Here is a 72,089-nt window from a genome sequence, read left to right as displayed (position 1 = left end):
ACTAAAACTCAATAAGATTTTGTGGGTATGGATAGTAGAGGGACTCCCAAGTTTATAACCCCAGTGACTAGGAGAAAAATAAGCATATTTGGGAGAAAGTTACTAGTTTGTGAATACAGGCAAACCTTTTGTTTGCAGATACTCTAAAGATGAGTTGATTTAAAAGCTTCCAAGAGTAAATGATCAGAAGGTAACCAGAGATTTTTGTGGAAATGGAATTCAGGAGAATGGTCTGGACCAATAGTCAGAGCCTAATCCACCTAGAGGTAATAGAAGATGTTTAGAGGGAGGGAAAAATCTTGACCAAATACAATTACAGAAAAGTAAGATCTGCATCTTTGAGTAAATTGACATTTAGGGAATGGGAAGAGGAAATGCGATCAGTAAAGGGGAGATTTAAAAAAAAAATCAGCAATATCGAGAAAGCCAAAGTGAGAAATGGTTCCATGTACTGTTATAGCCAATAGGGCTGAGTACTAAAAAGAGCCCAGGAAGACAGGACTGGAAAAAGACGATTGCTTTTCACAGCTGCTTTAATGGGTTTTTAAAGGGTTCTTGGAGAGTTCTAACACAATGAGATGTACAGAAAGCACATTGTTTCAAGTTAAGGACATGAAGAAATAGAGAAAGAAAATACAGACTTTTTGTATAACGAGCAAAAAGAAGAGGCAACAGGATGTGGGAAGGTTTTCTTTGTCAGGGTAGAGGAAACTTAGGCACAATAGGGAAGGAGGACCTGAGACTAGGAAAAAAAGGAGGAAAGACAGATGGAACATGGTTCTTGAGAGAGCAAGAGAACATGATAAGGTCAGAAGAACAACTAGACGTACCAGCACTAGACTGTGGGGTAATCCCCTTTTCCTTCCTGTGAGACCCTGGAAATAAAGGCAGAGAACATATTTTGCAATGCGGGAAAGGCTACAGTTATTAGAAAAATATCTTTTTGATAATCTACCTGCATCTAAACTCTGTCTTCCTGCCAAGCCGTCGCAGTCATTGTTCCATGGAAAGGCTTCCCCTAAAGGGAGCAGGTGTGATTGGAACCGGTTCAAGTGAGAAGGAGTTGACGCTTCCCCTTGGCAGACTCCCACCTCTCCTCTCCCTCTTCCTTCTACCACATCCTGCAGGTGCCCAGTGACCCCCCACCATCGCCACCACCACACACACACCGGGCAACTATATCCAGGTCTGCTCCCTGGGGATAGTTCTCAAGACTGCACTTATTAAAAATTTAGGCCATTGTTTTCTGCCTGTCTGTCAAGAAAATTCCAATGTAGTATTGGATCTCTGGCAGCTGAGTTATTTATTATTGCCCTCCTCTCCCAGGTTATTTCCGACAAGCAAAGGAATCTCTGTAACAAAAGCTTTTGCCCAAAGCCATGAGTACAGTTTCTGGTGCTGGAGCAGTCCACTTGGAAGCATTATTTGGGTGGGGATTCTGACAAAAGTCCCTTCAGAATTATACCAGCTGTTGAAATTGACATGGACTTGATGTACCACCAGCCCACAGAGAGGTGGTTGAACAGAAGCAGGCACTAGAGTACGGGAATAATGACTGTGTCTGACACATATCAGTGTTGATAATTTGGCAGCCAGTATTATTTATAATAATAAAGGTAACAAATTATTGCCATCAGTGTTTTTTCCCCCTTAACCTGCTTTATGAGAGAAAAATACAATAGGTGGGAAATTTCAAGTGGGGAGAGGACTTGTACCAATAGTCAATTCTCCAGAGAAACAAACCCAGCAGGGTAGATAAATAGACAGATGGGTAGATAGATGGATAGATAGATGGGTAGAGAAAGAGAGAGATTTCAAAGAACTGACTTACACAAGTGAGTAGGGCAGGTGGGCAGGCTGAAACTCAGGCAGGAGGTAATTTGCAGTCTTGAGGCAGAACTTCTTTTCCTCAGGGAAATCTCAGTTCTGCTCTTAAGACCTCTCAATAGAATGGATAAGGCCCACCCACATTATGGAGAAAAATCTCCTTTACTTGAAGTCAACTGATTATAGATGTTAACCACATCTACAAAATCCCTTCACCAGGGCCGGGCCCGGTGGCGCACTGGATAGTGCGCCCACGGCGGCGCTCCCGCCCGAGGGTTCGGATCCCACATACAGACCGGTTCCCGCTCACTGGCTGAGCGAGGCGCGGGAGCAACACCGAGGGTTGCAATCCCGTTGCCGGTCCCCGGTCCGGTACGGGGGCAACACTGAGGGTTGCGATCCGTTGCCAGACACGGAAAAAAGACAAAAGACAAAAAAAAAAAAAATCCCTTCACCATAAAACCTAGTATTTGAATGAAAAACTGGGTACTACATCCTTAACCAAGTTGACACATAAAAGTAACCATTACAAGGCCTGTGCAATGACATATAAGAAGAGAGATGGATTGGACACAGTTTTAAGGTGACTGCTGTGTTGCACTTTTTCATACCTTCACACATCCACTTTGCATAGTGATGCTGTAGATATAGCCATGACAAGAGGTTTAGGTTAAATCTAAGTAGAGAGAAAAGAACAACCACAGAAAGCAAGAGATGATGTATTCCGAGGATTCAGCAAAAGCAGAAAATAAATTAAGAACTATTTAGGAAAAACATTTAGAACCTGAGAATCCCCATGGGAAGCTTCAGTAGTCATGGGTTGACTTCAAAGCATTTTTTATTTTTATTTAAGCATTCAAAAAAGAATGATCCCACAATACTCGAATATTTGGGGATACCCAGGTAGGTAACACTTAAGTTACATACAAGGAGTAAATCTGATAAAATAATGTTCCTTCCGTCTGTTATATTTGGTTCTTCGTGTTGATTCTCTTCCTTTGCATGTGAATTATTTCTTAAATTTAGGATATAAAACCAGATATCACCACATCAATGACTGATCAAAACCAGAATCAATTTTCCTATTAGTTTATCAAACTTTGCAGCCCTAAGTAAGGCATGTTGCTAATTAAGAAAAGAAGGAAGAGAAAAGGAGGAGGAAGAGCTAACATTTACTTGTGCTTACTGCATGCCAAGACACTTTACTAATTTCCTTACTCTCATTTTCTCTCCAGGGGAGTTCTTTAAGATAGGTTTAATTATTTTAATTTTGCATATAAGGAGTCAGGATTAAAGAGGTTAGATATACCACAAATAATAAATAGGAGCATTTGAAGTGGATCTAGGTTTCAAGATAGGGCCTCCAAAGTCCATGCTCTTGACCAAGATGCTGAAGTGCAGTTCAAAAGCTGCAAGGCTATTGTTTCTGGAGGTTTCCCAAGTGTGTTCTTTGGTGCCTTAGCATGCCCCTGAGTCGACTTACGGACAACCTGGGAAGATCAGAAGAAGGCTGTGGGGTTGGAGTGCTGAACTGGGACCCTCACATCAGCTAGATCAAGCTCCACATTCATCATGTACATATGGCTTTCCAGTACTCAAAAAAAAAAAAAAATATATATATATATATAAACCATTGTTTGTTTTAGATCATTCATTCCAGGTATCTGGTAGACAACTAATGACTGCAATTTTACTTGAATTAGTATTTATGATCCAAAGGACTCAATTTGGTTCTAAGCCTGTAGTTTGGTGATTGAGGTCCAATCACAGTGCAGAGGAAAAGAACTCCTTGTTTAAAATGAAGATCACCTCAGTAGCAGGAAAAAGTTCAGGTCTAACTAAGATAAATGTTCACTGAATTAAGTAGCCCAGGGCAAAACTGAACTAATTTTTAGACTTCATTCTATCTCAGGCTGTCTATAGAGGCCCTCCCATAAATCAGAGCCTACCCTTACTAGAGTTCTCTTCAAAAGCAGATAAATAGGACATATGCATCAACTCCCACTATATTGGGTAGTATAATCCAAAAATCAAAATGCAAAGAGACTTCAAGTGTTATCAAATCTATTAAGTCCAAAATAGTTCATTGATGACCAATTTCCAAGTGCTTAAATGGTGCAACTGCATCTTAGGTTATGTGAAAATCAATGCAAAAACATGAATCACCAGAGAGAAGGCTGGAGCCTTCCAAAGACAGTTTGTAATTAGCAAACCATCGATCCAAATAGACAGGACTCTGAAAGCTACAGAGACCAGGCAGGTGAAAAGCCAGGGTCCCTGTCCTTTACAGTTAATCATTACTGCTCTGCTCTCTCACATAAGGAACCACATAAGGGACTTCCATCCAGACCGTAATCTTGGCATTTTAGATGGTTTGGGGGTGATAACTCAACTCTGGCACCAGAGAGAGATATGTGTGATATTGAAATGAACTCATTATATAACTTATGTATGCTCCATTACAAGGCTAGCACTATTATCATTAATTCTTCCTAGTATCTCTTTTTCCAGCACACCATATTCTGGTCAATATTATATAAATCCAAGTGAATATTATAATTCATAGAATCACAGAATCTTGGAACTGAAAGGAAGCTAAGAGATAATTTTGTCTAACCGCTTCCTAGACAGAGGTGGTGAGGCAATTTGTCTGAAGTTACAGAGTGGTGGATATGAGGCTAGACTCATGGTCTCATTCCCCTGCAGTGCACTTCCCACTACATCTTAGAGACTAATGGCACAGGAGATTTAACCTGGTGGTCTAAATCTTTTATCTTAAAGTGATTGATACCAATGTTAATTACACCATTTTCCAAAAAGAGATCTGACCTTCTCTAAGAAGGCCTGGATTGATGCCGCAAACTGACATGCATTTGTAGTTTGCAGACTAATAAAGAATTCCTGTCTTCTTTTCTTCCATATTCAAACTGTTGTGCAGATTCCATCTGAGCAGACCTTCCTACTGTTCACCAATACTCAGTTCCCCTCATGGGAGGTTGTGCTCCATTATCTCTTTGACGATAGACAAGGTCATGACTACTTTTCTGGTCAAAGTTCTTGTTGATTGTGGTCAGAGTGACATGTGTCACATTTGGGCCAGATCATTTCATTGCTAGTGTGAGTCCCTTCACATTGCCATTCTCCTGCCATTCCAATCAGGTCAGACGTCAGACAGCACACATCTAAGTAGACTGTGCATCAACATGGTCCCCGAGTGACTATAACAAGCAGAGCTGACCAGTGCTGGGCACATAGTATTACCCGCAGAGATTTTGGGGGTTATTTGTTACTGCAAAATTACCAGATCTATTCTGACAAATAAAATAATAATTGATCAAGCTTCTCTTGATTTGTTGTGAGATTTGAAAACATACATATACACATTCACAATTTAGGTAGACAAAGAAATATATTAAATGGTGCATATTCGGGAAAGATAACAGTCTCTTTTTTTCTCGGCTTAGCTTGAAAGCACAATCAAACTTATTTATTCATCTAATAATTTTATTGTATATTTTTGGAAACCCAATTTGACTACAAATATAATTATTTATTTGGATTCTAGTTACATATATAACATTGGTCATTAATATTTGATTTTAGTTACAAATATATTTCTTTAAGAATCAGTTTAAGTAGTGTTGAAAGTAAAACTAATTGGGGAGGGAGAACTGAGTGTAGAACCAGCAATTCCACAATAGTTACCTGAGAACACTATGGGGATAATTATTATTGAGTCAGTCAAATGTTCCAGCAGCCTGGTCACAGCAGGAATCAACGCACACCTCTGTTTTCAATATCAAGGGATCATCTCAAAATCATCAACATTTGTGAGGTGTGTAAATGAGAAGTGGGCTCTGTTTAGCTCCTCAGGGGCCTGGGTGGAAGTCTCTCATCACTTTTGTTTAACCCAACATTTTTCTCTGGAAGCTCAGGAAGAACTTTTTAAAATTTCATTTTGTTCATATAAAATTTATATATATACACACACACACACAAATATATATATAGCTACATGCTTTTGTCTTCTCTCTCTCTCTCTCTCTCTGTCCCTTTCTTCACCCCCAGTAGTGGTAGCTCTTGCTAGGCTGGACAAATATTGTCATTAAAGAACAATAGCAGGTGACAAATAGATGCATTTTTATCCAAATTCCTTGGCTTTGAATCTAATAATCATTGGGTCAGAGCTGAAATCATTTCACAAAGCTGAAAGCTCAGTGGTCAGAAATTCCAGGGGTTCCAGGACATTTAGGGGCACAACAAAGACTTCCCAGAAAACTAACTCTGCAGCCTGCAGTGTACAGAGCAGTGCAGCTTGAGCTGCATTCCTAGACTTGCAGCATCAGCCTTCCCTGGGAGTTTGTTAGAAATTCAAAGGCTCACGCTCCAGTCCAGACCTACTAATTCAGAATTCTATAGAAGAGCCCAGGAATGTGTGTTTTAACAATATCTTCAACTAAAATCTGAGAATAACTTGTGTAGAGTTTTAATCAGCCCAATAGCCTTTATGCATTTCTGTGTATTTCCACTTTGATATGGAGTTCAGATGATGGAAATCTCTGGAACCCGCAAATATCTTAGTATATGTTATTCAGCTGTTCTGAAACCTCTGTCTGATTAGACCTTGTTGATGGCAGTTGTGATAGCAGTTCCTGCTTCATGTGCTGAGGAAGTGCCAGGCAATTGCCTTTTCTTAGATAATTCCAAGATTAACAGGCTCACACTGCTCAGATTAGCAGTGCTTCCCACCTGCAGCCAGCCAGAGAGGGAACACACTGTCCTCTCTGTGGGCCAGGGGGCCTGCTTCCCAGCCATCAGTTTGGGCAGGAGAGCTCCTGATCAACATAAGTCACTGCCTGTTCCCAGATTGTCACCATTACCCAACCAGGAAGACATTCTGTCCTGATGCTCAAGCAACGCTCTGCTGATTTGCCTGGCTCGGGCTGTGAATGGGCAGCAACACAGACAATTGCAGAAGGCATTCTGTTCAAAGGGAGCAGGCAGACTAGGAAAGCCCTTCCCACCTGATTCTGGAAGGAAATGTCAGTGCATAAAATGGACATTTACAGAGAGCAAGAGTGAGAATCTTCTTGCCCATCCCACAGAAAGCCAGCTGGACTTTGAAGTACTTAATGTGTTTCCCAGTGGAGGTCACCATGCAAACAACCAGCCTCCAGAGGGTGGGTGGAGTGGCAGGAGAATCTTCCACCTTTTCTTTTTTGCATTTCACTTGGAAACTGTCAAATTTTTTGTTTTGTACAATTTGGAGCTAGTGTCAGTAACTATGAATCACAGGGAGCCTTTAAAAAAGGAAAACAGGTAAAATATACTAAAGTAATAGCTGCCTTCGGTAGTAAAATCACTTTCCACAACGGCAATGGATTCTACTCCAAAGGCAGAGGTAACAATACAGGTAAACATAGGCTCTCCCTGTCTTAAAACAAAACCATAAAGACATTTTTACACGATAGCACTTTGAAAAGAATGCTGCTCATTTTAAAGCCTCCAGCCATAGATGAAATCAAATCCAAGTGTTCAAATATGCAAACGTGACCCTCCTAAAATACCCAATTCTGCCCAATTTTGTTAAATGGTTTAATTCTGTCCAGCCCCATCAGATGAGATTCAGAATGGATGTACTAGAAACAATAGCAAAAATGTTTTGCTACAAAAGTAGCAATGGCAAAAGTCTGGTTCCCTTTCCAGCCTCTCAAAAAAAAAAATTATCCAGGCTGCCCATTATAACACCTGCTGCTCACAATGAAAGCCCAAGCCAAGCAACTCCTGCCCTTCCATCCAAATATCCAATCCACCCGCAGAGAATTCAAGCTGTCCAGCCACACACCAGCTGCTTGCTTAGTCACTGCAGAATGCTCAACTTCAACTCCCTCATCTCTCCTAATGTTTGTTCTCTTGGTTTTCCTCCCCTCGGTCTCGTCCATGAAACAGGAATCATCAACACAATCTCAGAATCCCCCATGAATCCATGAACCAAGATTTGGGGCTCTTCCAGCCGGGATCATAGAATTTTAGCCTTCCTTTTAACCCCTCTCTTCTACTTCTAGTATGATACAAACATTTCTAAAATAAAAGAGAGAACCAGCAGGTTCCAGTCAGTGCTTAGGGACAATGACGATTCTTTGGTGGACAATTCACGAATGGGATGAGCTATGATCCAACCTCACTAATCTACTTTTATCCCATTTTCCAACTACAAGATGAAGAGATGGCTTTCGTGATCTCAAAAATCCTATTAGGAAGTTCATTTCCTTATTTTGTTTTGCTTTCTCAAGTGCTAGATTCCCAAAAATAATTTGGTTTTGCCTTGACTTGAGACATGACTCACCTCACCTTATACATGGAGTTTTAAAACAACCCATGTAAACCTTAAAAAAAGATTGTATTTTCTCATGAATGTACGTCTTTACTTTTAAGCCTCTTTGACTTTATTGCTGATTGATTATTGGGCAGTGATTCTTAACATTTTAAATGTAAATACCTCCTCTACAGGCAGTGACACATACTAGTCTAGCAAACCCAGATATTTATAATGCCCTTGGGATTAATATTTATGATATAATGGATGACTGTGAAATAAGTAATCATGCTAGTTATGCTTGCAAGCTATGGTGGCTGTGTGATACTTCTCATAATGCAACATGAGACTTCCCTGACCGTGCCCTTATCCATCTGGAATGGCTGACCATTGGGGATGGAAATATAGCCCTAGCTTTGTTTGTCAAATCAGGTAGCCCCGTGGAAGGGCATCTCTTGAAATTTAACTCTTCAGAGAGGGAATCTTTTTGCAATTCATACAGAGATTCTGTGTGTGCTGGCATAGGCCCCTGTGCCTGAAACACCCCCACTGTAGCCTTTAGCAAGTGTGGTTCCTTTCCAGTGTTTAGATATTACCCCTCAGAGAAGCCCTCTCTGACCACCTTATTTAAACCAACCTGCTCCCATCGCAAACACACACACATATCCTGTTATACTTTATCTTAGTCCACTACTTAATTCTTAGCAACAAAACAAAGCAGTGATTAAGTTTGTGGCAGATTTTTATTACTGACCCAGTTCTTTACCTCTCCCTATATCCATACTCTTTTCTATGTGACTTTCTAGACTCTTCCCACTTGTCCCTTGTGACTTGCTTTGGCCAATGAAATGAGGCAGAAGTATAACCACAAAAGCACATTTCAAACCTCTGTTTGCATCAGGCTAATAACATCTCACTGGCCAAAGCAAGTTGCATGGCCCGTCCTAAAGTCAAGAAAAGGGGAAGTTGGAGGAAATGCAAAATTACTTGGCAAAAGGCATGTATACAGGGAGAAGGACCCAATTGGCACCATCAGCTCAATACACTGCATCGGCCAATTTCTATCAATTGCCAGTCACCTCTTGGAACGTTGTGTTGAAGAGGATGCTGAAGTTTCAGGGAAATCAAGAAAGTAAATATTTGTCAACAATCCCAGACCTTAGAAAACATCATTGGTCAGTAACTTTGTCATAGATTTGGTATCCTATACCTGTTATTCATTTCCTTTTCTCATTCACTTTCTTATTCATTTTTCTTATTCATTTTCTTTACTCATTTTCATTTTCCAAAGACCGTTCTAGAGACCACTGGCTATATTTGCTCTAGCCAGATGCTTATGTTTCCCTAAGAACCGAGAATATTGAGGAGGATGTAAAGGCTGCAGATCAGTGGTGGAAATAGGGTGAGTACCGAGTGTAAATTTTCCTTATTGCACCACTGTTGGAACTCCTACGTGTTTACTCCCAATATTCACTTAAATCTTTAAGCACCATCAAGTTGTTATTGTTTTTTCGTTTTTTTTTTTTTTTCAAGTCTGTCAAATAGAAAATCTGTGTAATTGGGGAATGTTAGGCTTCTGGCCTGGAGGAGCTACCAATACCCTGTTCACTGTAGTGGCTTTTTAATATGCTGGATGGCAGCAGCTATTCCAAATTTTTGTTTTCTAAGAATGTTAGACAATGTATTTAACCAAGTAAGTGTAGCAGTATAGTTTCCATCACAGGGAAAAAGAGCAAAAGAAAAAATCAAATCAAGAGAGCTCCATGAGACACAGGTTCAGAAACAACTGACATGGTAAAAGGACGACTCCATCTTCCTTCCCCTCAACCCCGCTTCTTCTTCTGTATTCTTCACTTCAGTGAGCATGATCATTGCCTGCCCAGTTGGCCTAGACACAGCCCAGAGGTATTCTCAATGTCGCTGCTTCTTCAAACCTCGCCAAGTCAGGTCAATTCCATTTTCTTAGGAGGTCTCACCTTCCTCCATTTCTGTCTCTCTCTCCTTCCCCTCATTCCTACCCCTAGCTGAGACGACTCTACCTTTCACCCATGTTATTGCATCGCCTTCTATCCAGTCTCCCAGCCCCCAGTCATGCCCTCCTCTAATTTGTTTTCCAAACAACCAAAGTGGTTTTCCTAAAGAACAGTTCCGATCACGACACTTGCCTGAATGTTTAATTCCCACTATTACTCTTAAAATGCAGATTGAATTCTGTACCTTGGCTCCTAACTACCTGCCCAGCCTCTCTTTGTGGCCTCTTCCTACTACATGACTCAAAACTCTTTTCATTCTCTGAACCCACCATGCTCTTTCCTGGCTTTCCCTCACATTATTCCCTCTCCCTGAAATATTTCCACCTTCCCTGTGTATGCACCTGCTGCCTGGCTGAGTCCTACCGAGTCATGGTACAGGCTTCACTTTACCGTGGAATTTCCCCTGATACCCTAAGGCAGGCTGGGTGACATTGCTCCCTGCTCGCTTAGCAGCTTCCCTGTGGCAGCTCTTCCCATACCAGACTGATAATTACAGTCTGTCTGATATGTGTGCTCCACTAGACTATAAGCTCCAGGAAGGCAGGGTCTGTGTCTGGCTTATTTACAGTCGTATCTACCCACCATCCAGCAACGTATTTGGCACATACTGGACATTCAACAAATATTTGTGGAATAGAATAAACATGGAGGGCTGGAGGACTGCATCAACTTACTTCATGTCCTGAGAACAAACCTATAAACTGATTGTCAGTTCAACATAGTGACAGGGTGCAAACTCTGGTCTCAGAATGCCTAGACTTCAATCCTATTTGTGCCAAGTGTGTGACCTCATGGAAGTCACTTAGTCATTCTAAACCTCAGGCTCCTCATCTTAAAATGGGAGTAGTAATACTTTTGCAGCTGGGTTGTTATAGATGAAGCATTCTTATAAACCAAAACAGTACAGTATCTACCATGGTAGGTGCTAAATAAATACCAGTTTTGTTATTATCAAAAATAGATAGCCAGTGGGATTGAATAAGGCTTTTTATGGGCAGTACAAAAAGTATTGATATTTAACAGAGAGAAGGAAAAAACTTAGGAAGTTGGATGGAATGGGAAGAGACAGGAGTAACAACTTACTGTCAGTATAGCTGTTAATACTGTATATACTAATCTTTGATATGCAACTAGGGTCCTACCTGAGTTTATTCCATGTCTACCCTCAGACTCAGACACGTGTGGGTGTATCTGGAGGGCCTATATAATTTGGTTTGGACTCTTAGGCTAGTGACAAAAGTATAACTCACAAAACTTAAGCACCCAAATGAATTTATTGGCTCACTTAACTACAGTACGAAGGTAACATTGACTTCAAGCAAAGCTTGAACTCACGTCTCTAAAATTCCACCAAAAGCCCAGTTACATTCATACCTAAGTCCCAAAATGGCTGCCATTTGCATCTGCCTTCACATTCAGCAGGTAAGAGGATGTTTTCTTCTGAGCAGTCAAGCCAAAGTCCCACATACACTCTGATGGTTCAAGGAAAGGACATATTACTCAATCTGTTCCAGTGAGTTGATACTGGGACATTCGAGTATCCTTTAATCAATCATTATGATCAAGGACGTGGGATTTGCTGATTTGCTTAAGCTAATCTGGATTTACCAGTGAAACCAAAATTAAGGTCAATCTCATTAAACTACAAGACTGAAAAGAAGGGAGGAGAGATTTCCAAAGGCCTTAGAAATATTATTACCATTAACAAAGGGACATGGATGCCTGTCAGCAAATAGTAGTGCTTGAAAGACCAGGAAGAATCCTGGGAGAAGACCTCATCTTCAAGGATGAGAGAATCCAGTCTTCATCCAAGGACCACAGCCATGGAAGGTGAGGATGGGGAGGAAGGGGAATGCCATCTTGCAAAAACATAAGATTATTGGAACATCGTTAAAGGATGTCCTATTAGTCATAGGGACAAGAAAACTGAGGAGCTGAAAGGTCATCCCAGTTGCCCTAAAAAGATAAATTTAGGACTCATATCCAGAATTTTTCACTCCAAAATCATGTTACCTTATAGATTCACACAAATTGAAACTCCAGTTGAGGGCCGGCCCGGTGGCGCACTGCTATAGTGCACCGCTTGGGAGCGTGGTGGCGCTCCCGCAGAGGGGTCGGATCCCACATACAGACCAGTTCCCACTCACTGGCTGAGCGAGGCGTGGGAGCAACACCGAGGGTTGCGATCCCGTTGCCGGTCTCGGTCCGGTACGGGGGCGACACTGAGGGTTGCGATCCATTGCCGGACACGGAAAAAGACAAAAAAAAAAAGAAACTCCAGTTGAAATAATCAAACTTCATAGCTGCCAGAAATCTTTTAAAACAATGGGCCAAAAAGTAATCTGATGGGTTTATATAAGCAATGTATATACAATTGGTACAACTATATTTAGTGTTTTCCAGTTGATCGCGTCCATGGGATCAAAAACAATAGAGGGATCTCATGAGTCTGTTAGACTCAAAGCTGATTTTCCATTTAAATTCTCAGCTCTTTAAATATTTTTTGGTAGCATATGAACTTCTTGTATTTATTTTTAGGCATTGTGCACCAAGCTGCCTGCGTCATGTCAATGTTTGCTGTGCTAACTTTGCATCTAAAGGTTATTCGACACACTGAGATATGAAAAAACACTCCCATTTTTACCTCAAAGAAACTGTACTTGGATTCTGCTGGATGTTCTAATGGTGTTAAATGTCAAAAAATACTGGAAATATAAGTATTGGGAAATGCACTGCGATTGCTGCCCTAGATTGCTTGTGCCACTGAAGGATATGAAGATGTCACTGCACTTCAGTTCGGGTTTGGCATTCTGGTGTCAGTCTGTCAGGTTTCTAAGAGGAATACAAATTGGGAGGTAGGAAAATAAGTCAGTGATTGTTTATCAGTGCCTGCAATTCACCCAGTACTAGTCATAAACAAAAGAAGCAGTAGTAACTGAATGAAGGACTGAGAGGGTGTAGCAAGCCCTCTCAAGTAGTCTATCTCATTTATGCTCACGTTAACCCTGAAAAATGAGGACATTATCTCGACTCTGCAAATGAGGAAACCAGCACTTGGACAGGTGAAGTGATTGGTCACAATGTGACTCATGCCATTCTAAAAGTGGTGGTGCAAGTCAACTCTTCATGGCTTATGTATGAACAAACTTTCAACTCTAGCTCATGGGTCAGCAAAGACACCTCAAGTGTCTGTCCCTGGTGGAAGAAGTCCCCTCTATTCATTTCTGGATTTATCCAGTGCTTCAAAGCAGAGGCAGGATTCTGTCATGACTGCTGTTTCAATAATACGACAAATTGCTCATAAGTCGGGAGACAGGCCAACCCACTCTAGGCTACCTTATGTAAAGATAGTGGGAAAGCAATGAAGAGTTAAAGAACACTCGCGACTGGAGCCATGTATTTTAGTCATCACACACACACACACACACACAAGCACACACGCACACACGCATGCACACACAAACATAGGACGGTTGCATATTATATCAAGGGAGAAGGAGCAAATTAAAAATTAGTTAAATTTCTTCTTTGTTTAGAAATGACACTGTCTTGCTTTTTATGTTTCCACTTAAGAATAGGAAATGCTGTATTGCAAAGAGAAAAGAATAAGGTGTTATTTATTTTTAATGACAACAATAAGTGTTATTAGTATATTATAATTAAAATAAATTGTTATATTACAATTACCTTACATTTTAATAATAATAGAATACGATAATTCTCATTATAACAAAATAAAGCCATATTTTGCATCTGGATGGCCAGCTTATGACTGTACACAGCCATGAGATTTTAGTGCATGAGTTTGCTTTCCTGTTTACAATCACAAAGTTACCAGGCAATCACCTAGATTGGGTTCTGCAAACTATGGCCCACAGGCTAAATCCAGCCAGCTGTCTGGTTTTTTGCAGTTATATTGGAACACAGTTACATCCATTTGTTTGTGTACTGTCTATGGATGCTTTCACACTACAACAGCAGAGTTGTGACAAAGACTGTATGGTCTGCAAAGTTAAAAATATTTATTTTTTGGCTCTTTACGGAAAAAGTTGCCAACCTCTGACCTAGATTATGTGACAGTGTTTAATTTTTTTTCTATGTTGACAGGCATGCCTGGCAGCATTTTAGACTGGCATATCATAGTGCAAAAATGATAATTATCATCTCACATTCATTATTTTGCTGTCTTCAAAATAATTCATTAAACGGAATATTCTGTTCCCCTTTACACAGACCTGTTGGCAGTGTGATTTAATTTAACTGACATCTGTGAAACACCTACTATGTCCCAAGTACAGATATTGTGACTCCGAGATTCTAATGCTCCTTGTGAAGAAGTACCAAGTTATATCTGTGGATGGATAACAGAACATAAAAACCCTCTAATGCTCTTTGAAAAACAGGCCTATCAGATGAATTGATAAATATTTTCTCTCTTTTGCTATCCAGATTGATTAGAAGTAAAAATGCAGAATATCATTTGACATAAAATAAAAATAATCAATGTGCCATTCCAGTGCCACTGACACATTCTTTTACTATTCCAACAGAACATTGTTACCTCACGACAATACCAAATAATTTTTACTCCTTTTTCACAAAGACTACAATTATAATCCAATTCCTTTCAGATTAAGTACACTTTGATAGCAATTCCCTTATACCAAAAAATATAGCCCAAGATAATGGGCTGTGAGTATAGTTTCAATGCTAATAAGAGGCTGTTTAACAGCCTTGAGAAGTTGATTCTGACTACATTTTCATTGCAGTGATAAACAGCATATAATGCCCCTCAATTATAGCTTTCATGTAAAAAAAATGAAGTTATAAGACAATTTATCCCAACTAAATTGTAATTTCATTTCTGAGATGTTACCCTTTTAATAAATAAAAATTCCACTTACCCATTCCATTGTTCTCAGGGTGAGTTTTGACAGAGAGATCGATTACAGGAAAAAAAGAATTACAGATGAAATCAATGCTACCACTATAAGTAAATTAGTGAGAGTTTGTTCAAGCCACCATGCTTGAGACACTTCTCTCCCCTTTTCTCTGAGAGCATTACAAAATAAAATGTTATTGATGATTGAAACTTAAATGGAATTGTGGATTTCATCCGACTATGAGCAGCAAAACAAAGGAACCCATTAGAGAAGTCTTTGAATCACATGCTGAAGTTCATTTTTCGAATGCTTTACTGGAATACATACACATGCAGAAAGGTGCACCACTTATACCTGTGCAGCTTATGCGTTTTCACCAACTTAACAGACCAATGAGACCATCAATCAGAACATGTAGCAGAACATCACCAGTACCCCAAAAGCCAGTCACAGCCTCTTTTCAAGGAATAACCACCATCTAGACTTCTGATAGTCTCGGTTAACTTTGCCATTTGTGTTTTATATAAACAGAATCAAACTTTTGTGACTGGCTTCCTTCACTCAACATTATGTTTGCAGGAGTCATTCATATTGTGTGGGTGTGTTTGTGTGTGTGAGAGAGAGAGAGAGGAAGAGGGAGAGTGTGTTTCATTCTATAGACTGTGTCCCAACGTTGTTTCCATGGATGAACATTTTTCTTACAATTTTAAGAATTATGCATTTATTTATTTTGAGTTAGACAAAAGAACACAATAAGAGCACCAAACCTGTGATTTCAAAGAAGCTTAAAACAAAACTTTTAATAGACAGTAGCAATTCTGTACATGAAATGTTCACGGCAGCTTTATTGACAATAGCAAAATACTGAAAGTAGCTCAAATGTCCCCAGATGTGTAAATGGTTGGATAAACTCTGGCTTTCATACAATGGAATACACTTCAGCAATAAAAAGGAATGGATGATTAATTTATGCAATAACTTGGATGGACTTCAGGGTATTATGTTTAGTGAAAAATGTCAATCATAAAAGGTTATGTAATGAAGGTATGATTCCATTCATGTAATGTTCTAAAAATGACAAAACTATAGAGAGGAAGAGCATATTGCTGGATGTCAAGGGCCATAGGTGAGGGGGTAGGTGGCAGTAAGCTGGAGGCGGGCACAAAAGAAGGATACACTTTAGCTATAGTTCAAATTTCACCGTGTGCACTACCTCCCCACACTCCAATCTGCATACGGCTCTGTGCAAACCCTTTTCTGAACACAGCTCTCACTTCTCTTGCTAGCCTGAATCCTTTCCACAGGGCTCTTTGGAACTTACTGCTCGACATCATCAAAATTTCCAACGTAATCAACCTCTTCTCATTTATCTTGTTTTTCATACTGAAACTGGGCTCTCTCCAGGGGACAGCACTTCCCTGCACTCTTCTTTCCCACCCCTGTCTCCCACCAGGCTGGCTGGAGGTATGTGCCATCTTTCATCCTCATCACCACATCAGACCCCTCTTCCTCCCACTTCCCAACACTCCAGCACTGAATCCCTTGTCATCAGTTTACACTATTGTCATCACTTCCTTTCCTAAGCATCTATGGGCTAATGGCCATGCTCTTCCAATTCTTTGAAGATTTTAGTTCCTGATTCAGTGTCATTTTCGACAAAACACTCCTGTCATAATTCTTCATGATTTCAATGTCCATGCAGGTGACAATTCCAAAATCCTGCTTTCTCATTTCCTTGAACTCTTCACACTGTTTCAGTCATCCCCTCTTGCAGTCATGTCTTAGATCTTGTTGCTACCAGAAATTGTAACCTCTTCTTAATTCACCCCTTCCTTTTCACCTTCTTCAATTTCTAGCTTCCACCCTCTAATACTGCAGATCAGCACTGGCATCTGCAACCCAGTGACCCTACCTTTGAAACGGCCTCTTAACTCTTTGTACCTCACTCTGCTTCTCATCCAGCTAATGTTCTGTAGCCCATCATTACAATCACTTCTTTGCATGTGCCATCATCTCTTTTGCTTTCTCTTTGGCCTACTCACTTGAAAAATGCAACTCTGGTCAAATCCAACTCTCCTGTGATCCTCACCTGCACCTGTGAAACTAAATGAAGCTGGAAATAAACACAGCACTGCTGACTCGCCTCACTTTGAATTCCTGTTCACTCTCCACAAGAGAGCCCTTCATGTGGCCAGGCAATCACACTCCATTTCCCTAGTCCATTCACTCTCTGGCTTTCCTAGGTGACCATTGTGTACCTTTTCCTCTGTCCTACAATATCTAACAATTCCTGTTTTCATTTTGCTGAGGAAATAGAGGCAATCAGATGAGAAGCTCCACAAGTTCCACCCCCAGCCCCACCCCCTGCCTGCATCTGTGTCATGTAACTCTGCCTTCTTCCCTGTAACTGAGGTGATGTCCCCTCTGCCAAGAAAAGCCAACCCTTTCTCTTGAGCACTTGATCCCATCTGCCTTTGTTGACACCAAAAAATTGCTCCAGAGTTTCCCCCTCTCTCTCCTACAGGTCCTGTCTACTGAATGTTTCTCATCAGCATGTAAATATGTAAAGAAATAAACCATCTTCAAACCCACTTCCCAATCCAGCCAATACCTCGTTTCTCCCCTTCCCTTTACAGCAAAACAAGAGAGTTGTCTACACTTATAATCCCCGATTTCTCTCCTCACATTCTCTTTGAACCCACTCTAGCCAGGTTTCATTCTCACCATTTGATGGAAATGAGGCTCATGTCAAGGATGCAAATGATATCCATGTTCTAAATCCAATGGCCAAATCTCATTCCTTATCTTACTTGATCTGTCAGCGGCATTTGTTAACATTTGATCTCTCTCTTCTTGAAGCTTTTCCCTCCCTTAGCATCTTCCTGGTTTTCCCTCTACCTCACTAGCCACTTATTTTCCACCTCCTTGGGTAAGTCTTCATCATCTGTACAACCTTGGAATGCTGCAGTGCCTCAGAGTCCAGCCCTGGAGCTCTTCTCTCTCTGCCTTTGGGACCTCACCTGACTGTAGTCTGATAACTAACAAATTTCTATCACCAGCCAAAGCTCTCCACTGAAATCCTAGAGCACGATATTCAAGGGCCTTCTCAGCATTTCCAATTGAATAGCTAATAATCATCCCAACTTTAACATGTCAAATATTTAGCTCCTGGTCAGACCATCACTCCCCCTTGAAAAATCTGCTCTTCCCACACACTTCCATCCATCTGTTCGCTGAGGCACAGAATCTTGGAGTCATACTTGATTATTCTCCTTTTCTCCACCATACATCTGACCAATTAGCAAATCTTGTTGACCTGACTTTCAGAATATATCTACAATCCAATCACTTCTTATCACTTTTACTGCTACCAGTCGGATCCAATTATTTCTCCCCTTGATTATTGCAATGGTCTCCTGATTAGTCCACTCATGGCCCCTACATTCTATTCTCAATACAGCAACTAGAGTGATACCATTAAAAAGCAGATCCATGCATGTCAATATTTACAACGGTCTGCAAACCATGTAAAGTCTGCCTCCCCCATCACTTCACTGATCTCATGTCCTGCGAATTCTCCACCACCAGCAGTCACTTCACTCCAGCCAAACTGGCCTCCTGGTTCTTTCTTTAACAAGCCAGCCACATGCCGGCCAGCCTCAGGGCTCTTGGACTTGCAGTATCCTCTGCCTGAAGTTTTCTTCCCCTAGATATCCACTAATTCCCTTATCTCCTTCAGATCTTTTCTCAAAAGTCTCCTTGTCAGTGAGGCCTTCCCCTGACTGTCTCACGGTAACTGACTCCTGCCACAATCCCCCACTCCGTTTGAAAGTGCTTTAGTTTTCTACTTAGCACTTACCACCATTTAATATACTATACATTTAACTTATTCATTTCATTTATTATATATTTCCTGTCCTTAAGGGCAAGATTTTTGTCTGTTCCCCACACCTGCCACTCACTGCTGAATCCCTGGACCCTCAAGTAAAGAATGTTATTGCTAATCAATATCCATGTTTCTTTTCTGGATGGAGTAAGTGGGAAGACATTTTCCAGAGCCTCCTGACAGTTAGATTGGAATCATTTGACTGATTTCAACGGATTGTGGGCAGAAGAGTCATAAGCCACCTCCAGCCCTGTGCATAAAAACTTTCAAGGGAGATGCCCCTCCCTCTTCCTGTTCAGCAATATTAGAAGCCTTTGCGAAAGGTGGTAACACCTTAAAGGAGAAGGTGCATGACGCCAGAATGACCAGCACTGTACTGTGACATAAACAGCACTGTACTGTGACATAAACAGAAAACAAATCATTGCATCAAACCACAGGTATTTTAGAGTTGCTTAAGAAATTATCTTATCTGAAATAATACAGATCTCAAAAAATTTTGTGAATGAATAAATAAAATATTTTATATTATTTTTAGTCTAACCATTCTTAAAAGGCATAACACTGTTCCCTAACATAGTAAACAATATATAATGAACACAAATTAACCATTAGTATTAAATGTTGTTCTGCACAAGCAGGCCTGCAAAGATTTTGCAGTGCACACTCCTGTGTACACATTACACTTTTCAAAATCCATTCTCCTTATAGTGTTTTTTTTCTTTTCTCCTTTATTTCTGATGTTAATTTTCTTTGCTCACTATCACATTGACTACCTGGTACTTCATTGTCAGTTCTCACATCTAATGTTAAATATGAGAATCCCCACTTCTCTCCATTTTAGGTTTTTCTTCTTGTTTCCCTTTACTGTTTGTTGTATGGTCTTCACTTCATAGCTGATAATGACAAGGATTGGGTTTTATAGCTGTCACCATTGAATGAGAACATGGTCTGGTTGGTAAACCATCTATCATACAATATCTTCTTTGTAGGCTCTTGGCTTGTCTCACCTCTTGTCATGAATATTCACAATAAAAAGCCTTTTAAAGTTCTATTGGAATTTGAATATGAATTATATAATCACTGAGTAAAGGTAATGGGATAATAACACAAACAAATTTTGGGTAATTCTTTCTTCCAGAATTTCCTGCGGATTTACCTCAGCTAGTGTTGTTATTTATAAGAACTCCTTTTTTTTTTTTTTTCTTCGTATTTCTAGATTTACAGGACAGGTGAATTAAAACAATCCTTTGAAGACTAGAGGAAATGATATTCCTGGTGGTAACTCAGATGACTTTCAAACACAATCTTTTTTAAACAATTTTAATCTAATCAAAATGTAGTGATAGCCTGGAATTAAAATATGCAAGAAGTGGGTTTCTTAATGGTTTATTTCAATGGGATGTGAAGTTAGAATTAAGAAATGCAGAATGCTTATTAGCTAGAGTTAGAGAGCTCTAACGCTAGGGGAGATGAGAGGAAATACCCTGACATAAACTCTTGATCAAACTTTCTTATTAAAAGTTCATAGAGGCCAGATGACCAGATGGTACAAAGCTGTCAGGAAGTCATGGCCATTTGGACTCCTGGCCATTTGTCTATCTCACCAGCCAGCAGGGGGAGACACAGAATGCTCCTTGCATCCCAGGGAACAACAACTCCCTGTACCCCGGGACTTCGTCAGACCTTTCTTTGTCCATAACTGGTAGAACAAGTTGGTCCAGTCTGATAAAGCTCACCCCTCTTGATGTTTTTCGTTTCTTGAATTACAGTTGATTTTGCATTCAAGTGACTCATTAGCAGGAGGGACTTGTGTATTTGTTGGTTTTTCAGATACTAGATTCTTTCTTATATGTGTGTCTGTGTGTGTGTGTGTACGTATATATACATATATAAATAAATTTGGCCTGTGGCTCCAAAACATTGGTGAATCTGATTGGAGTTCAGCCATTTAAAAAATTAAACTTCACCCTATCTCTGAATCACCACCTTCAATAAATAATCTTAGCCTAATAGTCAGCTTTACAGGAGATAACAAAAGGAATCTTTATAGAACTAATGCCAAGCTATATTGAAATTTTAAATGTCTATGGCCGGTTGATTTACACTGGTTAGAAGGTCCAGGTTTTGTATTTGATCTCCTAGGAGTCAGATAATTTTGCTTTCATCTATCCATCGGTCCAGTTCAAAACATACCTGGGATCACTACCAAAGGCCAGCTCCTAAATTAAGTAGAAAGGATAAAGAAAGGTCATGGCACCTGACCTTTGGGTAAATAGACATTTAACAAATAGTTGTTGGACAGTGTGATCCACACTACACAATAAATGTGAATGAGGTGTTGAAGCAGCTTAGATGAAGGAGTAATTAACTTCATCTGAAGTAGGACACAGGTAGATTTATAAAAAGTGGTAATGCTTAAGCATGGCTTTAAAGAGTAACTGAGAGAGAAAACAGATCTTCGTAAAAATGGAACATAAGGTGAAAAGGCATAAAAAAGAATAACATATTTGAGTAATTCTCCTTTGTGTTGCTGAAAGACAATGTGAAAGGGGAGCCCTGTGAGATAAAGCAGAAGGGACAGGCATAGGACAGGTAGTAAAGAATTATAGGCCAGGACAGGGGGACAGATGACAGTGAACCAGGAGGACAGAGCTCTCGTTCACCAAGTGACTATTCAAAATTAAATGGCTCTTCAGGCTCTAAAGTTGACACACCTGCTGACAAGTTTGTCATAAGGGAGATTAAGGACTATGGAAATATACCTGAAAACCTAGCACCCTAAAGGACAAAATGTAAGCCACATTCCTTCAGTAAGGGTATTTTCACTATATTAGCTGAAGATTAGTAGATATGAATTACTAGATTCTCAAAAACTAAATGGTATATTCAAAGATAATTTCAACTTCAAATGTGTCTCAATACTTAACAACAATTTTTTCTTTCTTCAAGCTTCAATTTTAAAGATTAAATATCGCTTCCTGGAAAGGCCTCAAAAGAGTTTCTTGACAAGCATATCTCTGAGGTCTTTAGATAACAACAAAGGCAAAACAACTTTGAATGAACACCCGTTTTGCTTTTCTCATTTTGATTTCTTTGATTAATAATTTTATCTCAACTTCTACTAATTTTATAGAACATTGAGTAGGGATGTGACTGTGGGGAGCTGAAGTCCTATTTGTGTTATATACAATGTACGTGGGTTGTTGCTTTTTAATAAGTCATTTGAAAAAATAAAGATTGGATGTGCCAAAATCTCCACCCAAATCTCACTTAACAGCCCTTTCTAAAAGGAAAATAAAACCCTAAATGTTTACACAAAACCTAATTACAAGTTTGCAAGCATTTCAGGTGGTTGAAAACACATGGGCTTGACTGGAAAGAATAAGTAGATATACCATTTCCAGAAAATAGAACAGAGGTCAGCAACTTCTGGGGTCATAGCCAGGAATAAAGACTGCCTGTGGATGCTTTCAACAGGTCTCAAGTTTTGACAGTAGTAAAAAACAAAGAATTTAAAATAAGGGGAGAGAAGGAAAGAGGAGGAAGTAAAGAAGTAACTGAGGCTAAGAAGTAAAGAGAAAGGAGTCATTTGGGAAAAAAGGGAAGAGAACCCTGGGATAGGGGGAAGATCAGAGACGGTGAGCTTGAACGATGAATTAAAAGTCCACTGTGGCTGGAGCACGGTCAACAGGTGTCTGCAGCTTTTTGCACCTAGAGAAGGGAAGGATCAAGCCACTCAGCACTTTTTCTTCACTTGATTCTTTTTTTCTCTATTTACCAAGTAACCCTAAATCATCAAAATGGTACCAATAAAATAGTCCCTCTCTTTGAGTGAAGAAATCCTAATCACAGGTCACATTTACTAATTCCCACTTAGTTAGAAAAGATGGAAAAATTGTGAAGTGAGGCAATTCTAGAATGCATATGATTCTAATCTCTAGGCCCACACAGTGGAAGAAACAAGGGTGGTGTCAATTTGTTCACACCACGTGGGTGGAAGTTAAGGGATTTCCTGGCTCAGAACAAAGATCACTCTTCCATGTCTCAGAATCTCATCACTTTTTTTACTAGCTCTCTGCAGCTCATCCTGTACATGGCAGAGCAGAAAGGAACTAGCCTGCATTTTCATACAGACTATAGCTACTGTGGGCATGCAGAAACTATCCACCCTCTGCAGGATGACCATCAACAAGCCACCATCCAATGAAAAACATACCAACCACTCTGCCACATTCAAGACCTTCCTTTAGAGCCTTTTCCTTTTTCCTGTATGTTTTCTCCCTCCCTCTGAATTCCACAGCCAAATCTATTTCTCCACTCTTTAGTTTTGCTCCTACTTTGACATCTGCTTTTGCCCTTTGGAGTTTCTCACCATTCTAATAAACTTCTAAGGGACCCTGTTCACTTGTGATCTAGCTACTGAGTTGATGCAATTGGCTAAATCCTTCCAACAGGACGTGTCTCTCTGTTAGGCATGTGATTCTGCTCAGTAACTGCTGACACTTCAACAATAGCTATGGTCAGAAAAGAATTATGAATCACATTACTGTCCCATTTGGTCTGCACATTCTCAGACTTCTTGCCTTATAGTCTTCAGAACTGAAAAACAGACACGAGAGGGATGAAACAAAAAAGTTCCTCTCAAAGGAATATAGTGAGGATAATAGGTAAATTTTAAATAATCAGATTAAGGAATTCTATAAGTTTGGTGTTGGCAAACTTATTTCTGTGAAGGGCCAGACAGTAAATATTTTCAGCTTTGTGGGTTATACATTCAGTCTGTGTTGCAACTGCTCAATTCTGCCATTATACCATAAAGCAGCCATAGACAATATGTAAATGAATGAATGCCACTGTGTTTCAATAAAGCTTTATTTACAAAAACAGGCAATATGTCAGACTTGGCCCATGGTCTGTTGTTTGCTGACCTCTGCTAAAGTATCTGATACTAATACATAAAACACATTTGACCTGAAGTATAATTAACAGGCACTTAGAAATTTCCCACCCCAGCAGCCCATAGAGGTAGTTTCTGTTGCCCTTATATAATGCATTGCTCATACTAACTGCATAGAGACTCTCAGGAAAGAGTAGAAGCGTAACTGCATTAAGGCAAACTAATTCACAGAATGGGTTTTTATAATTACAATAACATTTGTAAAATAGAGCATGAGATAGAACTACTTTTACTAATCAAATGATGATAATTGTGATTTAAGCTTTATTTAGCCCAAATTTTAGTCTGACTAATTCCCATTGAAACCCAAATTGGTATTGAGACCATATGTCACTTATCCAATAACTTCCAAGGAACGATTGTGTCTTTTCATGTAAATCTCACTAAGCTCATGGATCACTGACCTGCTTTAGGTGATGCATGACATATCAGTTCATCCCTGAATACACACAATAACCCCATCCATCCTATTTCCTTCTGAGATTTTATTTATAAAGCGATTCATGAACACACACTCGCCAATTTTGAACCAAGGTAGTTTGACCATTTTGGGGTTTTTCTTCCCCCTGTCAAGTTGCCAAAAGCATTTAGAACACTTTACCAACATCCCACTTGCCAAATTTCTGTTTTAACATCAGAGCTGTTGGAACCCAGAGACAAAGCACAAAGCCCTCTCAGCCAGTCATCTCCTATTGTTCTGTTTTTACACTGGTTAAAAAATAAATAAATGAATGGCGAAACAGATTGTTTTTGAAACTGATAACACAATTTGTTCTCCTGCTTCATATGTTAGATTTCCGCCTGCAGCAAATATTTACAGCAGAGTTTTAACCCTCTCAAAATCAGCTTGGTTATATAAGGGCTGCAACTGTCTTTCATAGAGTACCTTTGACAATGTGTCTTTAAGAAAGAAAGAGTAGTGACCTCAGACACTGTCCTATGTGCATGGTCAATGTTTAGTTACAAGGAGACATGCAGATAGAAAACATAGTCAAAAACTTGTCAATTATTTAGCATTCCCATAAACCATTAGATGGTCAAAAATATCTTTAATTGATTCCATCGCTACCTATGCTACTTATTATTTATTACTGTAACAAACTTCTCCATGGGAACAGCTAATTGTACCTCCCTGGTGGCCACTTCAAGTGGAATAAGCCCTGCACAGCGCAGCCTAAGATATGCTGAAAGGTCTTCAGCTTTGGGGATTTGATTAAAACTGTATTACATGAACACATCAGCAACCATTGCCAAAACAAAACACTAATTTAAAAAATCCTTCTGCTTTACTGCTTAACACAATTGAAAGGAGCTTTGTGTGTATGTGTGCATGCATGTGTGTGTGTTTGTGTATGTGTGTGAGAGAGAGAGAGACATGAGGAGTGGTAGCAGGAGGAGGGGTTTGCACATGTTGTCTTTTGCAGACAATCATGTTTAATGGAAACAATGTGGCATTCAGTGGTATAACAAGGCAAAAGAAAAGGGCAATCCTACCAGCTGCATTATGGGTACAAGCACAATCTCTGACCTGGCGATAGGACTGCAAACTACTGTACCAGAAAGGGAATTGTACAAGAAGTGAATTATCTTGCCCAACCCTCCCTAAACACACGCACACACACACTCTCACACACACACACACACCTTTAAAAGAAGCATAATTGTTAATCTGCTCTTTAGTAGAAAAGACAGATGTTATGGAAATAGTAAGCCACACTCTGCTAAGAGTGTTCTGTGGAAAGAGATTCCATAGGCAGCACTCTACACGGGAAGATTTAGACAATTAAGCAACCGTTGTGAGGCATGCAGATGAATAACACATGCTAAATTAAATCAATACCAAACACTGTGTTGGAAATAGGTTAATTGTTTATTTGAAACTTCATGGAAGAAAAAAAAGTAAGCAACAGTGGAATTTGTCAACTACCCAGAGCAATATACTGGCCTAGATTTACCACAGCAGCCCAGAGCACAACGTGCCCCAGGAAGTCCCATCTATGGGCCCTTTAAAAACATTGTTACTCCACTTATACAGCAATTCCAGATTCATTTTAAAGAAAGTGGTAGGTAATTGTGGAATTTATAGAAATATAAATATCAAAGCATTGAAATATTGCCCGGTACTTACAGATACTCAGGCTGAGCCTAAGCCCCTAGAGGTAACTTGAGCGAGTCTACCTCATTTATCCATGCAGACTTAGCAAATAAGAAGAGGGCCTTTCCTATTTCTTTTCTGAACTGGTTAATCCAAGACTCTCTGTAACATTGTGTGAGTGAATCAAAATCAACAGTTGTCAAAAGATATCTTTATTCATTCCAAAGTGTTAGGAATTCTAAATATTGTGAGTAGAAAAGGGCCTATAGCTGCTGCATTTCTTTGGTGTAATGCTTATGTATGTAGAATCAACAAATACAAGTTCTGATGTTAAAACAACAGAGAGAGCAACAGGGTAACAGCCTGTATATTTGCATATAAATTCAATAACCCCAAATGCTAATTTTTGCATTTGGAAGAAACCAGAAAGAGAAGGGGGGGCTCTCCTATTGTGTGTGAGAAGACTGCTCCCATGCTAGATACTTGTACAGGCTTATCGTGCTTAACTCTCCCCACAGGTCTGTGACAGATGAAGTATTAGTCTCATTTTTACAGATGAGGAAACCAAGGCTCCAAGAGGTTAAAAGATTTGTCCAAGGTCACACACTGGTCAGTGGTGGAGTTGGGCCACGAAATCTGTGTCTGGCTGATTCCAAAGCCCAGAATCTTTCCATTGCCATAGCAAGCTGCTGAAAACATCTCAGAGGACAATCGAAATTACAGCCCTGAGACTGTATTATTATCCCCCATACGCTGTATCACCTTGTGTTAGATATAGGAAGACGACTCTTCTCTAAGGTAATCCCTCCTCTAAGGTAAATGGATATGTATCTCATATACCCGTCTCATCACTTTATTACTAAGATAATTTGGCCAAATTAAAATAATAATATTGGATTCATTAAGTACATATGTATTAATTTTGATTCCTTTCTATATATTTCTAGAACATCAATTAATGCAGCAGACTCATTAAGAGGTAGTTAGTATCAATTGCAAAATAATCACAAATAAAATAGGATTATTAGGACTAAAGGCATAAGTGTTACTAGGCACCTAAAGTGACCTGCTTGTAGGATTTGGGCCTTGAGTGTCCTGTCAGTAAAGTGGGGAAAAGGAAACATGTTGTATTACTGTTAGAGTTTCACTCCACTAACCAGAATGCAAAGAGCCACCTGCAGGCTCAGTCCAACCCTCGCTCTGGGCCAATTAGAACTGAATTAGAAGATAAATTAAGTATGTCCTCACCACCAGGAAATGGTGTGAGGAGAGAGGGTCTTGAGCAGTTACTGTTAGGCCATCTCTCAAATACCTCATTAGTGGCATAAATCATGGTATCAGTCTGAGGTTCCCATGTTAGGTCTCCAGGCAGCAGGGTACCTTTATGGGTATCATTTATCGTATATCTCCTTGGTTTTTGCTGAAGTAGGAGATGGGGTGAGGGAGTGGATAAGTGGAAAGGCATATGTTCCTCTTACCTTCAACCTGTGATGTCCTGGCCTAGTTTCTATTGCTTTTCCTTCTCCATCAACAGTTATCCCAAGATAATACTCAATTAGGGCACAGCACTTGTAATAGGTATGGAAAACATACCTTTCTGTCCGCAGAGATAAGCTTCTCCTAGAACTCGGGAAGAAATTCATCACATGGATTCCTGAAAATAGATACTTTAGATAATAGTAGATAATCTATTCAACACAGATTTTGGCAAAAAATTTCAAAAATAGTACAAAAATGAACAGCACTTTTGTTCTTTAAAAAGACTAAGGATTCCATTCATTGTTATCAGCTTAAGTATAAAATTCTATACATGGGAAATGTAGAGTTGGATCATTTTAGTCTTTGACCAGTTTTATTTTCTCATAGTTTATACACATTCCTTTGTCTATGTCAAAGTGAAGATACAGGGCTGGCCCGGTGGCGCACTGGAGAGTGCGCCGCTTGGGAGCGTGGCGGCGCTCCCGCCGAGGGTTCGGATCCCATGTGGAGACCGGTTCCCGCTCACTGGCTGAGCGCGGTGCGGGCGCAACACCAAGGGTTGTGATCCCGTTACCAGTCAGTAAAAAAGACAAAAAGAAAAAAAAAAACAAAGTGAAGATACAAATTTTGGAACTGTAGAAGTTTAAACCTAGAAAAGAATTCAAAGATCATCTCATCCAACCTTGTCACTGACCAATAAGAAAAAAACCTGCAACATTAAGAGCGTAAATGAGCCAGAATGAGAACAAGGAAACTTTCCTAATGCTGCAGGCTCCTGTTAATATACTCTCTTGGCACCATGTTTGGGAAGGGGAGATGGAGTCCCAAAGATTAAATTAATGAATGGGTAGACTGAGAAAGAGATTCCTGTCAAGTATTAGAAGAAATGTTTGATAAGTAGATCTTGCTTTTATTAACTCCTTACACAGGCAAGAAGTGCCTGACACAGATACCCATTAGATAGTACTGTCGTCTTGCACCCTCTGTAGTATGGCCGTTCCACCAGAGGCTGTGTGATCCCTCGACAGGGATGTGATGTAAGAGATTAAAACAACAGATGAGTGTTTGGAACCAATCCCCTACCAACCAGGACAGTCTGTGATGATGTTAATCCAGAGCACAGGAGACTTCTCTGCTGTTAGGCACAGCATCTTATTAGTGGAATGAGGTCACAATATTCTTTTAGAGACCCTGCTCTTCTCACATCCATATTTATGAGACTGAATTAGTAAATTATGAGTATGAGGGGTGCTTTTAAGATGTTTTCTTCCTTTATATTCAACTCCTTTTTTCTCCCCCACCAAACCTGCCTCCCAACATCCAGGGTTCCCCATCTCAGTCAATGACAATAATGATCATCTGTTGGGAAAATATAATAGTTTGGTCAGGGCCCTTGCCTCAGGTCCAGTTGGGTATCGTTCAGCATTCTTTGTAAGCAAATTGTGTGTGTGTGTGTGTGTGTGTGTGTGGAGTTAGTGCACATGCACACCAATGTATCTTTTTAGTTTTGTAGCTGTTCTTGTGTTCTTCAGAGAGAGGGAGATGGAGAGAGAGAGTAGAGAAAGAGAAAGAGAGAAAGAGAGAGAGAGAGAGAGAGAGAAGTTTCAGTGAAGCAGGCGGACGGGCGTCAGCCTCAGGCATCTTCCCAGCGCAGCCATGCTTTCCAACCTATGGCTCCAAGGACCTTTTGGCCGGTTACCTAGCTCATAGACCTGCATGAAGGGGTCTGGTGACTCAGCCTGGCATATGAAGGGTTTGTGACCCAGTCTGTGAATGGGTTTGAGGGTTCTGGGAGCTCCAGACCCAGCCTTAGCTCAACAAGCGGCCCAGTAGGGGTAGGATTACTGGCAGGTAAAAGAGCCCGACAACTAGTGTGGTCGCCTAGATTTACAAGTGGTGTCAAGAACAGGATTAAGAGCTAGACAATTGATGCTGTGAGGACTCCAGACCCCAGCTCTAGCCAGACATCATCCAATTTCTCAAACCAGAAATTTGGAAACTATTCTGGATTGCCAACTTTACCTTCCTGCCATTTTCAATCCATCAGCAAGTCCTATTGATTCTACCTCCGATATCTATCTTTTATCTTCCAGCTCCTCTTCATCTCCATTGCCACCACCTAACCACCATCATCTCTCACCTGGACTATCAAGACTGTCTCTAACTATACAATAGTTTCCCAGTTTTCATTCTGGCCTCCCTCCAACCCATTCTATTGCAGCAGCCAAATTCTATGCTTAAAAAACAAATCAGATTTGTCTCATTTTTGCTTAGAAAAACTCCTAGCTCTTTCCCATCTCAAGGTCTTTATGCTCTGCTATTTTACTAACATGATTTTACATTTCTTCTTCACATAGCTCGTTCTTTCTCATCTTCCTCATTCCGGAATAAATGTCACCTCCCAAAGGCCTTTACTAGCCATCCTCTCTAAAGTTAGTCTCCCTGTTCTTAACTCTCTTATATTTGTTTCTTTCGTAGTGTTTGTCGCAGTTGGTAATTATTTTATTTGTTTGTTTTTAATCTGTCCTTTCTACCCGAGAATTTAAGGCACACAAGAGGGAGGGACTATGTTTGTTTCATTCATCACTTTATCCCCACAGCATATAATGAGCTCTCTGTAAATATCTACTGAATGAGTGACTGGATAAATAAATGAATGAAGTGGGTCAACTGTCATATGCACTTGAGGTTACTTTTAAGAGAATGGCAGGAAGAGAAATAGAAACTGCGAAACATATCCTGTGAAACTGAAGATTTTGGCTTTCTTGTGTGAGGGACAGTAACTTATTCATTTCTTATTTCCGGTACTTAGCTCAGTGCCTGGAAAAGCATGCAATTTTCAGGAATACCCGCTCCATGAATGAATGAAGTAACAAATGATGGGAACTTATAGCTAAAAGAAATAATGAAAATCTTGCCCTTTGGAGGAGCAGTAATGTGCAAACACATGGAGGTTGTGCTGCAATTAACTGTATTTCTGAGAATGTCATTATGAAGGCAATGATTAAGAGTTCTTTTATTAGAAATTATTGTTAAACAGATAGAAAGCAGGAGTCAGGCTTCTGTTTATCAATTTTTAACCTAGCTGTGACAGAGTCTTTTTTCATGTTTGTGAGCACCTCACTCAACCCCTTAGCATCTCAATCCTTTCCCTTTTTAAAAGTTCAGTCATTCATGCTACAATCTGATCAATAGCAAGGCTAATACTTCTAATAGCATGAATGCTACTACTACTAATAATAATAATAATTATTATTATTATTACTAATACTAACACTAGCAAACTAATACTGAAAATTTACAATGTGAAAATGGTTTTCTGATGTTATTACATTTAATTATCCTTACAATTGTGGAAATAAGACCACAGACTCAGAAGCAGCTTTTCTGTTCACATGAACTCTTAATCCAGAAAGAAGCAAGGAAGATTTACCACCAACCAAAAGCAGAGGCCTACCACACCTCAGTTCTTAACACTTAACTTTTAGGGATTCTTTTTTATAATGAGTAAAACCTCAAATCTCCAAAACACAACTATTTCAGAATTTATCTGGGGATCCACTGGAAAAGGAGGCTTTTGTTCTCACAAGGACACACACATTAAAACGTTGGTGACAAATATTTGAAAAGCAGCTCTTGACTATTTTGAATCAAAGAACATCTCCATAAACAAGGTGAACTGTATATCTGAAAGGAGGTTAAGGTACATATTTGAGAATAAAGAGAGTTATGGTTTTTATTCAGAAGAACAAAAGTTATCTATTCTATTGATTAAGAATATCTTTTATTAGTTGAGTTCTTAATTTTCTAAATGTGCGACACAGTTTTTTGTTTGTTGTTGATTTTCTCTCATCACCTGGCTGTGAGGGAAGTAATAAGACAATCCCATTTTAGATGAAGAAAACAGAAGAGACATTAAACAAAATGTTAAATATCTCACCACTAACAACTATCAGAACCAGCAGTCTGTATTACAATAGGTTACACAATGGTAACTAAGACTCTGCAAATTAGATAAACTGTTTTTTTTCACTTCTGCCCCATACACAAGTGGTACAATCCTGGACACATTTTTTTAACCAATCTCAGTTTTATCATCTGAAAAGGGGGAGAGTAATAACATCTCCTTCAGGATTATTATGAAGATTAAAAATCATAATCCATGAAAAATTTACCATAGAGCCTCAATAACACTCAAAAGATATTTGCTATTATTATTATCAATGATTTTTTTTTCCAAGGCTTGTGTGACTCAAGGGCCCTAGTTCTTTACCACAAGGAGTTATCAGGGTAGGCTCCAGAAGAAATGATTGCCCAGGAAATCCAGAGATATTATCCCCAGCTACTCTTGCGATCTTTTTCAGGCATTCAAACTGATCACACTCCTCTTGGAAAATCCTTCAATGGCTCCCTAGAATATCTGAACACTACCCTGTAGGGAATGTGACAGTCTTCATGACTGAAAAACAGTATACAATATGAACTCTAAAGCCAGACTGTCTAGGCTTAAATCCTAGCTCTGACACTTACCTGCTCTGTGACCTTGGGCAAGTTGCTTAACCTCTCTGTGCCTAAAGGTCCTCATTTGTAATATGGAAATGATAGTAGTAAACAGTTCATAAGGCTGCTATGAGGATTAGATAAGTCAATTCATGTAGAACACTTGTGATAATGTCTGGCACATTATAAATGCCATGCTTTATATTTTATTATGATTTATGATAGGCTAGTAAGGAAATATGATTTGCATTAACAGATTGTTGCTGGATAGTGGGGTGCCTTGATCAGGAATTAGCATTGATCAATCGATTTTCGCTTGCATGGGCATCAACTTTTTTTATAAGATAGGTGTAAAAAAGATAAAATGAAGGAATTCTGGGCTGATGAGGTAGAAAGAATGTCATCAGTAGAGATTAAAAGCTCACTGGAATCAAATACAGGAAATCCCCAGTGTCTAAAACATGGAGTTGCATCATTATGAAGTTAAAGAAACTACCCGGACAATCTGCACATTTCTGGTGCCGTCTATAGTTTCTGGTCTGTCCACATGATTCCAAATCATCCTTGCCCTAGTTACATTTAGCGCCAACTAGTGGCAGGTTAAGTATCAATGGGTATGTTTTTGGGTCCTGGGACTGCCTGATACATCCAGAAGAGCAACAGAAATTCCAGGAATCTTCTGGGTAGTGCATGCCAATGTCAGCCTCCTACTGCAAGGAAATTTGGCTGGAGGAATGGGGCTTCCGGGATCTGCGTTCCTCCTCTGCGTTTCCCAGGATGGAGCTGCCTGACTGCTGTTTCCCTCCTACACAGAGTCTCCTACATCTCTTTACCCCACTCCAAGGAGTTTCCCTTTGAGAACAGGGACTGGGATGAGGATAAAAGCCATTCACCAATCATATTATATTCAAATTTACATTATTACCAGGACTGTTACTACAGTGTTTTATTTACTACATTTTCTCAGTGATTTTTAGGTTTTGTACCATATTTAGAGTCATATTTGTTGTTGACATTTTCAGTCCTAACAAACCTGAAAATAATTCAGCCTCAAAACCATAATCCCTTTCATTGAAACAATTATTACAATACAATTTTTGATGATGCATAGAAATTGGGTCATTGATAATGCAACATTTCTCGGGATTACAATTACGACTTGTATTAGAGTATTACAGAACAGAGTTTAATGTTGCTATGGTATAAAGTGTGCATATGTGGCAATGAGGCTTTTGGGGCAAGAAAAGAAGTTCAGAACAGTGACAAGAATATTCTAGATACAGGGAAATATTACGTTTCACTGCATTTCTATGCTACCCAGTTCCTTCCCATGTAAAACTGTAAACTTGTTAATGGTGGGAAATCATATCATTTTATTTTTTATTCCCTGAGTGTAGGCATAGTGGACCCTCAAAAAAAATGGTTGAAAAAATAAATTATGGCAAAACAAAGGGAATGGAATCAAACAGCTGTCAGAGAGGAGACCATGATAGATGGAGAAGACCCACTTGCTCCCCAGTTGTTTGGGGTTTGTGTCTTATGATGTTCCTTGTTTTAGTCCTTTTTTAAAATAATTTAATTTGAAGTGTGATATGCTCAGGATCATCAGTTCAGTCTTGCCTGGGCTGGAAATTTCTCTTAGAAAAGGCAGGAAAAGGGAAAGTTATATTAGCATAAAATCAGTCAATTGCCTGAAAGCATAGGGAATGCCTTGCTATTCAGAATGTAGTCCATGCACCAGCAACATGGGCACATCTGGGATCTTATTAGAAATGCAGAATCTCAGGCCTCATCCAAGACCCACAGAATCAGAATCTGCATTTGAACAAGACCTCCTAGAGATTCATGTGTGCTGAGTTAAATTCTGAGAAGCACGTGCCCACTTAAGGAGTCTGTCTGCGTGTTAGGTATGACATGTAGCATAACGGTGAGGTCAGAGAACACTCTGGTTTCAAGTTTAGGTGACTGAAAAAATGACGGTTGCATTAACTGAAATAAGGAAGACAAGATGAGGAACTGGTCTGAAGTGGGAGTGAGAGAGAGGCACTTGGGTTTGGAAAAGAGGAACTGTGCTGCTCAAGCTTCTTGCCAATCAAATCAATAACAATCGAATGTAGTTCTCTTCCAACGTCAGGAGTCCACGATGTAGAAAGAAACCACAAGAGGGGAAAAAAACAAAGAAAATATTTTAAGTTGAATATATGTAAATGGAAATTACTTATTGTTTAAAGACATTTGAACTCCAGAGAGGAAATAGCTGTCACACGGTCCCTCTACCCTCTGCAGCTAGATCATTTCTCTGGGCTGGATTCTATCAGCCAGCTCTCCATCTTTTTCATTCTTGCTCTTTGTGCATTTAATACCTTGAAAAAAAATCCTCTTAATATCCTCTAAAACTCATTTGAATATCCACACTGTGTAAAATGTGTGTAAAAAGCCTCTTAACACAATGGTTTTCAAATGACACTCTCAATGTATTTTTCCTCATTTTTGTAATCATTATTACTCACTGTTGCTTATATAACCCCATACGAGCCTAGAACTAAAATCTATTTTCTTATGGGTTTTTTAAAAACCTTAACCTTCGTTGTATGTCACTGTTATTCTTCTTATTTTTTATTTTTAATGATTTTGTCAGGTTCTTGAGAAATATCACAAGCATTATTATTATTATTTTTTTTTTTGGAAGAAAACAGCCTGAAATTATTTACATGAACTTTGCAAAAATGTGTGTGTGCTAGGGGCATAGATTTTCTGTTGGGGGTGGGGGCGAAGAGAGAAGCGAACACGACTTAGTATAATGCACCTCTTATCATCAGATCTCAAAGTGCTTCACAAATATTAATATATCACATTACTTCCCTGGGAAACAAGTCAATATGATTAAACACATTTTACAGATGAGAAAACTGAAAGCACAGATTGGCGCCCTGATGTGCCGAAAGTCTCAGCAAAGGTCACGGTGGAGTGCGGCCAGAACTCAGTGTACTGATACTGGTAGCTCACGTCACTGTCATGGGTTCCTTGGCCCTCACTTTTGCTTTGACAAGGAAAGAAGAGCTTACGGTCCATTACCCCAGTATAGAGTGTTTATAACAAGTTGGGTTCTTTTCCCTTGACCTTGCTGCTGTCCCAGCTCTCTCCCTACCCCCAATCTCCTGCAGCCCCCTCCTCTCAGAATAGAGTGGAATAAATATAGGCTCACTTGAGATAAGATGAAATAAACATTACAGTGGTGTGTGTGTGTGTGTGTGTGTGTGTGTGTGTGTGTGTGTGAGAGAGAGAGAGAGAGAGAGACAAAGAAGGAGTGTGTGTGTGTGCTTGCCTGTGTTCATTCAAAATCTAAAAGGATAGCTGACATTTCTAAATTATTCAAATAAGAAAGAGTATTACTTAATATTGTTGGTATTATTGAACGACATAGTAATATGAAGACAGAAATGCTATTCTAACTTTTGTTAAAGGAAAAGGACAATCCCCAAACAAATGTTGAAATTTCTCGTGCTTAAAGAAAGGCTGTCAGAGCTCCGGAGAAAAGATGGGAAGTTTGTTTTACTCTAGTGCTACCCTTGCTAGACCTCTGCCTAGACGTGTACTCGTAAGGTTGGTGAAAGTAGGAGCAGCTCTGCTTGGGCCTCTCTTCCCACAATGTCCTCTCCAGCCCACTCCTGCCATATCCTCCCTGCACTGTGCCATGACTCCTGGGGAGTGAATGCATGCTGGAGATCATTTGGAAATCACGGTCAAACTGCTCTTTGGTGAGCTCTGCAGATCAGGCTGGAAGGGGTGCACACAGAGGGGTAAGGTCTGTCTGCACAGAGGGCCAGTGAGGACTAGAACTGAGCAGACAGCTTCCACCAAAAACAGACTGTAAGAGAGTTTCCTTATTCTTTACAGACTGCATTTTTGCCCCTCCTAACCTTGTTTAACCCCTGCCTGAATTTTGACCTGTCCATCACCAACATTTCAATGAATGTTCTGAATCTAACCTGATTTTTCACCTTCTAGTGAATAAACATGTTCACAGTCGAAAAGGTCTCTCTTCTCAAGTGACTGGAGGGCCAGGCCCCCAAGCTCCCTGCCTTGCAAGTGCCTCTCATTCACCTTGCCAAGGCCTCCCCAAGATGTTGGGTGAGTGAAACCACACTGGACTGACGGCCCATTCTGTTTTCAGGTGCAGTTTAGCACAGTGGCCACCGCAACGCATGTGCTGTGCCTCACATTCGCTCCAAACCTTATTGTCTGCCCTGCATTGTTAATAATAATAGCTCTCATTACTGCTGATTATAACGATGACTCTCTGAACAAAGCAAGAATCTCGCTAATGCTGATTATGAGAATACAAGAATTCTAAACTAAAATAACAACATAATTTCGGGTTTTAATCCTAACAGGCTGAAAATTAAATGTGTGCCCAGAAGTCAAGTCAAGTCTACGTAATGGTCTCCAAACCATTACTTCTTTCTCATGTTGGAAATTAAGTTGAGAGCAGATTGAAGATGGCTATTGTGACTGGAATTTGGTGACAGTAAAACTTTTTAATTTTATTACAAATAATTTCCAGAAGGTTCAATTCATTGGAATGTCAAAAAAAGAAAAAAATTCCTACAATTTTTTTTATTATAGCATGGAAAGTAGATATGCTGAAATCATGGCAGAGCAATTACGGTAAAGCATAAGGTATGCTTTAACAACTCATGTTTCTTCTCATATGTTTAAAAGGTGTCCTATACTTTAGGGGCTCTTCCTTAAAGACAACAAATAAATAAATAATAACATAAATAAATAATTAGATTGAATAGAGTGAATAATGTCAGTTGAGGTCTGAAAAATAATTCTAGCTCTTTTTCCTCTTCCTATCCCGTGATAATATAAAAAAAAACACACAGGATAATGCCAGATAGCATTAAAAAGATCAAGATAGATACATTTTTTAAACATGAAATTACTTTTAGGAGCATATTACATTCCTAACTTTCACTCACTTTTCCTTTTTGTTTCCCTTCTTCTCTTCTGCCAGAGATATTGAAACAGATTAAATGGAAAAAAATAAAACAGAAAATAGGAAGAAATTAGCTAAGTGAAGAGCCTGGATAAAGGAGAAAATGCAGAAATAACATGTGTATATACAAAAAAAAAAATAGTTTTGCAGTATGATTATTTTCTTCCTCAAAAAACATTTTATTCTACTAAATATCTCCCAATGCTATCTTAATCTTTTTTTCTCTCCTTCTCCACTTGTAAGATGGATATTAGTTTTTCCCTTTTTTAAATGTTTAATGTTCCCCTCTTAAACAGACAAGAGTCATTCAAGAAACAGGTTAAAATATAAATTTGGGATTCCACTTGCCAAGCATTTCTGATTTAGTAAGCCTGGGATTGGGCACAGAAATACGCATTTTTTAACAAGCACAACTGGAGGCCTTTGAGGTAAGTGATGCAGGAACTCTAACTTAGAAACACACTGCCCTAAAACCAGAACAAATACATTTATAATCTTAAGTAGGCCACCGGTCAATGGATGGAGATAAACTTCAGTAGAGAGCAGAGAATCAAGTAATTAGCAACTCAAAATATGTCACATGCAGATCTTCTGGGGAAATGTTTCATTGAAACCATTACGTGACCACCAGCACTCTTCCTTAATGGAGGGGATACAGACCTTACAACACTAGGGATAAAGTAATAGAAATGAGTTTGCAAATAGAGTGGATGGGTTTGAGGGTATCCATTTCTTTAAATTGTCTTTCAAATTGTCTTTCAAATACAATATTTTTCACCAATTATTTTGTATCAAGTTTTATGTGATAGAATTATTTCATCAAGTATCCAGTAAGTAAATCTGGGAAGGAAAATTTAATGCCAAAGACCAGTTGTACCCAACCCATTGAAGGCTTTCCCCTTAGAAACAGGAAACAGCTTTCTCTTGCAAAGATGAGCAATGGTTAAAGGGTTCATGTTTGGCCTCAATTCAAAACTCATACTGAATTTGGCAAAATGTGGTAGCCATAAAAGGGAAGAAAATTTTTACTACAGTAGCTAGTGTTTAATGTCTTTTTGAAATTATTTGACTGGTACACACTCATATTGTTCTTTAAAGACCCTTTCATGAGGCATTTCCCAAGAAATTTTGATGATAATCTGTGGTGGACTGATTGGTAGTATTTACGTACTTCTGAGGGACCACAAAATTACACTGGTGTGAATGAGTTACTTCCTATTAAATAAATGACTCGTCTTTCACATGTTTAATAATACTTAGACTTCGCTTTTTTTTTTTCCCTCTTCTCTCCCAAAGAAGTTTCTGTCTCTCCAGTCATTTGTTGTTGTTGTGGTAAAGTTATTTTTCTTGACGAGGTCCACCCACTCACAGTTAACCTGAAGGTCTTTTCCACTGTAGACACGCTGTGAATACGCAAAAAGGAAGCCTGTTATCGCAAATCAGCAACTCAAATTACAGCGTGAGCAGAAGTGACATCACTATGTGGTTTCATTAATGATATTAGAAGAGAGCAAACTATTTTCAGTCATTCTTTTAGTGTCAAAAAACTACATCTTCTTTACCTCCTTCCCCACCCACCCATCCCTCCCTTCTCAGGATCCCTTTTCTTACTTATTCCCAGCCCATCATGAATTCCTCCATCTCCTCATGTGCTGCCCGTGTAAAACAGAGCAAAAACAAAACAAAACAAAACAAAGCACATTAACACTATTGACCTGATAACTTTCTTTTCCCAGAATAAGATCTGAAGAGAATTCAAGAAAACCACAGATACTAGAACTGATGAAGTCTACTTCCTGTGAATTTCTGTGGCTTGCTTATCAAGTCATACCCCTTTTCTATTCTTATTCTTGCCTGTAGTCAGAGTGTTTCTGCACTTGTCTATGAACCCCACTTAGCACAAAGCCATGATTATTACACAGGAAAGCCTTCACCCAGTTCTAGTTCTAGAGCACCAAGACCTACACCCTGGACTGCCTTTTCACCCAAGCTTCTGTTTGGGCTGACAAGGGTAATGAACTTGATTGGTTTGAAACAGGTGTGCCCAAGGGAGAAAATTCACCTTTGCTTGCTCAGTGAACTCTCAGCTTTCCTTTTCCAGTGATGAAATTGTGTGCACATATGTGTGTCTTGGTGAATGGAGGACAATGGATGAAAACTGAAGTGTGGGAGAAATAGAGATTCTGTACACTCATATTACAGTAGAGGGACTTCGAAGGCTGAAAAAGAGTCTGAATAGTTGGCTGTCTTCTGCCTCCTGGCATTGTTTAGGTATTCCGTGGTAGATCAGATGGAGCCAGAAATAATATCATCACATCCCACAAACATAGGTAAGTCATTTAGCCTCTCTGGGCTTTGGTTTCCTTAAGTCTAACACAGTTTCTTAACCTCATCACTATTGACTTTTTGGGACAGATAATTTCTTGTGGAGGACTACTGTGTATTCTGTAGGATGTTTAGCAGCATCCCCAGCCTCTCCTCACTATCTTCCAGTAGTACCTACCATCAGTTGTGACAGTCTCCAGACATTGCCAAACGTCCCCTAAGGAAGGAGGAGAGGGCAAAAAATCACCCTCAATTGAGATCCACTGGTCTCAATTGGAAACACCCTCAATAGCAGTGCTACCCAAGGTCTGACCATAGCCATCCAGTAACTCTCTCATCATACCTTATTGGCACTCACTTCATCTTAGATACTGTGCCAATTGTTGGGGATGCAGCCACAAATAAGCTTGATTCCTAAAAGCTCAAACACTAGTAGAAAAAGAATCCCATGTTAAGACATACATAAAGGGATAGCAGAATCACAGATAAGTGAGCAAATAATTCTTACTTGAGAGCAGCCTGGCCAGAGCAAGTTTCTTAAGGAAGGAGACGTGTGTGGTTATAAGGGGCCATCAGATATCCCAGCTGGAGAGACAAGTACTAAGTGTGAAAAGAGGTAGCAATTTCAGAGAGACACTGTTCAATCACAGCAGGAGACAAAGTACTGCAGACGATGAAAGAAGTGTAGACAGATTAGGGAAAGAAAGAGGAAAGCCTTGAACTTCATTCTAAGAAGTCTGGGTTTTGTTTTTTATTTGTTTGTTTGGGTTTTTTGTTGTTGTTTTATGTTTTGTTGTTGTTGTGTTTTTCTTTATTCTTTTCTGTTGTTGTTGTTGGCAACAAACAGAGTCATTAGAGTTTTAAGCAGGAAGTAAAAGATCAGACTTTTGTTTTAGAAAGACTGCTCTTCACCTGTGTGAAAGCCAAATGGAACTGACAGGTACCCAAGCATGCCCTTGTCATTAGGTAGCCAAATTTTTCTTCCTGAAGCTTATAGTTTGTCAGATAAACATGATGGTCTAATACAGAGCAAAATACCAATTAGGCCCCAATTTTTTTTTGCCACTTCTCCACCTTGTGGCCAATTAAACTACCTTACAGGAATGTTCCTGGGACAAACTTTCTTGAGTAGTGGGATCTAGAAAATGAAGTTACAACTTAACCTTCTTTTTCCACAAAAGAAGTCTCCTGAGTTTAATGGCTAAAAAGTCTTGGTGTTGGCAGTGGCAACAGCATTAATATTTTTACCTACAAAGGAGCTTGGTAGCCAGGGTTCTCAGAGCATTAACAAGCATTCATTTTTCAGGTCCTTTTTTTTTTATGCCCCATATGTGGTGAAGACACAGAAAACTGGAGATACTGATTGAACTTGCTGTGATCTCACAGTCATGAACAGAACCTGGAACTGAACTCCTTTCTCCCTCTTGAGCTGCCCACCAGACTGAAGGAGGGTCCATATTGCATGGAGTTGGACCTCTGACTAGAGAAGTTGAATGTTTTTCTTATTAAAAAACAATTCATAAAATTAATGTACTTAATAGACACTGAATACGTTAAGTCAGAGAATTCAGGAGGACTCTGGAGGACCTCAGGAAAAACACACAAGAAGGGAGGAAGGAAACTGCAGACTGCATACATTCATAGATGACAAGAGTAGGGTGAGACAAGTAAGATTTAACCAAATGGAGTAGAGGGTCCTAAATGCTTAAGTCTTTATGGCCTAATAGTTAATTAAGTGACAGTATTGGGACAGGTTTCCATCCTAGATGACTACAAGGAACAAAAAGAAATCCAGACAATCCACACAAATTAACAATGCCAGTCCAAAAACAGTTATCACATGAGGAGGAAGAGTGCCACAATTCCTCATCTGGGTGTCTTCCCACCTCGCGACGATGACCAGGCAGAAAGGAGATGCCACATGGATGCACACTTAGTTTCTTACAATAACCATAGTCATGTCAGCAGTCAATGAAAAAGATACGCAGCACCCAGGAATCTCCAGAGGATGCACAGTTAACACAATCTCTTTCATTGATAGCTCAAGCCGATCTTCCCACTGTCAACCACGAGGAACTCTCACAAACCATAACTCACAGTGCAGCTAGTATGCTGCTCCATCCCCAGCTACGGCTTACTTAATTTACATATGGATTTGTTTGGGTACAACATCATTCATGTGAGGAGGGGCTCTGTAACTATGAAAATGCAAGTGGGTCCTGGCAGTCCAATCACAACTTGAGACTCTACTCCATTTGGTTAAACCCTACTTGTCTCACCCTATTCTTGTGGTCTATGAATGTATGTATGCAGTCTGCAGTTTCCTTCCTCCCTTCTCGTGTGTTTTTCCTGAGATCTTCCAGAGTCCTCCTGAATTCTCTGACTTAACACGTTCAGTGTCTATTAAGTATATTAATTTTATGAATCATTTTCTAATCAGCAAAACCTCATATACCACACTAGGAGAGAGAAACTTAGAAATGAGAAGACAGTGGGTAGAATTTCTTGTTCTGCTTCACATGTCCAAGATTACTGGAACACCAGCTCACTGAAGACATTCTCCCCACAGTTTCCCTGGCCCTTAGCTAAGAAAATAGTCCCTTCCCCAACCCTTGTTCTTTGCCTGGGAATGATGGGGTAGAGAATGAGGAAACCATGGGAAAATGTATATATCCTGCTAGGATAACATCCCTTCATGGCTGGAACTACAATTTCATTCTGTGTTTTAGGATGCTCACTTCCACAATACATTTGGATAAACTATGGTTATCGTTTCAAGTGGAACTACCCAAGAAGTAGTGAAACTCACTGAGATTTAAAAGGAGCTCTATCAGTAACTAAGTGAGAGATTTTTGAATAAGACGTTCATGTCAGTTTTCTGAGCCTGGATTTTCTTACTTGAGGAATGAGGGGGTTAGACTAGAAAATAAACCTTAGGGCAAAGAGTCATGATTGCTTCCATCCATAATGCTCTACTATTTTTAACATTTTGGGGGTCATTGGGTTCCTCTGAGAATCTAATGAAACATATGTGAAAAAATGATAGTGCTTCGCTTCAAAAATTTGAGAAACAATTCAGGGAATTCACAGACGTGTTCTTATCCTATCACCCTAACTCCTTTCCCTGCTCCAGAAATCCCTCCCCATTTATTCCGTAAGAGGAAATTATTCAAAGTGCCTGGGGTGGGCATGAAATAGGCACCCCAAAATGATCCTTGAGTGAGGAAATGAATTAAGTCTATCACACAATCTATATATTTTCTATCTTAACAAATGCAGTCATGTCACCACCATCATCCCCATAAATAAGTCATTTATTAAAGATCCACCTGCATTTATTGTTAAATTATCTCCAAAGTATATAGTGTTATAAATTCTGTGGACTGATTCATCATCTATAGAAACTAAGTCAATGTACAGAAGTGAGAAAGGCCCAAAAGCCTGTCAATCACTCCAGATCAGCTGCTTAGGCTGGAATGCACTCTCATGAAGTTTTGTATTAATTCAAAGAGGATGGTCTCCCCTGAGAGAGGAGGACACTTCTCACAGATATCTGAGCATATTTCCTCAAGAACCCAAAATGAAGCCACTACTCAAGATTGGTACAATCTTCCAGAAGGCTTTATAATGATATCTAACTCTTTCAAATTATTTGGTCCTTTCCAAGAGATGATGCCAATTTCCCGCTTAATTTCCTATTTTCTTATTATTTTTATTACTTCGAACAACATATAACTTAATAAAATCCAGTATCATTTGAGAAAAAAATGTTAAGTCCCTAAACTATTTAGCACAAGAGATAATGAATCATAGTTTTGCCCGTGGATTAAAAATTGGCTGTCACTGTAGCATTTGACTATAGTTGTGATCTATTTCTTGCCAGGTGGTTTGGGTGGGAGGTATTTTGATTTTTTTTTTCAGCTGTGTCAATAATACCAGCCAAATGCCACCTTGATTTCTCATTACCAGAGCCTGGCTTTTGACTCATCTCAGAAAAATATGGCCTAAATTGCATATTATATGACTGTACTTCGAACTGACTGCCTGGTATAAGCTAATCTAAAACATCTGTCCTGCACTTTGTGCTCAAAATCCCCAAAAGAGGATATAGGATAATGGAAATAGAAGGTCTTCCTTCTGGGCTTTAGTTATTCAAAACCTAGGGCCTTAAACAAACATTCAGAAACAAATTTGTCTTCTATAATCATCTCCAGCACATGTTGAAATAAGTGTGCATAGCCCTTCTCCAATACCCATCCAGCTGGAAACAGTCTAGTCAATCAATGGTGTCTTCCAGATTCACTAAATTCTCATTATTTGGAAGTTATTGGTAGTGGTTGACTGGTGCATTTGTGGCTCCAACATGCAAGCCTTCTAATATTCATGCCTTTATACCCCTTACACATTGACTTTAAGCTTGGGCACATGTCTTGCATTGGCCAGTGGGACCTCAGCAATCCTGATGCAAACAGCAACTTGATCAAACAGAAACTCGATACTGGAGTATCTTCTTGTAATGTCCCATCTTGGAAAACAATTGCCACGCTAAAAGAAGTTCAGTCTGTCTACTGAGTGATGAGAGGCCATGTAGAGGGAGGCCCTGGAAGAGGAGAGACTGTCTTGGAAGTCCCAGCACCCAGCAAAGCTCCCAGGTGAATGCAGCCAAATGAGTGACCTAAGCTGTACCATGTGGAATAGAAAACTGCCCAGCTGAGCCTAGCCAACACAAACAGTCATGAGGAATAATAAAGTATTGTTGTCTTAAATCTCTAGGTCAAGTGACAGAAAACTGAAACATTAGTTATGTAGGCTTAACCTTATATTTCGGTTTGTACAAAATGCATGTATCTCACATATACATATATCACAACAAATAATACGATGTATATAAACATTGTGATGCAAATGTTCTTGTTGTTGCTTTTACTATTTACATAAAATCCAAACTCTAATGTCCATAGTGGGGAAGGAAAATTGTCAAGTGTAAACTGTGCTTGAATTAACATCTCTTTTCCAAAAGCATTTTTCTCTCTATTTGTAGTTAAAATAAATCAAAGCATCAACTTTTAAAATTCTAAAGTATTGAGAGGTGAATGGAAAATTTTGTTTATTAATTGGCTGGGCTAAAGGCCAAAGGCATTAAATATATAAATACCTTTTAAACTTGAAGTGTAAACCGAAACATATTTGAAAACTTGTATTTCCTGTTGAAGGATTATAGGACTAAATATTTTCTTTGGTCTCCACCAAACCATTGAGTTTAGTTGATAAATCAGGTATTTTTTTCAACTTTGTTCAGACTTAAGTACAAAGTAACAGTAAATTTTATCTGCTATTGATTGCTTCAATAACTAGCACTTATTGAGTGATTGCGAAATGCTAGGAATTCAACTCATGCCTTTGCATATAGTAACTCATCATCACAACTTACAAGGTGGCTGAAGTTATTCTTACTCCGTTGTGAGGAAAAAAATAAAGATCAGAAAGAAATTTTCCAAGATCATAAAGCACATGGGTGGCTGAGGCACTTCTAAGTGATTGGTTTGGAAGCTTCTGTTCCCATAATTCTCTAAGCCAGGGATCAGAAAACTTTCTGTAAAGGGTCAGAAACAGTAAATGTTTTTAACTTCTTGGGCCATGCAGTCTCTTGCAACAACTCAACTCTCACATTATAGCACAAAAGCAACCACAGGCAATAAGTAAATGAATGGGTGTGGCTGCATTTCAATAAAACTTTATTTATAAAAACAGGTGGTGAGCTGCATTTAGCTTGCAGCTATAGTTTGCTAACTGCCTTCCTTACCACACTAGGTAATGATTATCCAACTTGAGCATGAATTAGAATCTCTGGAGAGCTTGTTAAGACAGATTGTTGGGCCCCTTCCTCAGAGTTTCTGGCTCAGTAGGTGTGAGATGGTCCCAAGTATTTACATTTATCACAAGTTCCCAGGTGATGCTGATGCTGCTGGAACCAGCACCCGCACTTTGAGAACCAGTGCTCTAAGCCGACAGGACTTAAGTTGCTGACTATAAAATGGAACACCATTCTGAAGATCTAAGTCTATCTTGCCACTTTTTAGTGAGGTAAAGCATCATGGGATGGGAATTTTAATCTAATTATTATCTTTATTTCCTCTTTTCTCTCTGCTTTACTCTGGACACATGCCAGGAGGTATGAGGACTAAGAATAAAGAGAGGGGAAAAGTGATCAGGAGAGTTAGAGTGAATGTTGAACCCAGGTAGATTTAGAGCTCCTGTCTCCACTGCCTTACTCCACCCCTTCTAGTCTGTCTTTCCCCATCTTTTGAAGAAAAAACAATTGTCATAAGCTGTAATCTCATCTTAGACAAGACTCACACATATTCATACATAGCCACATATTTATTTATGATATTTAATATGAACTTTGAAGGTTATGGACTTAGAGTAACACAACCTTATACAATAACCAACTAAGCTTTCTACAGAGAGGACAAAATGCCTTAAGTCTCAAAGTTGGAGTTAACCAAGAGACAGAAGATACAGTGATTATAGACCTGAATGTATAAATGAAAGAAAAATAGCATTTGCTATACAATGTCTCAGAGACAGATCCTGAACTGCTGGGGAATTAGCAGGTGTCGTTTCTCTATTCTTCACAATAACCCTGTAATTTGGAAGGCATCATCACAGGTCATCAAAACCAAGGAGTCTTACTCCTAACACCCAAGAGTGAATTCTAGGTCTTCCCTTACTGTTTCTGTGACCACTGTGGGTATGATTTTTGCCCTCTCTTCATTCATAAAACTAGATGTTGACTGCATCTCTTTTGAAGGGTTATGCAAGAACTACATTAGTTAATACATGGATGGAGACTGACCACATGGTAAATACTTGTTAAAATTGCACATACTATTGATGAATACATTTTATAATTGAGGAGACTGAGTGTGAGAGAGATGGAATGACTCATTTGAAGCTATCTTATATGTGTAATAATCACCCGAACAAGATTTGAACATGTCTGTGGCTGATTCCAAAGTCTCAGAGCCAAGGGAGTAGGAAGGCAGGGCAGACACATATGGCAGCCAGTCCCTCTCAGCAGGGCAGCAGGCTTAGGAACACACACCACAAGAGAACCCCATATCCGAAAATATAGGGAATTGTACAGAATGTAGGTTCAAAGAAGAATGGTTCTTGTGAGTGACAGCAAAAGTGAAGGGCCCTGAAGAGCCATACTTGTGTGAGGAGAGGACAGGGCTCTGTGGTACGACATAGTAGCAAGTCTGCCTGGGACAGATGCACTCACTGGACACAAGAGAATATTCCCATGGTGTGATTAAGGCCACAAATTTAGAATGACCTCCTCACCCCTCAAACACACACACACACACACACACACACACACACACACACACACACATTAAAAAGAAGGAAATTCCCTACATTAGAAAAGAATCCTTTTAAGTGATTTATCAAAAAAATTGAGTTGAAAATATTATTAGAATAATTTGCTGTTCATCAATAGTAATAACTAAATAATTAATGGGGGGGAGGGGAGAAAGCATCATTCCTTCACCATTGCTCCTCCCAGACTCTAGTTATTTAGCTAAGTAGAGCAGAGGGGAAGAAGTGCCTGAGGTAGCTGGGAAAATATTAAAGAAAAAATTTTTGTGAAAATAATTTTACAAGCCCTTCTGTTTTCCAACAAGGGGCATATCTGTCCCAGGAGCCCTGCAGCTGTGCCTCAAACAGAGCAAGCTATTAGGTTTACAGCTCCCAGAAAATAGTTTCACACAGCTCTGATTGCCTGGGGCCCACTGAGGTCTTGCTGCAGGTTTGGTTTGGTTTCATGGTGATTTTATATTTCCTGTTCAAGTTTTTATTAGTTTTATATAGATACATAAGCACAAGGGGTCAAGGGGGAGGGAGAAACACAAGAAGACGTAATGGAGTTTTTAAGTCAGCAACAGGAACTTAAGGAAACAAGATGCTGTTGAATTCATGGGAGGTTGGTGCTGGAGCCTGGATAGCCAGACCCAGATTGGATCAAGGATCTGGTGCCAAATCACCATGCGGAGTGGACCTACTGCATCTTTAGCTTGCACTCCCTTTCCCTTCTGCTCTGCATGAGGACTGCCTTGCCAAAGCATTTCCTTGTTGTAGACATAAGAAAAAAAAAAAAAAAAAAAAAAAAAAAAAAGACACACTTCTGGACCAAAGTAATTCTAAATCTATTTCAGTTGGTGGTTAAGAGCATGGGCTCAGGAGCTGCATTGCCTGCGTGTGAGTCCTGGCTTCTGTACATTCTAGCACTGGGATCTGGGACACTGGTGTCTTCATGCCTCATCTGTGAAAGAGAGACAATAGAAGTCACCCCACATGGCTGGATGTGTGTGTATAGAGTCTCATTTAATAATAAGTGAGAATCAAGGGGAAAATTATAATAAGTGAGATTTTCTATATTTACATATACACACAGATAAACTTAGAAAAGTATCAGGCATACAGTAAATGAGATAACATATATAAAATACTTAGGACAGTATCTGCCACATAGGAAGAGCTCAGTAAATGTCATCTCTAAGTATTATGTTTATTATTATTATTAGTCTTGTTCCTGCCTTTTGTATGTTTGCTTTAATGGAATATTGATTTCTACAACTAATTTGTTTCCTATCACTTTACCCAGGTGTTGTTATATACACTCCTGCTCCAGTGCTCTTGGGTCATGGTTGAACCATACAGGTGACTACATGAAGGAGGAAGCCCAGTGGGTTACATTTATCCATGGTAAACAACTCAGTACTTTGCAAATGAAGAGGTAAAGTCTACAGTCATGCTTCTCAAATGTTAATGTGCACAAGAATTACCTGGGGATCTTATGAAAATGCAGATTCTGACTTAGTAGGTCTTGGGTGGGCCTGTGTCTTTGCCTTGCTGCTGGTCTACAGACCATACTCTGAGTCACTGAGGAATCTAGAAATGAGCACTCATCTGGGAGGCAGACAACCTGGGCTTCAAGCCCACCTCTACCGCCAAATTCCAACGGTGTTTTGCACAATTCACTCATTTCCTTCGCTCTGTTAGCCAGGCAAATGAGCACTGGGGACCTGCAAGAACTGCAGGAAATGTTTAGCAGAATGTAAAGGTGACCGAGGCACACACACTCCTGCTCTCAAAGCATTTACCATCTACTGAGCATAATCACACGCACGTGTGCACACGAGCTCACACACAAATGATCACCATCCAAGATTGCAAGGAGGAACCAAAAGTGTCCAGGGGAGGGAGTGTCATCCCCTCAAACTGAAAAAATCAGGCCAAGTGACACACTTAAGGTTGCTGTGCCTCAATTGGCCCCTCTGCAAAATGGAACTAATTTTGTTACCATCTGGCTCTTAAGAATATATAGAGGGCAAAATGAACACATCAAGATAAAAATGTTTTTGCAAGCAGTATTCCACGTAATTTTTATTAATATAAAAATAGCAATATTTCAGTTATGAGTATGTAGCTCATTTGGGGTGATTCTACTTATTATTATACATAATTTTAAGTATCATTTCCTGTAATAGAAATGAAATGGCTCTCTTGGCTAACCTCACAACTCTAAGGCAGATGCTGTGTTGACACGGGGACAAGAGGACATGTGGCTGAGCATTCGGCTCGTGAGTGACATGGGAGGGTTATGGAGGAGAGAGTGCCATCTCCGTCTCTCAGGCCATGATCCTGGGTCATTACTTGGGAGGAGCGAAGCATAGGGAGGTTGGGGAGGGGAATCTGCTAAAAAGGTGTTGTAGAGTGTTCAGCAAAGAGCAAACATCTGAAACAGAATTAAACATTATCCTGTTCCTCCCATTATGGCAACAGATAGGAATCCCACCCATCCTTTTACCACTGCAAGGTGAACTGGTTACCATTTTTAGAAGGATTACTTTTTCTGTTCTAAACACAATAATTTTTAAGTTTCTGGACACCTCATTTCCAGAATTCCCTTTGGGGTTGGCAGAGACCTTTATAGGGACCGCATCACAGCTCAAGTTCTGCCTCTGCTCAATCCCTTTCCATCCCTGCGTTTCCACAGGTGTTGATCCTAAGCACATCCCACCCCCTAATAAATGATCTGGTGCACCTTAGAGTCTGCTTCTGGGGAACACAACCTGCGAGCTCTCCACTCACTCCTTTTACCTTGTGGCTCATCTAAACAAAATTGACTCCTCTCAGTTACTTGACCGGGCCACGTGCTCACACCTCTATGTTCTTTCATGCATGTTCTCCGTCCATCACACAGTGCAATTCCTAGCACATATGCAATAAATAGTTGTTATTGAATAAATAGGTCCTTGTGTCCAGAAAAGTTATCACTACCTTTCTTGCTCCAACCTCCCTTTTCTTAATAACTAACTCATCCTCGTCTTTTCAGATAATTCAGCCTGAATATCATCTCTGCAAAGCATTTGCTGGTTTTCCTTGTGCCTTTTCCTCTCTTGGGATTGTTATTGCCACTTTTCTCTATCAGAGGTGTTGGTTATACTGTATCGTTGCTGCTTACTTGCCTATTTCCCCCAACCCCATGCAAACCTTGATTTATTGAGCACCTCCAAGTAAGCTATGTTTTTTTTTTTACCTCCGTTTATACAAAAAATAGTAGAAGCTCAAGTGTTTGAAAATGAAACTTAGATCAGTGATCTCCTAATATGTATCTACTTTAGAATCACCTGGAGAACAATTAGAAATATTGATTTTCATGCTTGACCTCAGACCCAATGAACAAATCACAGTTAGGGTCCATTTCTGCCACATTTGAGAACTGCTGACTAAGCTCTCAGCTTGACTATTTACTGTTTCTACTGAGAAGAGATCCATTCAGTTACATCTTCACTTTTTTGACATTAGTTTCATTTTTTATTTTTAATCAAGCCTAAGCTCTTGGTCGGGAAAACACCAACCAGTGACATCTTTGCTCCTATGGGAAATGATTCTGTGCCTTACAAGATCTTATTCAATGATGAGCATGAGAGCTCCAGAGGTAGGTCGCCTGGGTTAACTGCTGGTCCTGCCATTTGCTGTCTGTACAGCCTTAGGCCAATTACATCCCTCTCCGTGCCTCCGTGTGCTCACCTACTAGATGGGGACAATAATAATCCTTTCCTCATGAAGTGCTTGTAAGGATGAAATGAGTGAATACATGGGAAGTGTTTAGAACTGAACCTGACAGGTAAGAAAATCTCAATAAGAGTTAGTTATTTTTATTGCTATTGTGCTACTATTTTTATTATTGTTTTAGCAAATTACCTTCCAGAAACATACATAATTATGAGGGAGTTATTGTCTAATTGTGAACATTTAGAAGTTAGGCAGGGGAATGCATAACAAAATTCACAGTTTGAGATTCGAATCCCAGGACATACATGATCTTCCACTGTTAGTTGCTTTTCCATGATCTCCTGGTTCCTGGTGCCTGAAGATTGTTCTCACATTTTGTCATTCTGGTGGGGCTTTCCAAGCTTAAATAAATATGCTCTACAGCTCAACATTCTACAAGAGATTTGGGTGAAGGATGTTTTTGTATCTCAGAAGTTAGAAACTGCACAATCCTTCAGGTATAGTATTTCAGCTGAGAGTGGCCTGTTTTCTGAAAGCAGCCTTCCATACAGACAGTAGTATATCAATTTGTCACCAGCTCGGAGATCCTGGCAGAAAACTGTGAAAATTATATACCTGTAATTTGGTTTTCTCATTATAAGGACCTTGACCAGTCTGAGTGCTGTTGAGTAAGGTCATTGACACTTAACAGAGAGCAGCTGGACTGAAGAATTTGATGCCAAAACTCAGCAGCCCCTCCCCTCCCCTCCGCCTCCACATCCCCCTCTGGCAGGAAATTACACCCAAACCACAAAAAACATTGCAAATGCTTGCATCCAAAGATATATAATTAAGTTGATCAGCTTAAATAAAAAGTTTTGACCCGTTCTCTTACTTCGTGTAAATAAGTCAGGTGAATTAATCCGTTTTACTTGTCTCCAAAAGTGTTCATCTACCTGAAGGTGACAGAAAGCTTAGATTTCATAGGATTAATTTAGGGTAACCTTGAACAAAAATTTGCAGATAAAAACTCTCCAATATGTTACTATGAAAAATCTGTGAACTTTTTTCTCACTGAAAAAATGAATTACTTCTCAGGGCCCCCAATCCTGGGTAAAGACCCTGGGGATGTTTGACATGTAAAAGATCAGGACTATGTGGTAGATTTGAAAATCTGTTTTGTGAAAAATAAACTCATTTTGAATCACTGCACAGGGTAGGAGAAAGGCAAATGGATAGAAACATATAAACAGAAAGACTTAGGGTCAAAATGAGCTTACAACGTAGAGATGTCATTATATTAACAGCTGGCACCCTATTTACTCTTAAAAAGGGAACAGTATTTGCTTATGGATATGCCCTGACAAGCACTTGAGGGAGAAGATGAACATTGTAGAGAATTAGGTATAGACAGAATGTTCTTCTATATGTAGTGATCTCTCCTTTGACCCCTCAAATTTTCAGTATAAAAATAAACCAGCACAAAGCAATTCTAGAGGATCTTTCATAGAAACTGGTAGAAAAGCTGAGTGTGGCCTATTGGATAGTGTAGGATGGCACTGAGGATTAACATGTGACAACCAGAATGTCCACAGAGAGATGCATTAGGAAGTGAGCTGTCAAAAATTTGCAAAATTCGGGCCAGCCCGGTGGCGCACTGGAGAGTGCGCCGCTTGGGAGTGTGGCAGCGCTCCCGCTGAGGGTTTGGATCCCATGTGGAGACCGGTTCCCGCTCACTGGCTGAGCGCGGTGCGGGCGCAACACCGAGGGTTGCGATCCCATTGCCGGTCCCCGGTATGGGCGCGACACTGAGGGTTGCAATCCCATTACCGGTCAGTAAAAAAGACAAAAAGGAAAAAAAAAAAAAAGAATTTGCAAAATTCATGGAGAAGGCTTTGGACTTTCAGAGAAGTTCATGATGAGTTGACTTAAATCCCTGGGGGACAGGAAATCCCTGGCTGTCAGCCAGGTTGCACAAGAATATTCTTAACAGTGGTCTCCTCGCGCATAAAGTGACTCCTCCCTAAGGGGTAATAAGCCCTACTAAGTCTTCCTCACAGGCTAGACTCTGGTCTCATTGGTCAAGGAGATGAGAGTCCACTGAGGAAGACAAATGTGTGAAGAGACCTCGAGGGACATAAATTGAAGATGAGGTCCTGCTCCCTGTGCTAAGTGAACCCAGAGGATGAGCCCCAACCTCAGCCTTGGAAGAGGAAGATGACATTAGAGAAGGTTTCTCAGAAGAGGCAAGAGTGGGGTGGGGCAGGGGGTAGGTAAATCTGAACAAACATGTTCAGATTCTATGTCCAAAATACAAAATTGTTTGGTGCTTTGAGGAACAGCAAACCTTTGAGCGTGGCTAGCTCATGTGGGGCTAACGTGAGAGATTTGCACTGCCCAAAACAAGCCTAGGAAGGAACTACAGGCCACATCATAAAGGGTGTCCTAAGTCAGTCTAAAGAGTTTTAATTTTATCTTGAAGACAGTAGGAAGCCAGTAAAACTTTTTTAAGTTGGGGAATGTTGTGATTACGTTTGTGGACAGAACAAAATACGTCAAGGGTCTTTAAGCAACTATTTATTTTGTACACTTTAGACATTTACCTACCAAAACGTCATCCTCCTTGCCCAATGACTCAGGTGTCCTACAAGACCCACCTACCCTATGAAATTTTATCTGATAATACCATCGCCTCCTTTGATCCTTGTAACATTTGGGTTTTTGCTCCTGTATTGCTCACCTCCTTGCACATTTTCTTCCAATGAAGCATTCTTGAAGTGCCATTGTGTATTCAAGTCTCTGTCAATCTCCCAGGATAGAGAATCACAAGCCTACAGGAGACGGACAGATATGGTAAGTGAGGAAAGCAAACCAGGTATAAGAGACATTTGTTTGTGGGGTAAACATGGAGCAGTACTCTTGACTTGCACAAAGAAAAGAGGTAGAAAAACATTTGTCTACCATAAAAGCAATAGCACAAAAGCAGTGCTAATGGAGATGTGTAATGAACCACAGTATTGGTGAAGCAATAGGGAGTGATGAGGTCTCTGAAAAATCAGAGAAACTACTCACTTTTGTAAGAAGAGCAGTCACTAATTGGTCCCAAGTGATTGTTGACATGCAGGGTTAGAGGTGAAGTATGTAAGATGTTTTGGTTAAAAGGAAAAAAAAAACTGGAAATCCAAATCTTTTTCTAAATTATTCTGATTTTTAAAATTGGCTCAAAACCTTTCTAAACATTTTGGACCAATATCAGCTTATCAGTGGCCCAGATATATCCCACAGATCCCACACTAGAACTTTTGTCATACATTTTTATATGACCAGGAGGTCTAGAAACTTGCTTAATAAATATAATTTGAGAACAAGGTGCTCTTACCCCTGTGATTTTTAGACCCTGTCTTTATCATTCATTTAGCTCTGATTTTATGTTGACTTTTATTGCTATTTATTTTTCACATTTATTTCCATTTCCTCAAACAGATGAGACCTTCTGGATATCAGAAATCATCATTTGAGCATCTTTCTGTCCTCAGCCCCTAGGGTGGTAATTTTCCCTTTGTAGAGGTACCATAACAACTGTAAAAACTAAAATTTATTAATTGTTTACTAGAGGCCAGATATAGGTTGTGGTTTATTCGTATTATCTCATTTGCTTCTTAAAACAATATTACAAAATAACCACTGGTATTTTGATTCCTGTTTACAGATGAAGAAGTCAAAGCTTGGAAAGGTTCAACAACTTGTCCGGGCTCGTGTAGTTAGTAAGTTGTGGTGTGGGGACCCAAACCTGGCAGGCTGGCCCCAGGACGTCCGACTGTACTGCCAAAAATGCCTGGTGAGGGGAGGAGTGATGCTGATGAAGTCAGAGAACTTGAAGCAGGTATTTCTTCTGGCTCCCTCAAGCTCTATGATTCCTCAAGGCTATTCCACGAATAGTAAGTCTTTCCAAATGACTGTCAACACAGTAATAGCCAGCACACAAAAAGTAACTGGAGTGATCTTTTGGCCATGTGAATATAATTGTCATGTGGTGATTTATAAGCCTTGAAGAATGGTTTTCAAGCTATGGATTCGCAAAGGTGTTTCTTGATTTCCTCTGTATTTGATTTGAGCATAATGGCTTAATGATGCCCTCAAATATTTTCTAAAAATTAATTTAAAAAAATACCAGCATGCTCAAGTGGCAATTCTACCTACTAGAAATCTCCAGTGTGCTAACTAGTAGCATCACTGATACTACTAGTTATATGTGTCTATTTTAACATGAAGTGCATTTATCCTAATAAAATACCATTTTTCTCTGCTTTACATATTGGAGTTCTATGTCAGATTTTGTTTGCATAATGCATTCTGCTTTGTGAGAAAGTTGGAAAGCCTCTTCCCTAAATATAGCTTCTTTCTAAGTCAGTCCCCACTCTCCACCTAATTACACATGCCTGAGCAGTCAGTAGAGGCCGATTAGCATCATATTATATTTATGGAGTCTAAGATGCAATGAATTATAAGGTATACCATTGTTTTATGTATAATAGAGAGAAAAAAGAGAGAATATAGCATGCCATCAAATCAGAGACAAGCTCTCAAATCAATAGAATATAGTAATTAAGAGCTTGAATCTGAATTCAGATTACCTGGGTTTGAGTTCTGGGGCATCCTACATTTTGTGACCTTTGGCAAATCACCAAGCCTCTATCTTAAGCTGCAAAATAGGACTATTACTACAATTTAACTCAGAGGGCTATTGTAAGAAATAAATAAGAAACTAAATTTAAGGCCAGAGGCTTGGGATATAGTACATTTTTGATAAGTGTTTGCTATTATCATTATTATGAGCCATAGGAAAGCCCTAACCATAGACCAAATGTTTGTATCCCCCAAAATTTGTATGCCAAAATCTAATCCTCAGTGTAATGGTATTTGGAGGTGAGGCCTTTGGGAAGTGATGAGGTCATGAGGGTGGAGCTTTTATAAGGGATTCTTGCCCTTACAAAAGAGGTCCCAGAGAGCTGCCTTGCCCCTTCCAGCCTTTTAGGACACAGTAAGAAGGTATCATCTATGAACTAGAAAGTGGGTCTTCACCAGACACGGAATCTACTGGCAACTTGATTTTGGCCTTCCCATCCTCTAAACTGTGAGAAACAAATTCCCGTTGTTTATAAGCCACCCAATTGATGGTATTTTGCTACAGCAGCCCAAATGAATTAAGACAGCCCTTGATCCTATGATCTAATTGAATAAGGTTGTTCCTATTAGGGGAAGAAGAGCAGAGAGGCAAGACTTCTGTGATACCCAAACAAATGCCTCCAGGAGTCCATGCTTCTTTTAATCTCCTTTTCAGAAACTCTTTTCTCTTAGAAGAGTGAACACATATCTGATTGAACAAGCTTTTATCCCTAAAGGAGAAGGTTTGCCTGATAATATAAAGCTCTGTTCAGATGCCAATTTAATCTCTTCTGATGGAGGGGTTTTAGAAGCTTTTAGCCCTCCTCAGTGACCTCCACATCACATAAGTAGATTTCTCCTCCTCTTGTGTCCTATAGCCCCAGATGGATTAGATTTTCCTCCTAAAGTTTTGGTCTTGAGTGCAGTGGTAGGGAAGTTTATTTAAATAAGTGATGAAATAATGGACATGGTAATTAGCTTGATGTTGGCAATTATTTCACAAGGTATACTTTTATCAAAACATCACATTGTATACCATAAATATATACATTTTTTATTGTCAAGTATACCTCAATAAAGCTGAGGGGGAGAAGAAAGGTAAAACAAAGTTTTTTAGAATATTGAAAAAAAAACAATTTCAATTTTGCAGCTAATTTTAGCTGCAGCTTTTTTTGTCCAATGTGAAAAAAAATAAAGATTCTTAGTCCCTTTGAATTGTGGATACGGATGATTTTATATACGGAATTTTCATGTGGATAAATAGGAAAGTGACGACTCTAGTCTTAAAGTCCTCTTGAACTCCAAACATGCCTTTCCAACTGCCTGGTAGGTACTGCTAATGCTTCACACTGTGGCCACACCAACTCACTACATCCCAAACCAAATTCATGGTCTTCTCCAAAAGCAAGTGTAAGTTAGTGTGCACTATTCTATGCTTCAGTAACAAATAGAACCAAAACATCAAGTCACAGTCCAATGGAGATAAGGTGGTTCTCCTGAGCATCTTGTGACAAAAATGGAGCTTCTCCCATTGTGCAGCTACCAATCTGGCACACCTTTCAAAGTCATTTCAGAAGGGAAAAGAGGACTGGGGGTAACCTAAAATGTTTTAAGGTCCAGGCCTATCAATGGTTTATCTTATTTCTACCCACATTCCGTTGGCCAGAACTCAGTCACAATTCCCCCAAACCCTGTTGATTCTATCTGTGTCATGTGAACAGATTTCCTTCTTTTCCACTCTACTGACACTGTTCTTTTTAGGATACTTTTATCTTTCATCTGCACCACCACAGTCGTTCCTTTAGAAGTCTTCCTGCATCATATCTCCATTTCCTCCTATCCCTGAATATATATCCCCTACACTGCTGCCCAGCTTAACATACACAGACAGACCTGATCCTATTACCCTGATTGAAAACAGGTTCTCTGTCTAGCCTGTAGGATAGGGCTACCCTCCTTGCATGATGTTCAGGTACTGTCAGGTGCCAGTACACCTGTCCAGACAACCTCCCAGAAGACATCCCCATGTATAATTCTATTCAGCTTAACTGGATCTCTTGTTTTCCTAGGAAGTTTCTTAATCTACTTATGGTCTTATTTTTAAGTTTCTTAATCTATGTAGTAGCAATATTTTTCCATCTTTTGAAAGCCTACCCATTTTGCAAGACCCAACCTAGCTGTGTCCCTTTTTCTTTCAATCATTTCTTGATTCACCTGGTTGGAATGAAATAATCATTCCACAGGGTTCATAAAGCAAACTGTAAGGGCTCTTTTTTTACACTTTTCAAAATTCCATTCTGATGGGCATTTAGAGTTAATGATGTATGGACCATCTCCCTGACTTGACTGCTTGCTCCTTAGAGACCCGAGGTAGATACTAATCTTCTATTCACAACAACAAGCTCAATGCATTGAATATCATAGATACTCAATACATGGTTAGTATATTAACTCATTTTTAAAACTTTTAGAACTACTGGGACTAAAGATACTACAAAATTCTTAATATAAGTTTATTCAGTATACTTTCTTCTATAACATGACACAAAATCCTTGAAAGAAGAACTTTGTTACATTAAATGCTGAAATTATCTTTATATCAGATAACTTACAAAAATATGCTCAAGACGGAAGATGGTTAAGGGCCTTGTCATTTTCTTTAAAGTCTGAAAACTCTACTGGCTGAGGACATCTGGGACATTAGGTTCAGAAACATTATGACAGCATTCATATTTAATGCTGAACCTATTTAATCCCGAACCACTCTCTTTATCTATCTCTGCTCTACTTAATACATTTTCTCTATTCTCTGTTTCTTACCAGGAACCTTTAATTTTCAGACCTATGGCTACTTCTGGCTCCATTTTCCTTTCTTAATTCTCCCAAATTCATGACCTTCTCTTCGAACCCTTAACAAGATACTTTCTTGGATGGCTCTACTGATTATATAGCTTTATTTCCTGACTAATTTTTTATTTGGATGCAAATCTGTTTTTTAGAACAAAGTGAGGAAGAAATAAAGGAATAAAGATGTATCAGATGGGATGTTTTAGGCTGCAACCAGCAGCAAGTCCTAACTTAAACTGATATAAACAATACAGGGATTTATTAACTCTCTTATTAGAAGTCCCAGAAGTAGAATAAGCTCCATAATTGTTAAAAATTGCTAAAAAGCAATTCTCTTGGCTCAATCCTTATCTGTGTTTTCTTCATCTTTGGGCCAGTAGGAAAATTGGACACAGTAATTCTAAGCATCACACTAGGTGTGACAATATTAAGAGAAAGAAAGAAACTGTTCTTGTGTTTTATATTCAGAGGAAAAAACTCACAGAAGTTCCTCGTAAGACTTTAGGCATGTTTCATTGGCAGGATTGGATCACATGCTATTTATAAACCAACCATTGGCAAGGAGAACAGATTACCCTAACTGGCTAAAACTAATAATTTGTGATAGAATGAATTTTGAGTGGTCAGCTACAATAATTACTGCAAAAGAGAAGGCAGGGAGAAGGGAGGTGGGGAAGGAGAAAGGAAGGAAAAGCAAACTGGAATTAGTCTTCTCATTTGGCAAGCTTACCCTTTGCAAATAAGGGAATAAGATCTCTGGAAGTTTATCCTGCATTTGAACATTCTAGTCCACAAGGTATTCATATCATTTCTGCTCACAAATCATTGAGTAGAATTAGTCATATTGCCTGATATGGATTATGTCCCCCAAGTTTTATGTATTAGTACTTTGATCCTCACTGTGATAGTTAAGGGGGTGGGAAATCCTATTACAGTAATTGAAAGGTGGAGCTTCAAAGAGGTGATTAGATTGTAGGACCAAGCCGTAGTGAATGGATTAATGATGGTGGTCAGGGGAGTGGTTCTGGGGGCTTTAAAAGGAGAGTGTATGAGGAACTATCTCTCTCTCTCTGCTCCACCATTTTTCTGCCATGTGAGATCCCTGAGTCACTGTCCTCAGAAGCAAGACCCACACCAGATGTGTTCCCTGGACTTTGGACTTCCCACCCTCCCAAACTGAAAGCAATAAATTTCATTTTCTAATAAATCACCCAGTTCCAAGTATTTTGTTATAAGCAACAGAAATGGACTAATACATTGCCCAAAATAACCATGGAGGGCAAGTGGCAGGATGTTCAAATCTACCACATGCCTGGAAGTCAGGAATCTAGAAATATTTGATGAACAGCATTAATGACCACACAGTCCACTAAATATTCAGCCCATTCAGACAACTCAAAAATCTTAGTGGCTTCTCAGAACAGAAGGACTCCTGCTGCATGTCCATTATAAGTTGGCAGCAGGGTTTTCCTCCTTGAAAAACTCAAAGACTTTGGATCACTCAAAGATACAATCTAACTAAGGCATTATGTCAACACGTTTTCATGATTATTGTAGCAATAGAAAGAGAATGTGGTAAACTGTGCACTACCTCTTAAAGCTTCTGTCTGGAAATACTTGTCACTTCTACCCACATTTCATTGGCAAAGGAACTCATTGGTAAAGGAGACTTACTGGGGGGTTGGGAACATTTCATTTGCAAAGGAAGTCAGATGGTCGTGCCTAACGTGAAAGAGGCAGCAGGAATGCAATTGTTTTCTGTGCCCGGATAGCAAAGAACCGAACGATCTGGTGCAATGCACTTATGAAAAACTTCCTACTTTCTCTACTTCTGTTTCCACAACATGACATCTTGGGTTTTCCCATAATTTCTCTGGTCATTATCATGTAATAAATAGTCTCTCTCTTGTGGTGGCAAATAGTTCACTCTAGTGTAACATCAGAACTCCAAGCTCTATTTAGTTTAAAATCTCAGCACATCCCCGCTTGTGCGCTGTGCTGGGTTTGGAGGACTTCAGAGGGCATGTGTATATTAGAGATGGAGGCATGATCAGCTTTTTATCTTTCTGGATATACTTCCACTCCCACCTGTTACTGACCCATTCTTTGAACAAGTAGTTATTAAGCAGCTACTCTATCAGACACTGATTTAGATGCTGTGGATATGGCAAAGAAGAAAATAGTTTTCTATCGTATTCAAGCTTATATTTTACTAGATAAATTAATTAAATATGTAAGACAATAGGGATACATTTTAGAACACAGAATATAGTAGGAAAAGAAGATAAGAAATGTCAAGGAAGTGCTATTTAGGTAGGAGTGTCCAGAAAGTGACACTGAAGTAGAAGTAGAAATGGAGGTAAAGAAGTGGATAAATGGAGGAAGAGTTTCCAGGCCAAAGATTAATAAATGCAAAAGCTCTAGAGCAGGACATGGTCTTGCTTATTGAAAAACAGCATGGAGGACAGTTTGGTTAGAGAAGAGTGATGGGGGCTGGGTTGGGAAGGAGAGTAGAAAGACACGAGGCTGGAGAGCAAAGGGGGTGCCAAGATCCAACACAGGTTTTGTCAAGATCACTTGCCTGCTATGATTAGAATGGATGGGAAAGGGGCAAAGCCAGGAGAAGGGAGACCCATCAGGAAAGTACTGCAGAAATCTAAGTGCGAGATGGTGGTTTCTTGGACTAAAATGGTAGTGTGAGTGGTGTGAACTCTCTTTTCAAGCCCCTCAGGGCCAGGCACAATGATGAGAGAGGAGCCTTTACTGGGGGGTTGGGAACAAAACGTTTTGCCCCACCACAACAGTTAGAATCTCATAGAAATACCCTCTGGATGTGGTAGATGCCAAGTGTAGATGCTTTCACTATTAAAGCACCATTGTGGGTTTTTTGAGACCTCCCATTGTTGGTGATCTCATACCTGCATTTCCCTCGATAAAGTCAAAGACCCTCCAGCTGGTCATATATCTCACACACACACACACACACACACACACACACACACACACTCACTCACCAGGCTCTGATTTCTGGCAGTTCATATCTTGGTTTGGACCACTTAGTTCCTCTACATTGTTCTCTTGTGCAGAGTACCCAGGCAAGCTCCCATTTATAAGGACTAACTCTCAGAAATGAGACTCATCAATTGTCTTGCCAAACTCAGGAATTCTGACCATATCCAATGGTGCCTGGTCTCCTTGGCTATCTAAGGACAACAAGCCACCCACAGCCTCTCACTTTCAACTGGAGTCAAAATACTGATCCCTGTGTCCTTCAGTCTTTACAGCAGATATAAAGCACTGCAAATCATTCTCTTGAAGCTCCACTCTCTTTGGGGCGAGAAGGAAGCCTGACTCTCTCAAGCACAGTGGTGAAGAGGAGACTTTACTGGGGGGTTGAGGACAACAAAATAGTTTTACCCAATTATGAAAGTTAGAATCTCATAGAAATACCCTCTGAATGTGGTGAGGGTGAAGGAGAAACTATTGGTTGGGGAAGGAGAAACTTACAACACACTGACAATGCCTTGAAAAGAGATTCTCCCTACTAACTGCTCCAAATTCCAGTTTATTCTCTGTCTTCTCTTACACAGACTAGAGAGAGTGATGTGTTAATTCTGGAAGGATAAGCTTCTCAGTCTTAGCTAGTCCTGCAGAAATATTCCACTACCTAGCTTTATGAGATGGGTCACTCATCACTTACCTGCAGAAACTCCAGGTCTCAGGAAAACTTGAATTTAATATCTCCTTATCACTGCAAGCACAGGTCTGAATCTAGAGTAAGGGAGGCACCTAGATCACACAATTTAAGGAGGCTTTTCTTCTTGGGGATGTGCCAGTGCAGGACTGGCCTTTCGTAACCTGAGAATGAGCGTCTTCTTACATTTCGTGCCCTACATTCCTCACGTGCCTTACCCTCGTCCCAATCTTGACAAGCAAACAGAAGCCAACTAAAGTTAATTTAAGCAGAAACGTTATTGTTAAAAAGGCATTTGTTTGGGTAACTCATAGAATCACAAAGAGTGCTGCGGAAACAGGCTTGGAGGCTACACTGTGAGGAACAGGGCCCCAAATCAAGCCCCAGGTCCAGCGACAGCATCTCAGCTTCCACTGTTGGACAGACACAGCCAAGCTTGCACTGCCCACCTGCCAGACCTGGACAGTGAGCCAGTCCCTGCCATTTCTGGAAAATAGATTTATATGCTGCTGCTGCCACTCTCACCAAAATGAATTCTTCACTTCACTAGCTTTTAAGTCAAGGTTGGGGGCAAGTGACCTGAGTGGCTCAGTCTAGCTCATGTGTGCAAGATGCAGGGAACTGTGAGAAAGTGAATGTTTGCCATTTTTAACTTCCATACTGAGGATACACTTAGATTCATTATATGGGAGATTTCCCAAATGTATGGGAATTTAGATTCTGGGCAGCCAAAACTAATGACAAGTATCATTCAATCAATCCATACTGTAAAATAATTGAAAGTTGCAGTAAGTTCTATGAAAGAAACAAAAATAGGGGTTAACAAAGAGTACAAGAAAGGGATCTACTTGAAATATAGTGGTCAGCAAGGAACGTAAGCTGCAATCTAAAGAAGCGAAGGATCTGGCTTTGCAAAGATGGGTTACAGGTTGAGGAAAGAACAAATGCAAAGGTCCCTAGGGTGGGGAGGAGCTTGGCATGTTCCTGCAACTAAGAGCTGGGGCATAAATGAGGGATAAGAAAGAAGATAGGCCATGAGGTTGGAGATGTGGACAGGAGTCAGATCATGCAAGGCCCTGTAGGCTGTGGTTAGAGGTTTGTGTTTTATTCCAAACACAATGGAAAGTCATTCTAAGCTTTTAACAGGAAAATAAAATCATCTAATTTTCATTTTTTAACAAAAACGCTTTTGCTAATGTCTGGAGAAGGAATTGGTGTGGGAGGAGTCTGACCAAAGTGGTCAGCTGGGAGGCTGTTGTGGTATTCCAGGGGAGAGAAGATGGCCCACAATAAGGGGGTGACAGCAGAGGTGGGGATAAAAGTCTGGATCAGATGTATATTTGGCAACAGAATCGATGACTTAAATTTGGTAAATTGGGGAAAAGAGGAATTATGAATAATTGCTAGGTTTCTGGATTGAGTAATTGAGCAGGTAGTTGTAATTTTTACTAAAATGGAGAAGTGGAAACCAGATATGGTGTTAAACGTTCAGAGTTCTATGTGGGACGTGTCCAGTTCCCAATGTCAGTACGTCATCAAAAAGGCAAAGCATCAACTCAAGTTGTTAAAGAACCTCAATTGTCGCAACAAATCAATTTGCAAATATTTCAAGTAAATCCAGTATTAAATATTCTATGACTCTTGGAGTCCAGAAATGTCTTGCTGGCTTTTGTCTTTGTTTTTTGGGGTTTTTTTTTCTTTTATTTTTTAAAAATAACCAAATGTTCAAACACACAGAAAAGCACAAGAATAAAAACTCACAAGACACCTGTACATCCACCATCCAGATTTAACAAATGTTAACATTTTACTATATTCACTTCAGATCTTTTTTTAAATAAATCACACAGTACACACAAAGCTCTACTCCCTCACCCCATTCCTCTTAACCGTATGATGCCATTTATATAAAATTCTAAAATACTCAAAACAATTTTATGTATTTTTCTGGACTACTGCACATATAGTAAAATTATAAAAACAAGCATGTCAGAAAATGCCAACAGCAGAATATATTTTTTGTTCTTCTAATTTACATTAAATGTAGCACAATCCCCACACATCAGGGGTTTCAAGAAATCACACCTCAGTCATTTCGGAGAGTGGTTTTCCCCCTCAACTGAAATTTTACAAGAAATTTACTGCTATGACAACCCAGGGACATTGCAGGGAACCTCTAGCTTTCAGTTCATTGGGGTCACATCTGAGATGCTCATTGCCTGAGTCTACATAGACCCCTTGAAAGCAAGAAGGCTGAATCTTTGCAGCATCCACTCCTTTATGCCAAATGTGCCTCTAGAACTTGTATCCCAGCTCCCAGATCCACACAGCCACCTCTTCAGAGGTCTCAGACCTTGGCACAATATCCTGGGCACATTGCAAAAGACCTGTCCCAAACCCCCAAACTCCCAGTATCAAGAAATTTAATTCTTCCCAAAGTTAGGCCTCCCCTTTGCTCTTTCAACATTTCCATCCTCCAGCTATGAGGCAATGTAGTTTTCAGCCACCGGCTTAACATACTAAAGGCTTCTTAACTTTCCCCTGGGGTGAGGGAATCCAGCATTCAGAACAATTAGCTCTGTCAATCCTCAAAGAAAAACACAAAAATATCCCTCTTTCTTTCCCAACGAACCTATAGCCAAATCAGGAAAATGCCATTCATTTCTCAGACAAGTTATCTTTTCCCATTTAATGCAGTTTCCTTCTCTGCTGACCACACTCTCCTACAGAGCTTGCCTGGACTGTTCCTGGCCACCACTTCTAGTAGGTTCTTTTCTCTACCATCATTTTTTGCTCTCTTAAGTACAAAAACTGGGCTCCCGGGATCTCACTATTTTTGCCACTCACTATTCTTCCTTCCACCACTGTCTCTTTTTTTTTTGCATCTTGGTCACTTAATTCCAATCATTTTCTGTTTTTCTCAGAAAGGTCTTCTCTTTGTTTTATTGCTCTTCCTGCCCTTAATTTCGTTGGTGAACTCAACGAAAGTAGTTGGTGAACTACTTGATAAATAAAAAAGGGTGTTTCTACCAGTATAACAGAATAAAGAAAAGGAAAACAAAACACATTTTTAAGTATTAATCCATTGCCCACCCACCCCTCAAAAACAAAAATACAAAACAAATAATCTAATATTCAAGCCAGTGACACAGCTGAAAAATCCATCTCCAAATTTCTGCCAAATCTATCTACATCTGTATCCTTATGCACTTCCTAATTAAACATGCTTTCCTCAAGTAACAGTAAGTAAAAGAACATGTTTTTAACTTAATTTCACTATTAAAATATATCCACTTTGAAAAAAAAATTGTACTTAATTCATTGAAAAGCTGATATTAGTGGAATGGAGTGGAGCCTACCCACCACTTACAGCATTGTTTTGCCCATACAATTGAAAGAAAGTGAGCCGAGAAGCCGAGTACAGTTCAAGCTTTATTAAAGAAAGAAATCTGCTGGGCTGGGCTCAAAGTGGAGGACAGCCCGGGGTTGCCCTGAAAATGGGGGACAGCAGAAACAATGGGTTTGCAAGAGTTTATATTAGCTTTTGGGTGCAAAATGTGCAAGGGTAGGGACCATTAGGTTGATGTAACTGTGTGGAGAACTGCGCCGATGAAGAAGCTGGAAAGTTGTTTCTAAGTCAGGAGGCTTCTCATAAAGGGAGGATGGGAGGGGGTTGGTGTTGGAGTGGAAGAGGAGTCCAGCGGCTATTTCATGCTGGTGCTAATTGTGTGCACAGTGGCACCGGCCACGTTCAAAATCCATCAACAATGAGTTCCCAGTTCCACTTAGAAAAAGACTTTAGCAAAGTAACCCATTGGTGGCTCCTCACACACAAAATCAGGTGATAAAAACAACACTTCATACTCCCAGTATGGAAGTATTTAATTTTTCTGGAAATATTTTATTTCAGCATAAGTTTTATTTCAATTATTAGAGAATTATGAAAGAAAAGCTCTTTCTTTCTCATAACTCTTTTGCTTACAGGGAAACTACTTATTCAGGACATATTTAAGGCACCCAGAACTTAGTAAACAACACAGGCAAAACACCAGTTTTTTATAGACTACCTTTCCTTCTTTCTTACTTTCATGTTCAAAGTTGCTACATAATAAAGGTAGTATATTGAGTTATTCTTAGGCTGAGTTCAGGAAAAGAAGTTCATAACTACTAAAACCTCCACATATTTGAAAGCTTTTAAAAAATAAGATAAATTCATTTTTGTATCTCTCATACCTAGAATATGCATGGCACACAATAGGCATGTAATAAATATTTGAGAATGGAAAATTATGTCTAGAATACTTTTAGATATAGCCCTGCCTGAAGGGGAAAAAAGATAATTCACAATCTTTTTGAATCCTTAGATTGTATTTTCTCAGCAGCATGGTGGTATTCCACATTCCCTTTTCCCACACTCTCCCAACCCCAAATCCCTAAAAGGCTGAATTCAGGAAGGCAGGACTGGACAAATCAAATGCCTCATTAAGAATGCCTGAAGAAATATGCCTAAAGATGAAATTATAGCTCTTAGACCAGCACTCAAAACCCTAGAATAAAAGAAAAGAGAGGAGGAGGGGGTACAAAATTATGTGATTTGACCGTGGTTACTTATCCAGCAAATGTTTCTGAAAGCTACTAACTACTAATTGTGGTAAAGGTTTTTAAGCCGGGAAATGGTGAGTTTCTCTCTCTTTCCCTGATGCTCTGTAATTCATGTGCAGTTTGGGGATGGCACTATGTCTTAAATACAATAATATTTAGAGAAATTTGAACAATCTAAGTTAACAGGTAAGCCAATTTGGAGCCATAAAAGAGATGCGACACCAGAGATTTCAAATAATTTGATAAGGCGTTACCATTTTTCTAAAGTTCCGTGGTATTTTTTTTCATCTGCCTAAAAAGCTCTACCATAGGGCCTAATTCAAGGCTGCAGGCAGGAGAAATTACTGACTTCATTATGCCTGCCTGGTGCTCTCCAGTAAAAGCGTTCGGCACCAGGCGTTCTCATTCTAGGAGGCTCTGTAGAAAGCTTTTGCCCTGACAGATCTCCACTGGCTTCTTATGAAAAGCAATGGAGAGAAGGAGGTTATGTTCTATTATGTACCAGGCCCAGAGGTTTGTGTTCCCCCCTCTTTGCCATAGAAAAGGCCCCACAGAGGGGCCTAGTCACACCCAGTCGTAATGGTTCTTGGACCACTGAACAACATTCAGGGCCTGCTAAAGAGAGATTAATGTTTATTATTATTGCCATTAATGGTATTACTGTTCTTGTTGTTATTATCCACTGCTTATTGGAAATGAACATTCTGAAGCCTTTTGAAACATTCCACTGCCTTCCCCGCAGTGCATGCAACAGCCAGTTGCTTCTCTACAAGGAAACAAAGAGTAAAAGAAAAGCCATCGTTATTCCTGCACTTCTCTTGATGCAACTGGCCTTGTGTTTTTCTTTACTAAGATGAATAAGAAAGCAGAAAATAAGGGAGTATTAGCTGGGGTGAAGCTGGCTTCTGTGAGAGAAGAACCTCCAAATCCCAGCGACTTAATGTAATACAAGTTTATTTCTCACTCATCTAAAGTCTAAACTTGGTATTACTAGTGGAAGACAACATTCTTCCAAGCTCTGACCAACAGACTTGAGTGCCTACCATCATGAAGCCACCAAGTTCACCCTGGGGACTGACTCCATTCCTGCCAGCTGAATAGGGGAAAGACCACGCACGGGAGGGCTAAGGTCACACACACTACTTTGACTCACATTCCATTGGCCAAACTTAACCATATGAAAATCTGGGAAATACAGTCTAGTAAGTAATGAAGATAGGGTTGAAACCTGAGCAACCTCACTTCAAAGACTTGTTCTTCAAGTGTTGGGATATTGGGGAGTTCTAGGTAACCTTCCCTGAGAAGGTGACATTTATGTGGATAGATAGCACAGTGGGAGCAAATTAAACACCTCTTTGCACATTAGACATACCTCGAGTATATATAGTACTCTTTATTGTTTCAGGAAAGTCAATATGAGCTCGCCTAAAAGATAAGCTCTTCTTGAAACAACTTTTGTGTTTCATTTCTGGAAGTAAATGGTGCAGTGCTGAACACAGAGCAGACACTCAACACCAACATCTTTTCACTGAGGCCATTGAATTTTTCCAGAGAAAAAAGCACCAATATCCTACCTGGGGGTATACATCTGGATGCCTGGGATCTGCTTGCTCTGGTGGCAGGTAGAGAGGTCAACTCTTTCAAATACAGATTTCATTCAGTTTCCTTCCTTCCTCTCGCCCCACTCCCCCCCCCCCCAAAGATCACTCCTGCTCACCACCATGTTGATACATCTGGACTTGGAATATACATCATCTCCCATCTTTTCTGCATCCCCTCCTGAAAAAAAGACTAAACTGTATCTTCCCCTACTCTACCTTATCAATTTTCAGACCTCCATATGCTTTTTGTCTCAATAATTTTTATTAAGATCTCTTGATTGATAATGTCTCCCTCTCCTCTCTCTATTTTATGGGTTTAACATATTTTTAATTGTGTGACAGTATTAAAAAATATAAATTTCTGGGCTTAATACTTGAAAATTTAAATAAAGTAAATCTGGATTGGAACCAATGTGTCTCTATTTTATATTATGAAAAATGTTAAAATAGAAAAAGAAAAAACAGAAAGCATAATACAGCAGAATCCCATGTAACCATCACCCAGTTTATTTAAAAGTTATCAAGATTTGAGGTATATTTTTCCTTACCAGGGTATTTTAAAGCAAACCTAGATATTATGCCATTTTTTTTCCTAAACATTGCAATATGCATCACTGAAAATGAAAACTTCCTTTGTGTAAACGTAACACCACAAAATTAACCATATTTCTCTGGAATCATCTAATGTCTAAGTCCATAATCTGATTCTCTTTATTCTTTCAAAATTTTTTTATGTCTAATATATTTTTGAAAACATCAAAAAATAAGGAAAGCTTTCTCTTTTTTCTTTATGAAGCAAATATAACATTAATTCAAAGGGTGATGAGAATTATCCAATAAAAGAAAATTGGTAGATCAATCTCCCTTATAAATATCAACTGAAAAAAAAAATCATGCAAACAGAAACCATCAGAAAACTAGAGTGGTTATACTAATAATCAAAAATAACAAATTTTAAAATAAAAATGTTATTATAAATAAAGGCATATTGTAATAATGAAAAGATCAATCCATCAGGAAGATATAACAATTATAAACACATATGTAACTAATAATAAAGCTTCACTTCAAAATGCCTGAAGCAAAAACTGTAGAATTGAAAGGAGAAATAGATGATTCAATAATAAAAGTTGAAGACTTTAATACCTCATTTTCAATAATGGTTAGAACAACTAGGCAGAAGAGAAAAAGAAAATAGAAAACTTGGCCTATAAACCAAATACTTATCAGTTATCTATAAAACACCCAATAAAAGCAGAACTTACCACTTCTCAAGTACAATAGAACATTTCCAGAATAGACCATATTCTAGGTTATAGAACAAGCTTCAATATTTAAAATGATTGAAATCACACAAAATATTTTCTCAAATCTCAATGTAATGAACTAGAAATCAATAGCAGAAAAAGAAAAAATCTGGGAAACTCATAAATACGTGGAAATTGAACACACTACTAAAAAAATGGATCAGGGAGGAAAACTCAAGGGAAATTAGACAACACTTTGAGATGAATGAAAACCAAAACTTAGGGACGTGTCTAAAGCAGTGCTTTAAGGAAAATTGATAGCTGTAGACACTATATTAAAACTGAGGAACAATTAAAATCATAGCCTAACTTCCCACTTCAAGGCACTAAAAAAAGAAAAGCAAACTAAACCTAATGTAAGGAGAAAAAAGGAAATATAAAGATTAGAGTGGAAAGTAATGAAATAGAGAACAGAAAAGAATAGAAAACCAATAAAACCAAAAATCGGTTCTTTGAAACATCAGCAAAATTGGCAAACCTTTAACTACAAAGTTAAAAAAAATGGGAGATTAAAATTACTGAAAGCAAGAATGAAAGAGGGGACCTCACTACTTACCTTACAGAAATAATAAGAATGATAAAGGTTTTTATAACCAATTGTATGCCAACAAATTAGGTTATCTTGGTGAAGTGGATAAATTCCTAAAAAGACAGAAACTACTGAAACTAATTCATGAAAAAAATAGAAAATATGAACAGGTTACTAACAAGTAAAGAGATGGAATTAGTGATCAAAACTCATCTCACAAGGAAAAGCACAAGCCCAGATTGCCTCACTAGTGAATGATGCCAATTGTTTGAAGAAAAAAATTGATAATTAATGTTACTTTTCCTGAATTTGATAACAGCAATAAGGTTATGTAAGAGAATGTTCTTTTTCATAGGAAATACACCCAAAGTGTTTAAAGGTAAAGGGGTATAACACTCTGAAATGGTACCCCCCCCAAAATGTGTATGTATGTGTGGTTGTGGTTAGTATGCATGGGTAAACATAACTGTGTGTGTGTGTGTGTGTGTGTGTGTATACATGTAGACACAGAGAGAGACCAGAAAGAGTGAGACAGACAGAAAGAAAGAGAATGATACAACACATTTAGCAAAATCTTAACAATCAGAGAAGCTTAATTAAGGTATAAAAAAGTTGTTTTTCACACAATTCTTACAATATTACAGAGTAAGTTTGAAGTTATTTCCTGATAAATTATTTTTTAAAGATAACAATACCTATGACCAAGTGAGAATCACTCCAGGAATACAAAGATTGTCAAGTATTAGGAAATGTGTAAAATAATGTATCATCAATAGAATTAAGGAAAACAATTGTATGATCATAAATGTGGAAAGTCATTTAACAAAATCTAACAGTCAACCTTGATAAAGTACTTATTGAAATAAGAATCATGGATATTTCTTTGACACAGTAAAGGGACAATATAGTACTACCAGCTCTACCAGATATTAAAATCTAAAAGTAATTTTTTAATTTAATTGTATATATTTCTAAAGCACAACATGATGTTTCAATACAAGTACACATTTCATAATGATCAAATCAAGGTAATTAGCATATCCATCATCTTAAACATAATTTCTTTGTGATAAGAACATTCAAAAACCTTTCTTCTAGCCATTTGAATTACACAACACAAGATTGTTAATTCTAGTCAAACTACTACACAATTGAACACCAAAATTATTTTTCCTGTCTAACTATGGCTTTGTACCCATTGACAGATCTCTCGCCATCATCCTTGCCCTCTTACCCTCCCACACTCTGGTAACTACCATTCTATCCTCTACTTTTTGAAGACAGTTTTTTAGATTCCACCTATGAGAGAAAGATCATGCAATATTTGCCCTTCTGTGCCTGGCTTATTTCACTTAACACGTTGTCCTCCGGGTTCATCCACGGTTGCCACAAACGGCAGGATTTCCTTATTTTTAAAGGTTAAATAATATTCTATTGTGTATATACACCATGTTTTCTTCATCCATTCATCTGTTAATGGACACTTAAGTTGATTGCATATCTTGTCTATTGTGAATAATGCTACAAAGAACATGGGAGTGCAGATATCTCTTCAACATACTGATTTCATTTTTTTGGGGGGGAGATATATACTCAGTAGTGGGATTGCTGCATCATATGATATGGTAGTACTATTTTTAATTTTTTTGAGGAACCTCCACATACTGTTTTCCATAATGGCTGTGCTAATTTATATTCCCACCAGCAAGGGTTCCCTCTAAAAGTAAATTTTTAAAAACCTGCTACATTTAAAACAGTATAGTAAATATTGTTGCAAAAATAGATGGAAAGACAAATAGAGAAAAAGGAACAAATGATTATGGGAATGAAGTATTTTCTAAAAATGTCAACATAAATCAGTGCAGGAAAGATGTATTTTTTTAATACTTGATGTTGGATTAACTGAACAGTCATTTTGAAAATAAGCAAATATGAAAGTATATGTATATGTCATACACACATCATGCATACATTTAGACCAGAGTGCTAAATGTAAATTTTGAAACTGTACCAACAATGAAGGAGAAATTTATAATTTTGGAGTGAGGAAACTCTTTCTAACTATGACTTAAATCTAAAAGAAACTAAAGATAGATACATTTTATTACATAAAATTTTAAGAGCCAAAAATAAAAACACCAAATATAAAAAACAAAAACCACCGGAAAAACTTACACCACAAGGGACCACTATCTCTAGTATACAAAGGACTCCTAAAATCCTGATCCTGGGGGAGAGAATAAACAACCTAACAGGTGAGGAAACACAAGAATAAACAGTTTACTCAATAAGACATAAAAATACCTCCTTAAAAATACCAAAAGATACTCAACCTTACACCAAATCAGGGAAATTAAAATAAAACGATATGAGATTCTCCTTCTCACCTACCAAATTGGCAAAAATCCCGAAGTTTGGCAACACACTCTGCTTACAAAGCTATGTGGAAATTGTTTCTTACTTGGCTGATG

This window comes from Galeopterus variegatus, unplaced genomic scaffold (genome assembly GCF_000696425.1).
Source record: "Galeopterus variegatus unplaced genomic scaffold, G_variegatus-3.0.2 Scaffold2928, whole genome shotgun sequence".
NCBI lineage: Eukaryota > Metazoa > Chordata > Mammalia > Dermoptera > Cynocephalidae > Galeopterus > Galeopterus variegatus.
Note: the sequence above shows the minus strand (reverse complement) of the source record.